This window comes from Orcinus orca, chromosome 8, assembly GCF_937001465.1.
Source record: "Orcinus orca chromosome 8, mOrcOrc1.1, whole genome shotgun sequence".
NCBI classification, from domain to species: domain Eukaryota; kingdom Metazoa; phylum Chordata; class Mammalia; order Artiodactyla; family Delphinidae; genus Orcinus; species Orcinus orca.
The window spans coordinates 96,377,639-96,449,351 of NC_064566.1; the positions used below are offsets into that span (position 1 = coordinate 96,377,639).

Consider the following 71,713-nt stretch of genomic DNA (forward strand, 5'->3'; position numbering starts at 1 on the left):
GGTTCTGTTCCATATTATAATCTGGTCAGATAGTTTAAAATTTTGACCCTATCATCTTTCCCTCCCAACGTTAAGTCACTGTCAATCGTACACACATGTTTTCTAGATTTTCATTCTAAATCACTGATAAACATGCTGAATAGGATTGAGTTAAAAATCGTCCTGAGGCGTGTGCCTGAGACTTCCTTCAAAGTCAAGTTTGGCTAATAGGTTTCCACCGGCATGTCTGCTCTGCCCTTGGCTAAAGGCTGCTTGGAGCCCTATGCTGAGAAGGATTCTGAAGTTCCATCTGGATTCTGAGAAAAAGAGGGATGCAGTTAATTAGCAATGCCAGCCCGAGGGCTGGGACGAGGACAGTGGCGGTAGAGGTGTCACGACTTGCCGTCCCTTCCCCAGAATAGCCTCGGATCCATTAAACTGCATTACTTGCATTTGTTGCTCCGTCTCCTTGAAGTCCACCTTGCAGTGCTGTCTTCCAGTCCACATTTCTCCACCTTGTGCTTAAGGATGGGAGAGGCTTTGTCCCATATACTGCAGAATCGATACACATGATGTTGGTAACATTCTCCTTATCTACCAGTCTAATAATCCCATCCAAGGGGAAAATGGTGAATTTGGAATGCTTCATTATTGGTGAACCTGAGGCAGAGTTCCTAATGACCACCACTTTTTTCCTAAAATTGGGTGCAACACGATAGATTGCCTGTCTCCTGGACATTTTTCCAGCCTCCAGGAGGTCTCCAGATTTTTAGACAATGTCTCACATCCTATTAGAAAGTTTTCAGCGCCAGAGAAGTAAGTCACTTGAACCTGGAGCTGTGAACTGTGAAAGCAATTAAGAATTCCCTTAATAGCTCCATAGCTATTGTTTACCATTTTTGTTGCCGTTGTACTCATTATAAAAATAATGCGTGTCTATTATAGGAAACCTGGAGATTATGGAAAGATGGAAGGAAGAAAAACACCCACTGTCTCAACTTTTTATTTCCTTGCATGATTTTTAAGAGCTTGCTTTTATATACTTCTATATAGCTATGACCATAATGTATGTGCAGTGTTTTATTTTGGGTTTTCACATAACATTATATCTGAAGAATTTTTCAAGTCAATATTAATTTTTTATCAGTATAGTTTTTTATAGCTGCATAATATTTCATCTAGGGGATGTATCATGATTTTATTTAACCATTTTTCTACTTCTGTTGGCCACTTAGGCTGTTTCCATCATTTCCCTACTTAAAATGCCCCTTCTTTTATGTTTTCATTATTTAATAAACATAGATTATGTTTCAGGCTCTATGCTAGATGCTGGAGATGCAAGGATGAGCGGAGCCCTCAGGGGGTAAACAGATAATAGCAATCAAAGGAGAGCATGTGAAAAGGGCAAGGAGGCAGTGGGCATAACCCCTTCCCCCTTAGGGAAGGCTTCATAGTAGAGGGAGGTGAGTGCAGATCATTACAAGCTTTGTAACCCTGGTAAGCTTTGTAACCCTGGGAGATGTTGAGGTCTCCCAGCAGTGGTCAGAAGCTCCCATGTGGGTTCTAGCTCTGCTGTTATGAGCTGAGTGCCTTTTGGGCAATCATTTAACTCCTGAGTCTCGTTTTCTTTTTCTGGGAAGTTAAGGATACTAATTTATCTGCTCCCTGACTTTCAGCATTACGGTGAGGGTCAAAAGGACGTAATTGATATGAAAGAGTTTTGTCAACCAGAGAACGTCATAAAAAATGGGAAGCACTTGTAGGAGAGGCTGGAGAAATCCTTGTGGAATTGAGTCAAATTCTCTCCTTCTCAGAAACCTAGCTGAGAATGGGGGTGGGGGAGGGGCGAGAAAGAATGGGGTGCAGGTGGGCACTGTCTGCTCCTCTTGGGCACCTTAGAACAGTGATGAGAGGTTAGAGGAAGCTTGGCCAAAGCAAGGCAGTGAGTTGGAGGAGCTCCTTTCCGGGTGCACCTTCTAGGCACAGGCTCTGCCCTCAACCTCCTTCCCCCAGGTGTCAAAAACAGGCGACACCTCTGGTGTCTCAATTTTCTTTCTGATGTCAGGGTAGATAGAGTGAGAACAAAGTTCCTTCAAAGGCTGCCCTTCCTTCTGATCCTCTTCCTACCCTGATAAATTTTCGCCAGAAGGTATTTGAGCTCTTCTGTTGTCTCCAGTCCCCAGGGAACCTTGGAGTGACACCCTGGGGGGAGGGGCCACTCCTCTCTCTGCCCCAGTGGATCATATGTCTCACACACACACACACACACACACACACACACACACACACACCCCGGGGAAACTTTTTGAAAAACACTTTTCACAAGGTTTTTAATAGGTAGTATCTCATTTGATCCCCACCCCATCACCATGGGAGGAGATTAAATGGGATACTATTATCCCCATTTCACATAGAAGGGAACAGAGGCTCAGAGAATGGAAACACCCTGCCCAAGAGCAGACAGTTAATAAGCAGTCGCCTGACAGGATGCCATGAGTTTTCTTTGCTCCCCTCCAGCCAACATCTGAGCAGGCAGGACTTACAGCCAGGGGCCTCAAGCTGGGATAAAAGGATGATAGGAGATGAATCCCAGCCCCAGGTCAGTGGCCTCCCCCAGCAGCCTCCTTCTCCTGTTTCCCAGACACATCCCCCTTGGGATGAGGACCCTCAGGATGATTTCCTAAGTATGAAAATCTTCCTGTGACGGCCTGGGAAGACTTGCAGGGACCCCAGAAACCCAGGAAGGCCTGGCTCCCCCTCCTCCTGCGTTGGACTTCGCACAGCCGTAGAAGCCAGCAGATGAAAGGGAAACTTTAGGGTATTTGATGTGTTGCAACAGTGTAACAGACTCCCAGTTGTCTTGTCAAGATCAAACCCCAAGGCTACATGGGTAATTCCATCCTGAGGAATGTCTCTTGTTTCTTTGTTCTGGTTTCACTTCTAATTTGAGGCAACAGGATAAATAAGCAAACAAAAGGGTTCATGCAAATCTCAGAGTCTTAGGGAAGGGGAAGCCTTGGGCGCTGACATTCTCTGCATTTTTGTCCCTAAGATTTTGGAAGCTATAAGGGCCAGATTGCCTTTGTCCAAGACAAAGCCATCCCTGTGGGGTCTGAATTCTGAACAGAAGTATTGGGAGTGTTGGTGGTGTGCTCAGCCCCACCTCTGCCTGACTCCCTGCTCTGAATGTCTCCAGCGGTAGGTGAGAACTCCGGGCCCCATCTGTTCTCTTTCCCTTCCCCACAGGCACATTGGGAAAGGCACTTATATAGACCCAAAGCCCCGGTGTCCTGTCCAATGCCCCACATTTGAATCCCCTCTGTCCCCCTATCAAGCTGTGGATCTCTAAAAAAATTACTGTACCCCTCTGTGCTTCAGCATCTATACAAAAAGCAACCCCTTGACAATGACTGGATGCATCTTTTGTTGCAACTATTTGTACTGTTGTCATAGAGCTAAGCTGTGGGGGATGCCTGGTAAGAAGGTGGAATCTTACCAGGAGAGGGTGGATAGTGCTGCTATCAAAGAAAAAGGGGGTCTTCCTACAAGAAACGTGCAATTGTGAGGGAGACGCAGGTGCCCGAGATGGGTCTGGATATTGAGAATCGTAACTGTCTTACCTGGGCTCTGCTGGGTGATGATCTTTAAATGGTGTCTACCCCATGGAGGCAAGTCCAGAGATATGGAACTCTTGGGACCAATGAGGATGGGATAGAGCCTCCAAGCCCTGGCAGGCCAGTCACAGCTGGTAAACCAGATGGCCCAGCTGCATCACTTTCTCTGTGTTTTTCCCTTTTGTTATTCCTTAGCTTCGTGTAAAGTCTTATGTGAACCAAGTTTCAACTTTGTCATCCCTATGCCATGGGGAAGAAAGAGGAGTATTCCATTCTTCCCTTGAGGCTGAGTATTAAGAGAAAGCAGGCTAGTGTTAGCAGCAGTCATAGAGGAAGATCCCAAAGGGAGGATGACTCTTAGACACAGAGACAAGACACATGGGCCATCCACCAAATGTATCAAGAAAATCCCTTCCCATAGCCACTTGGAGGTTCTTTATCATACTTTCCTTAAATAAAGATGGTTTTTCTTTATTGTAATAAAATATAATAAAAGTCCATTCAGAATGATTTTCTACTTGAACAAAGGGACAGCGGGGGGAAGAGGGGCTAGAGGTGAGACCCCTGGCAGATACGCTGGTTTTCAAACTTTTATGTCAGCAGTGGAAACCTCTCTTTCTATAAAAATCTTCTATGGGATACCAAGATCTAAAACTGATAAGAGTGGAGGTGTTCTGGTTGAAGAGGGAGATAAGAAAAGTCTTTCCCCTGTGGACCCTTTCTATTCCTACCCCATCCCAAAGTATCCCTTGAGGCACTTCCCCAGAATCTTATGGCTCCTTGACAAGCATTAATTTTATTCAAATCCCCCATTTATAGATGGGGAAACTAAGTTCAGAGAGGTGAGGTACCCACCCAAGGACACATAGCTGGTTAGTATACAAGTGGGAATCCTGCCCAAGGGTTCCACAGTAGAGCTTCCCAAATGGTGGGTCATGGCATATTGATGGGCTGCTAGGGGGTCTCAAAGCTCTGCAAACTGACAGGTGGGGACAGGGGCTGTTGAGTACCCTTGGCACGGTGCCTTGGAGAAGAGCAGGAGTGGAGCAGGGTATGATGGTGTGTCCTCTGGTCCCCCTTGGCAGTGACCCTGAGCAACTCCATTACACTCTGCTGCCCAGTGATGTGCTAAGCATGGCACAGGAGATGCTCCTGCGCCTGGATGTCTGCTTGAATTTACCAGCTCAGAACAGGCCACTGCCCTTTAGTTGCAGGAGGACTTTTGGCTCTGAGTGCCCACGCGCATGGTGCTGGGGTGGGAGCAGGGAGGCTGGGTGGGTTTGCTGGTAGATGCAGCTCCAGGAGGTGGCCCAGCTCTGTATCCTCACAAGTATCAAATGCTGCTAAACATTTACAGCCCCTGTGCCCTTTTAGTGGCCTCCAAGCTAGCTGCAGGGTGACTGTTCTAAAAATGCACGTACCTGCTACAAATTAGAGCCTCAGCGTTATTTTAAAATACTTGATATGAACAAGCTGATAGCATTCAAAGCCATTAGCATTATCACAAGATATTTTAACATTACATTTGTCAATGAAAGAAAAGGAAGAGCTCCGAGGGTCTTTAAATATAATTTCAACTATTTAAATATAATTTCAGCTATAAAACTTTGAACGTGCTGCTGACTTTTGCACATAAAGTTTCTTGTCAATGGAGATTATTAAGAATTTGAAGAGATCAGTATTGAAAGCCTGGAATAAGGATTACACGGAGCCATTTCAAACATAAAACCGGATATTAAACGTTATGTTCATGGAAATAACATTAAGTTATCATCTAAAAATTAGAGACGCCTTCCAATTTCCAAAATGTAAATTCTATGCAAATTTAAATTTTTAATATTAACTCTAATATTTTGTATTTTTATTCACTCCTTCAACAGTAATTTGAGAGCCAGATAATATTCTAGCTCTGGGGAATATACCCCTGAACAGACAAAGACCTCTGTCCTTGTGGAGTTGACATGCTAGCGGAGAGAGACAAGGAATAAATAATATTATAGCATGTTAGGTAATGAGTACTATAGAAAAAATTGAGGAGGATAAAATAGGCTGGGAAAATAAGATGGTCAGGACAGGCCTTACTGAGAAAGTGACATCTGTGCAAAGATTTGGAGGAGGTGAGAAACTAAGATATAAAGACATCTGGGGGAAAGTATTCAGACAGAGTAGAGTAAGTGCAAAGGCACGGAGGCAGAGCAAGCTTGGCTCATTCAAAGAAGAGCAAGGAGGCCTTTTGGGCGGGAGAGTAGTAAGCATGGAAGAGAGTAGTGGAGGTCAGGGAGGTGACAGAGACCAGATTATGAGGGGGCTTGCAGGACATTTTAAGAACAGCGCTCTTGACTCTGAGTGAATTGGGGAAACCATATAGGGTTTGCAGCAAAAGAGTGATGTTACCTGACATGCCTTTTAAGGATTACTCCAGCCATTGTATTGAGAAAACTAGTAGGGGGATTAGTTAGGACACTATCTTGCAAGTCCAAAGGAGGGTGACTTACGGAGTATATTCTAAAGTTAGAGATCAGAGGGTTTCCTGATGCAGAATATGTACATACATATCACATAACACATACGTAGAATATGTAGATGATGCAGAATATAAACGAAAGAACCAAAGGTGACTTCAAAGATTTTGACCTGAGTAATTAGAAGGATAAACCAGACGTTAACTGAGTTGGGAGAGACTGTTGGTAGAGCAAGTTGGTGGTGACGGTGGGGAGACCAGGTGTTCAAATATAGATATGTTATTTTTGAGGTATCTATTATGCATCTAATTGGAAATGTTAAGAAGGCCGTTGGATATAAAAGCCTGGTGAGGACCTCCCTAGTGGCACAGGGGACACGGGTTCGAGCCCTGGTCCAGGAAGATGCCACATGCCGCAGAGCAACGAAGCCCGTGCGCCACAACTACTCAGCTTGTGCTCTAGAGCCTGCAAGCCTCAACTACTGAGCCCATGTGCCACAACTACTGAAGCCCATGCGCCTAGAGCCTGTGCTCTGCAACAAGGGAAGCCACCGCAATGAGAAGCCCGCGCACGGCAACAAAAAGTAGCCCCCGGGCTTCCCTGGTGGCGCAGTGGTTGAGAGTCCGCCTGCCGATGCAGGGGACACGGGTTCGTGCCCCGGTCCGGGAAGATCCCACATGCCGCGGAGCGGCTGGGCCCGTGAGCCATGGCCGCTGAGCCTGCGTGTCCGGAGCCTGTGCTCCGCAACGGGAGAGGCCACAACAGTGAGAGGCCCGCGTACCGAAAAAAAAAAAAAAAAAAAGTAGCCCCCGCTCACTGCAACTAGAGAAAGCCTGGGCGCAGCAACAAAGACACAACGCAGCCAAAACAATAAAATAAATTTTTTAAATAACTAAATAAAATAAAAGCCTGGCATTCAGGGGGATTTTATTTTATTTTTATCCTAATAGTATTATGTAAAGAAAATGTAATGGGCTTTTCTCCTCCAAACGATATATCTTCTTATAGGTCTATATCCATCTCTCTCCCTCTCTCAAGCTTACCCCAGCATGCCACCAAGTATTATCATTTTCTATGAAAAAGTTTGGGAAGCACGGTCCTAAGAGTAAGGCCCTTAGGCCTGGGCAGCTGGGTGCCCTGGGTTCTAATTTTGCTTTGTTTGTGTGTAGAGGCATCTATTCCGATTGGCCAGAATCAGTGGCCTGCCAGTTGTTAATATTTTGGACTTCACCCCTGGTGGTGACGGAAAGAGCACACGATTCAGAGCCAGGAAGACCTGCCTTTGTACTTGCTTGCACTCTCACCAGCTGTGTGATGGTTGGGAACATTGGTCTGGTTTGCCGGTTCATTGGTTGTTGGCCACCAATGTGGGAACCCTCTGAATCAAGTGATTCTTGGTAGGAGTCAGGAGCACGTGGCCTACTAACCCTCAGATGATACCGCGTGGGAATTTGGATTTCAGATGGGGATGTGAAGGCACAGGCAGAGTTTGAAGCGCATTTTGGCCAAACTGCCCCCATCCAGTGTCCAGCGCAGTCACTGGACTAACAGACTCCTCCTGGTGTGGCCTTGACCCTCACTCTGTCATCTCCATTCATGTACGTGTTCTAAGCTTCACATGTATTCTGTGAGCTCGCCATATCTTGCCCCAAATTTCCTTTTCTGTTTGGGTTGGCTAGTCAGTTTTTGTTGCTTGCAGTCATGATCTCTGACAGAAAAACTGACCTAGGACAGGCTACTTACCTTCTCTGAGTCTGTTTTCTCTTGTTCTCAGTCACCTCTAAATAGGGATAATATCTATTACATGGACTCGAAGACAATAACATGTCAAGCACCCGGCATAGTACTTGGCCAACAGCAGATGCTTAATGTTATTTCCCAGTAATAGAACTCTCTTTCCCTTGGTTGGCCTTGGTTGCTTCATCTTGGAAGTGAGGATGACAGAGAATGTAATTCATCTCATTCTCTTGAAATCTCTTAAGAGGACAGCAGACCGGTACATAAGGTCACAAGCCATGGACCTGCTTAAAAGGCTAGAGAATTAGGAACAGGGCAAAATTAGGGCAGTCGAGGGCTTGCTGGTGTCAGCATGAATCTCCTCTGCTGGTCCATAACTCAGCAGAGCACAGGCCATGTGCCCCTGGTTCCTGAACATTCTGCAGTGCAGGGGATGTGGCCTCATCCATCAGCCTGCCACGCTGGTGCGCAGACAGGAGCCAGCGCAGCACCGCCTGAGTCAGCCGTGGAGCGGTTAGTTCTGGGATGGAGGCTGAGGAAGAGCGAGGTGTCGGTTCCACCAGCACCTGGCATCTCCAAGGCTGTATTAGCAGGGGGCTGTCGATCTCCAGGCAGAAAAACAAGAGACAGAAAGGAGAAGAAACAGTCAAGAATCAGACAGCAACAAGAGAGAGGGAGCGAGAGGCTGAAGGACTATTTTAAATAATGTTTGATAAATTACCTGTCTGTCCTGGCCTCCCCATAAAGGAGGTGCTGTGGAGTGGATGTTTGCATTTGACAACTCACCAGAACAGCGGGCTGCGGGGATAAGACAGACCGGGGCTGAAGGAGACAGCTGTATGCTCTCTGAGAAGGGGCCGGGGTGGGGGGCCACGCCCACTGGTCACAGGTTCACGTGTGACCACCCATGCAGTACCACGCACACACAAGGAATATGTGTAGGGAATGTGTTGGCCACGCTCTTTCTTAGGCACAGGCACACATAAAGCCCATAGGATGCCCAATCCACGTTCCACATGCTCCACATGAGACCCTGCCCCGACAGGTCAAGGACAATGGCAAACTACATTCATTGGCTATGGAGCGGTTTCCAGGGAGGCCAGAGAAGATGCCTAAGCTGTGAGTAGGCACCTCAATTGTTGGTGAGGGGAGATGGGGGCATTACAATTTTCCAGATGTTAACTGCTCCCTCCGGCATCTTGCCTAGATCTTTGTGGTGCCCTAGGAAACCCTCCAAAGCCTATTAAAGAGGAAAAAAGAAAAGCAGGGGGGTAGCTTCCCTGGTGGTCCAGTGGTTAAGACTCTGTGCTTCCACTGCAGGGAGCACATGTTCGATCCCTGGTCGGGGAACTAAGATCCCGCATGCCGCGTGGCCAGAAAAAAAAAACGCCTATTAATAAGCATAATTACTTAAATAAACAACCTTTTCTAAAAGTGGTAAGATTACTATAGGAAGGGTGTTTCTAAATGAGGCATCTAGGTCTGGCTGAATGCACAGCGTCTGAAGTCGTGTCTGTATTTCCTGACTTCTAACCTGCCCTCCCTGCCTCCCCTAAGAGAACCATCTGGGCACAAGTTAAGCATGTCAGATTCTCTAAAAGTAAAATGGGGACAATATTACCTACTTTTGTTTGCCTCAGAGGGTTGTTATGAAATTAAAAAGAGATCGTGTCCATGAACATGGAACATACAGGTAGACTGTTAAGAGAACTTCAGGTTGTCATGCAAAATTGGAAGACCTTGGTTGAGTCCCCACTTTCTTGGGACTTAGGCAGAATGCCTAATTTCTGCACCTCGGTTTTCTTGACACCTACCCGACTCTACCTTGGTGTCATGCAGATCCAGCGAGACCAGGCATGTAAAAGTGTTATATAACTGTAAAGTGCACGCCTGGCTAGATTGCTCTGTTGACGATGGGACCGGGAGAAGCAGCCTTCTTCCAGGTGGTGCTGGAACGAACTAGGGAACGGGACAACGGCTGGGGTGCTGGCAATCTAGGATTACAGGGGTGCCTGCTGCCCAGCGGGACCCGTGCCTTTCTAGTGGGATATTCGAGAATTCCAGTGGCAACGAGCCCCTGACCTGCTGGAAGAGGCTCAGTGGCGTTGTGATATTCCTTCCCTGGACTTCATGACCAGAAAGGGCAAAGCCGGATATTGCTTTTAGAAATCCCACCGATCCCACTGACTTGACAACAGATCCAGTCTTCATTACTCCTTCCTTTCCCACAAGTCTCTGGATTCCCTACCAATAAGGTCCAGGAGACTCATCTCTGCAGAATCTGGATACCTCTTCCCAAGATGGATTTGAACAGCACTGCAAGTGACATACTATTACAAAAAGAAACCTGGCAAGGCAAGATTATTTACAACCAGAGTCAAAAGAATATCCTCCAAGCATGGTTTGAACATGACCCTTACCCTGAAAAAGCTAACAGGAAACAACTGGCCAAGGAAATTGGCATTCCAGAATCTAAAATTCAGATTTGGTTTAAAAACCACAGAGCAAGACAGAGCCGATTGGGGTTCAGCTCCTCCTAGGAGAAGACCAAACCCATGGACAGAACCAGCCTCAGCCTTATACTCAAGAATACTTACCAAAAGGAGCCACACAAGACCACACATCGGTTCCAAGATCTCAATCAAACATTCTAGTTCAAGCCTTCAAGAGGAACCAATTCTTTGATATTGCAAACAGGAAAACACTAGCCAAACAGGCATTCCAGAATCGAGAATTCAATTCTTTCAGCAGGAACCAACCATTTCTACCTGTTCTTCTCCCATCCCACGTATCCTCTGTCCCTTGTGTGATCCAAGGACAAAGTGTCATGATGCAGCCCATGCAGGCTGTGCAGAGAGGAGAGAACTCTCCCTCTACTCTAACACTTGGGAATTATGTGCCAGCACTGCTGACTATGGGAGGAGACCCAGATACTCAGTACCCCTTCTGGCCCCAATACCAAGAACGCCAGGATCACCAAGAACAGACTGACATGGGAGTACTGCAGTTGGAAGACTATTCTCAGCCTCAAGCTGAGCACAAAAAACCACCACCACAGGATCTGAGCCAGGTGGACATATCTTACTTTCTGCAGTGGTGGGATGAGTGCTGCCAGGCTCTGACTGCAGAGCGGGATCCTCAAAAAGGGACCCACTGGGACAGACTGGTGGCCACACCACACAGAGTCAGCTGGAGAACCATCTCATGCCCTCAGCCAACCGCACCAGCAATATATAGAAACCTCAAGAAGCCTTTAGGTCAACTCCTGCCATCCACAGATTGTCAGTAAAAGGTACAAACTTTTTTGAATCCTGATCCACAGGAAGAGGACCCTCCAGGATTTTCAGGTTCTTCTGAACACTTTGCAAAGCTCACCAGGGCTTGAGCTTCAGGAGGAAGAAGATAGCATTCTGAACCTGATCCAGTCCTCCTTTCTTTGGATGCAGATCACAGCAATTTAAAGGACAATGAATAAGGAGGTCATCCTGTCAGAGGCAAAACTAAAGCAGGGGGAAGGAAAAACCACTTGGAAACCCACATGGAGGTTGTTTTTCTTGTGGGCAGTGGTTATCTTCTATACTCTACTAAGTGAAGGATTATTTCCAAGCTCCACACTGCCCATGGAAGCACCATGGGCACTAGGTGGTGGACATGGCTGCTGAATTCTTCCAGAAAAAAAGTATTTTACTCAAGAATATGACCTTCTCTCTGTAATCACCATGTCCTCCACGGTCTGGAAAACCCACAAACTGTAACCTAACTCAGGTGAGAATAGATCTCTGAGGGACATATTAGAACTTCTTTCCCTCCTGGCATCACGAGAGGGCAAACTTGAAATTAGTTGATTGTGTAGAAAACGAAGGGATGCTGTACTTCTTGATGATGTGAGCTCATAAAAGTGAGCTTTTCCCCAAAGCTCCGAGGGTTTAAACTGGGAACTAGATACTACCTCAGCATCCATCATTACGGGAATGATTAAATGGATTTGGACAAATCCATAATACTGAGTAATCTTCACTTAGAAGTGTATTTTTACTTTGACTATTTAAAACATACAAAAAATTACAAGGAAATTATAATAGCAATACCATATCATCACTGAACATAGTCTAATGATGCTAATATTTCCACTTTTTTAGTTTTTTGTATATATTTGCATATATGTATATATATATGTCCATAATATTTCTCCTCTTATTATAAATACATTATACATTCATCTAAAACCTGGGATAACCATTCTCATTCTCAGTCTTCCCCCCTCTTTTGAAAAGGTAAATTCTGAAAACAGATTTTGATATATGTGGGTTTACCTTGGCAATAAAAATGTCTTTAAAAAATATCACTTCTGGGCTTCCCTGGTGGCACAGTGGTTGAGAGTCCGCCTGCCGATGCAGGGGACACGAGTTTGTGCCCCAGTCTGGGAAGATCCCACATGCCGCGGAGCGGCTGGGCCTGTGAGCCATGGCCACTGAGCCTGCGCATCCAGAGCCTGTGCTCCACAACGGGAGAGGCCACAACAGTGAGAGGCCCGCGTACCGCAAAAAAAAAAAGAAAAAAAAATCACTTCTTTGTTCATTTTATCAATTTGCTTTCTGTTTTGTCATATTTGCTTTGTTTACTTTCCATATGAAGGTGCTGAAAGAAGATCAGTACGCATACCATCTAGTTCTACAAAGATACCAGTTTTGCACAAATACAGTCGTGAGGTGGACATCCTTCTGGTATCTGGGTGCGTTACATGCAGGAGTTCTCTAGATGTTTATACACTGAAGCACAAGTGCCAGAATATTCCAACATCAGTATTTATGGCCAAATAACACTCAGCACAAGTTATTTTTCCTAATATGAGCTGTATCTTCATTAACCACTTAGGGAAATAAAAGTCACATGCGTATGTGCAGGTATTAGTGGCACAAATCTACAAAAAGAATCTGATATATTTAACAGTGTTGATACCATGCCTAGTTTGATTTTTAAATTTCTCCCCCACATGATTCTCATGTGGTCAGAGATGAGAGGTCCTAGTATCTTTCCTGTACTTCAAACACATACGTGGACAGAGTTCTCCAACTTATGAAAACAAGTCTGATTATTTGTGAAGGGAAAACTATACATTTGTGTCTATAATCTACTTCTTCATTTATATGCATATCTGTATCTCCATGTTTATATGTATGGATCTATGTAAATATATTATCTATTGTTCATCTAAAAAAAAAAAAAAAAATAAGGTCCAGGAGACTTGGACTTTCTTGAGGAGTACAAACACTAGATCCTCTTGCATCTCCAAATTTCCAGTTGCACAGTGCCATGCAGTGCTTCTATGTTCTTGTCTGTAAAGTAAGGACGGCATCAACCTCTCAGGGAAGCTGCGAAAATTCACCCAGAAAGGCCACCCCAGAATGGGAGGCAGAGCAGGGTCTGAGCCTGGCTCTCCACTGACCGGGGAGCCCACTGCCACTCAGCAGCCTCGCTGTACACGGGATTCACTCCTGCCTCAGCTAAATGACAAAGGTCTACATGTGGAGGGCCTCTGGCGACACTCACAAATGGCTAGAATGGAAATGTTAAGTCCAGGAATGCCATCTGGAATTCCCTTTGGACAAGTAACCCAAATGGGGATCAGAAGACTTTCCTCAAATAGGGCTCGACCCCCACACATCCTGCAGTTCAAGAGACCATATCCACGGACTAGGAACCAAATGTGCCCTCTGCCGACTTCTGGGCCTCCCCTGGCTTTCCTGACTCATGAGACTAACAACCTTGCAATGGGACTGCTCTGGGAAGGTGAAGGAAATGATGTAAAGGGGACTACAGGAGTCCCGGCCAGCTTTTCCTGGGTCTCGTCCAGCACAGGGGAGCAGGGCAGGGAAAGGCGGGGGCGATACGTGGAGGAGTGGGCCGGGGGGGAAGGGAAGAATGTGCTGAACTGTTCTCCCACCCCTCTGCAGAGCTGTGGCAGCCAAATGAGGGGCCTGGCCTGCCCTCCTACTCTCTGCTCCGAGCCCTGCCTACACAGATGCCTCTGCTAACCAGGGTCACCCAGAGGAGATGATCCCTGCGTCACCAAGGAGACGGCAGGACGGCTCCCTTTTATCTCTGATCCACTCGCTGCTATCTTGCCCATGGGGGAAGATGGTCCAAGCATTTGTTCTTTCTTGAAATGCTTGTTGAGATCAATGTGCTGGCAGACCCAAAGGGGAGCCATGTAATGGGAACATCGTCTTCCAAGTTCCAAGCTCTCTCCCAGGACTCCAGAAGGCCAGCATGGCTGCCTGCCCAGCAAGAGCCCCGCACAGATTTCTGCCGTATTGTTAGGATTTTCACCATCAGTATCAACGTGCTCCTCATCTGGTGGACACATACATCTCTAACCGGACTGCGAAGAAATGTGCGATGGTGGGAAGAACACTGAATTGGGGGCAGGAATCCCAGGTTACGGTCCACCTCAGCCACTAACTTGCTGTGTTAGCCATTCCTCATCTGTGAAATGGGACGATCAGTATCTGCTGCTCTTGCTTTGTGGGCTCAGATGAAAAAGTGCAAAATCACTTTGAATGAAGAAAGAGAAGACATAACGCATTGAACACCTGCTGCATACCAGGTGCTTTCCTATGCTTCTTCCCCCACTTACTGAGCGCATTACGCCCCTGATCTCATTAATCCCTTCGGTGGCTCTCTGGGTAGCTGTTCTTATCCCCATTTTACAGATGAGGGGACGAGCCTTGGAGAGGTTAAGTAAGGTGCTCCAGGTCTCACAGCCAGTAAATCGTGGGGCCACACTGTCCTGGACCTGCAGCAACAGCGCCACCTGGGACCTTGTAAGAAATGCAGAATCTCAGGCACCATGGCAGACCTCTGAATCAGAGTCTGCATTTTATCAAGATCCCCAGTTACCTGTCCTACACCACGCTGATTTTCAAGTATTCAAACGCGAGCCCCAGTACAGGACGTTGTGAATAGTATAATAACCTCTGGGGTAAACTCTCCCTCCAGGAGAGGTTTCTGAGAAACTCTGGTTCCTGTTTCTTGGGATCAAATCCTACACTCCATGGCAATTTCTCAGGACGTCAGAAGCCACAGGCCCAACTGGGCTGCCTTGAAGGACATGCTAGGGCGGTCTGGACAGCCATTTACTGGTCCATCCTGTGCCTGGGCCGATTCTCATTCCTGGAAGTGAGGCAGAAGAAAGCCTGCCTTGTTAGTTCTGGAACTTACTTCCACAAATGAGTTTCTAGCTGGGAAGGATGTGTGAGTTCCAGGGCCCGGGCAGACTCTGAAGTGTTTTTCCCCCCCATTTATTGCCTCCGGCCCCCCCACAGGGCAGTGATTGGCTGTGTGGCCCTCTGGCACAGGTTTAGAAACCATTCCTGCCAGGGTGCTCCAGTAAGTGACTTGATCTCGGCGCTGGCACGTGGCTGGGCTGTCGGAGCTGCAGCTGCCTTGGCCTCACGTGCCCCCCTCAAGGGAGTCTTCCAGTTATTTAGCTCCACCACGGACTCAGAGCCAAAATTAACAGAGTCTCCTATGGGCCCTCAAAGCTCCGCACCCACCCAAACTCTCCGGCTCGCTGTCCTTCAGCAGATAGGCAGTGGGAAGCAGGCCTTGGCTGGCCCTCCCTTCCCCGCCCCCCGCCCCAACTTACCTCGCTCCAGGGCAGCGAATGGGCTGCTCCCAGCCTTGGCCTGGGGTGACACGCCTTCCCTCTGCTGTTCGGTGCAGGAGATATCTGGCACAGAGGGACAGCAACCACAGAGCACCACAAAGGCCAAGCCTCCTCCCCAGGGGTTAGGTCAGGCAGGTTAATCCCAGGGGTGGGTGGTGACAGGGTTTCCCAGTGATCAGTGTCCAAGCATTGGAATTAGACACAAGGGTTCAAGTGTAGGCATTAGCAGTTAACTCTCTGAGCCTCAGTTTCTCTATCTGTTAAATGGAGATAATAATGCTTGATAGTATCTACCTCTAGTAATGAGGATTTAATGAGATAATGGATGATAAGAGTTTAGCAGATGCTTGACAAATAGTAAGCACTTAAGGAACTGTGGCTGTCATTATTATTCACTAGACCTGTCCCTGCTGCAGAACATACAAGTTAAAAAGAAACTTAAAAACAGAAGCAAAAGCTTAGAAAGCTTTCAGCTTATAAAAGCTAAAGAATATAGCTGATATTCAAAACACCTATTCTGAGACTCTACTGTGTGCAGGACATTAGAGAGATGACGAGGCATGAGATGTGGCCATGCCTAGTGTGCTCACAGAGGGGCAGGGGGACGGCCGGGCCACACGCTTAGAACACAGGGTGGTAAGTGGTACCGTTAGGCGGCATGGGACCCTAGCCTGGAGATGCGGGGAAGAGCTCTTGCGGGAGGTGACAGCAGAACTGATCGTAGAAGGTGAGTTAATGAAGCCAAGAGGGCTGGTGGAGCAAGGGGGAGAAGCAGAGTGTCACAGGAAAGGGGTGGAGAGCGAATGCACAGGCACGGGGGTGTGAGAGCGTGTGGCACCCTCGGGGACCTGCAAGCAGTTCTCGTGCCTGGAGCCTGGGGGAGGGGGGGCAGGTGCACAGGGCAGGGCCCGATCCCCAAGGACCTGGTATGTAGGCCCGGGAGTCAGGACTGTACCCAGAGTGCCCGGTGCACAGTAGGTACCAAATAAATATTTACTGTCATCAGAGAAAAGATAATGCCATGCCTCTGAAGAATTGTAAGCTAGGGCATTGTGGGGTCAGTTGTCAATTCAGACAGAGGCAGGGGGAGGGGCTGGCTAGGAGGGGACCTGCCCTGGAGGCCCACTCTGTGTCCAGGAGGGAGCTGATGGGGTGGGTGCAGGGGCACGGCAGGCAGGGTGCTGCCATCCCCCCAGCCATGGGCCTAGGGGGAGAGTGTGGTGTAACTGATGGGATGGGACCAGACAGGGCTAAAACTCCATTATGGAGACATGGAACATCACCAGCTTGATGGAGGACAGAAAGCAGGTGCCCGGGGAAGGGGAGGGAGGAGGCACGTGGGAAAGGCAGATCTGTTCGACTCGGGGACGCCCAGAATAGAAGAAGGACTCCAAGAGAACCGCAGGCCAGGGCAGGAACAGATTCCTCGTGTCTATAGGGTACTGGAGCCCTGACAAACTCCCCCAGGGGTCAGCTTCTGCATCTCTCCCGATAATCCTTCCTCCAGTCGGCACTCACCCTGGGCCAGGCACTGTGCAGGGACCCACTGGGGAAGCCAAGTGGAATGGCCTTGGCCCCTGTTCACCAGGCTCTCCCAGGCCAGGAATGCCAATAGAGCAAGAATTATAGTCATCGCCCCGTGTTACAGAGGATAAGACTGAGTCCCAGGACCTTGTGACTAGTTGAGAGATAGCTTGGGGCGAAGCTGCACCTCAGAGTTGGTGTCTTGCTGATAAAGATGCCAAGGCTTTCAGTACATCATTCCGCCCCTCTGGAGGAGGGCCCCCGAAGAGCAGATTTGTGCTGGCAAAACCCTTCCTGAGGTCACCAGACGGTGAGATATTCAGTGACAGAGCGCCAAGATGTGGATGGAGAAGCCTGATGTGGGATGTCGGGGGCCACGGCGTGCCTATAAGGAGGCCATCACCTTCTGGGGACCAGGACTCCTATGAATTCAAATTCAAAAGTTTGACGGCGCAACACTGTATTTCATCTTCAAGTCTCCTGCTTGAGGACTCCAGCCTCCGTACAGCTCTCTGGTGCTGCCCTGCCCTTCAAGAGATCCCTGATTGTCTCCATAATGGTCCCCAGAACAGTTTGAAACCCGTTCCCGGGAGAGAGCAGTGAGAGAAGCAAAGTACCACTGCCCCTCCGCGTGTGCCACCTGGAGGGAAATCTCGCAGGGCTACAGCCTGGTGGCAGGCGTCCTTTTCACGCAACTGGGGTGGACCAGCAAGCGCTCTCTCCATCCTCCCAGGGCCAGACAAGGGCCCGAGGCACAGACCCGAGCCGGGTGTACTCAGAGATGGACAGAAGGGGGCGCCCTCACCTCTGCCTTCTGCTCCTTCCTTCTCCCCACTCCCACCGGGCCATTGACCCCCAACCCAGTCCCACGATTCATCCCTGAGACAGAACTCGATGGATAAGGAGCTTTGTAAGTCTTCACGTTCCTGGTGTAGGAGCCAGAGTCCCAGAGTCCACGATGGAGTCCCACTAGGCCAGGGAGGGTGAACTCTCTTCCTTGTAGACCTTCATCATGGGGTCACTGCCCCTCTGTCAGAAAGGATGGACACTACTGCGCCCTCCAGAGAGCGGGGTCAGAAGGGGAGAGACCATTCCATCTAATGCAACAAAAAGTGTCTGTTCATTCATTCACTCTTTTTTTTTTTTGGCGGTACACGGACCTCTCATCACTGTGGCCTCTCCCGTTGTGGAGCACAGGCTCCGGACGTGCAGGCTCAGCGGCCATGGCTCACGGGCCCAGCTGCTCCGCGGCATGTGGGATCCTCCCGGACCGGGGCACGAACCCGTGTCCCCTGCATCGGCAGGTGGACTCTCAACCACTGCGCCACCAGGGAAGCCCCATTCACTCCTTTAATAAATGATTATTTAGCACCTACTATGTGCCAGGTTAGCCTCCAGGAATGAACCAAACAGGCACGGGACCTGCCCTTAGGAAGTGTGCAGTTCAGGTTTTCGCACACCTACTATCTTGGAGGCGGGCACTGAGATAGGACCCCTGCCCTGGGGAACTCATGCTCCAGCGGAAGACAGAGCGCACACGCAACACCATACCAGGATGGCTCTGGCGGGTATATAACCTGGACACCAGCCTGGGCCCAAAGAGGCCGTGCCCACGACACACGGAAACTTCCACATTCTGAAAGGCGAAGGGTCTGTTTAGCCTTCCTCAGCCATCTCCTTTCTTCCAATACCTTTTGCACCAAGGTGGTTTTCCTGATATCAGACCTGAACCTTTCTAGCTATATTTTGAAATAATACACTGCTATTTTCGATCACCATGGCAGTCCTGCTTCCTCCAGGGAACTTCTACTTACGGATGTATACCAAGGAAAGGGTGCCGGGGCTGGGGGCTGGAAAGGGGCCTGGGGGCTCTGACCCAGCTCCACCACCTAAAGTGCAGCCCTGGGGCAGCACTTGACCTGTCCAGACCCCTTCATTTCCCCATGGGGATGATGATACCTACAATAGGTGACACGCAGGGTTGTGAGGCCCTCGTAAGTTAATAAATGCAAAGCACTAGCAACACAGGCAGAACGTAGCAAACCTCATATTTGAACCCAGGTTCATTCTAAAGTCAGAAGCCCACACACTCCCCAGCTCTGGCTGCCACCAAAGCTCTTTATAGAATTTAAAAAACACACCGTGCGGCTTCCCTGGTGGCGCAGTGGTTGAGAGTCCGCCTGCCGATGCAGGGGACACGGGTTCGTGCCTCGGTCCGGGAGGATCCCACATGCCGCGGAGCGGCTGGGCCCGTGAGCCATGGCCGCTGAGCCTGCGCGTCCGGAGCCTGTGCTCTGCAACGGGAGAGGCCACAACAGTGTGAGGCCCGCGTACCGCAAAAAACAAAACAAAATAAAACAAACAAAAAAAAACACACCATGATGACTCTCCTTGGAGACGTCCGGCATGGGAATGCTTCAGGCAGTGAGTCCAGAAGCTCGCGTTCCTCATCCCTCCTCTTTTTTGGGTGGTAGCCCTTCTCACCCTCCTCTGCCCGCTCCCCATTCCCTCTGCCACCCAGGAGGGGCTGGGACACCCAGGACAGCCCAGCTGTTGTTGCGAGATTCATTTATCTTAATCCAAGTTACATCTCCTCGGCTACATTTCCATCCTGAAGCCATTCATATTTCAGGACTATTGCTCAGCCCAGGGTAGCAGAGATGGGCCCCTCCGTGTCTGAGCGGCTGCTTCCAGTTAAAAAGTTCACCACAGAGAATTTGATGCCTAATAAATTGGAGACTTCCCTGCTTTAAATCATTTTTAAACCACAATTGCCGCACAAGATATAATTATTACAAACTGGTCTTTTGTAACAGAGAAATCTCATTAAAACGTTCCATGCTGAAAAGGCAGGTGGAAGGCAGGGGGAGGTGAAGGGGTGGCAGTGGTGGTTGCGGTGGCAGTGGTGGGGGCTCGGAAAGGGCTGGAGGATGCTCGTAATTACAGATTGATTATTTCTGGTGATTGAGCACAGAATATAATCAACTCAACATTTTCAGACCAGAGCAGAAGGGGTGGGGACAGGCAGATGACAAGGACTGAGGAATCTTCCATATCTTTTATTGTGAGCTGAGCAGCTGACTAAGGGGTGGCCCTGTGAGTGGGCTGGCGGGGCACGAGTGGAGCGACGCCAGGCCTCCTCCATCGAACTTCTGGCCAGTCCCTGGCCTAAGAGGGCGGCTGCAGAGTTTTCCAGGGGCTGCAGAGCTGTTTACTTCACCCTTACAGGAGAGCGGCTGCACCGCTGTTGGGACTGTGGCCAGTTGTCAGGGAGACAGGAGGCAGGACTTAAAATCAAGGGTTCACATCCTGGCTCTGACCCTTGGGAGCTGGTCCCTGTGGGGAACTGACTCAGCCCAAGCGCCCGAGCCTCCGTTTCCTGGTGAAATGGGTCTAGTCCTGCCCTCCCAGCCCTGCAGGTCCGTGGTGAGGCTCACCTGAGACAATGTATATGTAAATTGCTTTACCTGGCAAAGCACAGACTCTGGAAAATCTAAATTTCCTGACAAAGACTGGGCAATGTGGAAAGCAGGTGTCGAGTGAAATTTCGTTCCTGGGAGAAGGTTAAGAACAAGACAGATGCTCCTTTCTAAGGAAAGGTGCGGGGGGTCCTGGGGGGTCCTCCTCTGGTGCGGGGGAGGGGGCCGGAGGTTTGGTCTCTGGGAACCCCCAACTGGGCTGCACAGTCACTGCTCTGGAGCCAGTGCTGGGCTCCAGTGTGTTTATGGGGTCGGCACATTCACTGCCAGAGGCTGCGCCCCGGGCCGATGACCCCTCTTCCATCACCTGTCCAGTAGGTGCTGGGGAAGCCACAGGCCCATCTCCTCTCTGGGGCTCAGCCTCCACTTCTGTAAGTTGAAGATGATAATAGTAACTGTTTTGCTTCCTTAAGGAGGACGAAAGATCTGCAAGGTGGGATTATTATGATCGTGTTCAACATCATCCTTATGACTGACTGGCGCACGGTCCTGGAGGGAGAAGTGAAGGGGCAGGGCATCCTCCTAGTTAGAGGTCTTGCCTCTACTGTTTAGTCCTCCCTGAGGATTGAGAAGGAGGTGTTCAGGCTCTGCCTACCCCAGGCGTCCCTGCCTTCCACACGCACACCCCAAGCGCGTCTCTGTGATTGGCCGGTCAGCCCAGCCCCCTACAAGCTGGACAGGTTCAGAATGTGTGTGGTGGGTGGACAGGCGGCCAGGAGCCCTCCCGCGGGGGCAGGAGCACGCGGAAGGCACCGCGTGCGTGCTGGTGGGACGATGGGTGGCTACGTGGGCAGAGGGCCCCTGTTGCTTGGAAATAACTCGACAGCACAGCAGTGACGGGGACAAACGAGTCTGTGCAACCTAGGGTGGGCTGCCGCCTGAGGGTTGCCAGGGAAACCATGGCTGCTGGAGCCCCCAGCCATTCGCCTCTTTGCCATGGAGACAGCGAGATGAAGGCAGCGAGGGTAACAGAACAGGGGGCCCCACCACGAGCTTCGGGGAAACAGCGGCCCCCATGCCTGTTACTGGGGGAGGGGGCGGCCTTGGGATCAATTTTCCGATTACACAACCATGTTCAAATGTCAATTCCTTCTCTCCTGCGCGTGGGTTTCTCTCCCTCCGCGTCGTCAGTCTATCCCCCTCCTCTCCCCCGTTCCTGGCTCGCATTTCATGTTCGCGCAACACTGATCTTTGAAGAATGAAATTTGGCAACAACCGAGTGCCTAGTGTGACCTCATCCTGTCTGGTGTTTTCGGGAAAGACGCCTCCTGAAAGGCAGGGAGTTGGGGGCGGGGGAGGTGTGCACAGGGTCAGAGGCCAGGAAAACCAGCTGTGGGCCTTGTGGGCTCTCCAGATTTAAATGGGCCACCGCCCACGCATGAGGGGCGTGCAGGGTGGGGCCTGGGGCTCACGGAGACCTCTGGAGCCCAGCTCTTTACCATCTCTGGGGAAGACTATTAGCATCTGGCAGTTCCTAGAAAACCCTTCAAACTTTCTCTCATAGCACCAGCCTGCAGGTTCCCTTCTAACTTCCGGGGTACCAGGAGGTGACTGGTTAAAAACTGGGCTGGGAGGGCTCTGTTGAGGTCATCCTGCCTAGCCCCAGTCTCTAGACAGGTCTCCCTGCAGGGTCCAGGACAAATGACTGCCCCCTCCAGGGTCCACCAACCCTCTCACTGCAAGGTAAGCCTTGCTCTGGGGAGAAAGGTGCTCATTAGCTCCTTGAAATGAACACCCAGGCTTGTGAAGGTAGAATGACCCTTTCAGCCTTCTCCCCACCCCTGCCCTTTACACTGGTCTTTTCCCATTTCCCAGTCCCCCAAGACTTTGTTCATCTGGAAATGGTTTTTGTTTCTTTATGTTTATCGTGAGTCATTGGCTATTACTCCAGGTAAGTGGAGAATTAGGAGCCACTGACCAACTTATAGGCAACGGTTCCCCTCGTCAGCTCCTAGATACTGACCTCTGAGTGGTCACCATGCCCAGCCCACCACCCCCTCCAGCATGGCCCCTATCCCTCAGTTTGGTTCCTCACCACACTAGCACCCATAACCCTTCCCCGTCCTACTCTGGGTACCAAGTTGTTGGCCAGCACACCCAGCCCACTGGCCCCACTCCACCCAACGCTGTCCATCTGTCCATCTGTTAGGCTTTCTGATTTGTCTCTGCTGTTTGATGCTCACACTGCCGGCTATGACAATCATATCTAATCTTTAATAATGCAATAATGGAATAGTGACTGGAGAGACACTTGGATAATCAGCTAGCACAGCTCATTAGTGGCACAGAACAATCACGGCGATGTAATAACAGATCCCAGGAAATTTCAATTAAACCTGGAATTTTGTTAGGGTTTCATCTTATTTTCAGCACAGCGAAGGACAGCGTAATTGCAATCAACTAAAGCCAATGCAAATCTCTTCCAAAAGCCCCTTCCCCTGGGTATGCCAGGGAATTAAGTCCCGCTCTTCCTTAGCTCCTGCCCATCTTAATTCTGAGCAATTTAATGAACTCTTCTCTGCCCTGAAGAATGTTCCACCTGAGTCCCTGGCTCCTCTAAACAACAAGATCATCCTGGCCTCTGGCTGTAATGATAAAGTGATGAGGCTAAGAATTAGCATTCATCGAGGGCTCACGACATGTGCCCAGCACTGTGCTAAGCCCTTTAAATGATGCATCTCATGGAAAACTCACTGCAGTTTATTGAGGCACTGATGAATATTATCGTCATTTTACCTATGAAGTCACTGAGTCTCAAAGTTGAGAAATATGCCCTGGGTAACACATCTTGTAAATATTAGTGGTGCAGCCAGTACTGTTGGCCGGACCTCTCTAGGTCCAGAGCCCATGATTACTTGCTCACTTACGCTCTCTCTCTTTCCCCCTCCCTTCCTTTCTCTCTCTCTCTTTTTCCCCGTCTCTCTCCTTTCTCCTACCCCACTCTGCATTAGGTATTGGGGGAGCCTAGAAAATGCAGAAGAAAGGGTAACTCAAGGATTGTCCTCCCTAAGAATGTCATGTCGGGTCCTCGGTGTCCAGTTTAGGGTGGGCAGCTGGGGAGATTTTTAAAGAACAGTTTCCCTGAATGCTGCCCCCAAATCAAAGCACCAAATCAGAATCTCTGGGAATGGGGCCCAGGCATCTGTATGTTTTCAAAGCTGCTTTGGTCATTTTGAAGCCCACTGTGCTCAAAACCTCACCCTGTGCTTCTCCACCTTGCTCTTGGGGGTGTGAACCTGGGCCATTGGCTCAGCCCTGCACCCCAGGGGTCTCAGACGGAAAGCGAATCAGATCAAGGCTCCTTCTGAGAAAGTGTGTGCTGACACACCTTCTACAACCTCAGCCCTGGCTTCCATTTCCTCATCTCTGATAGGAAATGTTGGATCAGGCAGGCGGTCCTTCAAATGTCTTCTAGCTCCGGCCGCCTGAGGCTTGAACAGAGGTTTCCCAAAATGGGCAATTCCTGGTCCCAAGTCCATGAATTGCCACAAGCTTGTCTGGGAGGAAATTCAGGGCCAGGAGTACCTTTTCAGGACCCCTTGTCAGTTTCTCAAAAGTCAAACCACATTGTTTCGTACTTGCCTTTAAATTGACTCTCTTTATTTACTTAAATGTTTTTAGAAACTAAATCTTACATCATTACTATATATGGAAAGCCATAGCCCCTGCCACAAATCGAAGGCAACAATAAAAATTTTACCATCTAAATTCATCTCCTGCGTCATCAGCAGTGTACAGACCACACCAGCTCCAGTCTTCTCTCCCAGGCAGCTCCTCCTTTCCTTAAGCGTGATCCTGACACCTAACAGCCTCCGGTCAAACTGCAGACCCACACCACTCACTCCTACAGGAAAGAACCCAGGGAGGGTCTAAGTCTTGAAGGATGGAACTGTCTTTTCACTCATTGTTTAGGAGGCTTGTCCTTTCAGGGGGACTAAGTCTGCAGCATTGTCCTTCTCTGAACCTCAGTTTTGACACCTGCAAAATGGGTATCATGAGACAAAAGTCACAACTTGGGCTTCTTGGTGGTATGAGCTTGCTTTCTCCTCTCTCCCCAGCTCTTATCAACACAGGGGCAGGAGCAGAACTGACTTATGGGGAGGAAGCAAAGAAGGATGGTTGTGTGGTGATTGGAGGGACTTCAGGAAGAAAGTCCTTGGACTACGAAGTAGCAACCCCTCCAAACTTGTGTGAGACACCTGATCTGTCACCACTGGCAACATAAGCGTTCTGGGTTTCAGGCCCACCTAAACCATTTGGGCTCCGTTTCCTCGCCTGTAAACACTTGGTAAACCTCAGCTAGACACTAAAAGGGCTATGACCCCACCCTACCCTCTTGGAGCTCCCTTCCAGCCATGGGGCAGATACATGATAAAGGCGCACGCTGCACAGTGCTGAGTGCCAGCTCCAGCGGGTGGTCCCAGGGCAGGAAGGGGAGGACTCGGCATAGTTTCCCTCCGCAAACTCCCTCCTCTCCCCCTTCAACTTGAACAGCGCCTATACATGCCCTGCATAAGGTGTGAGCTGTCCATCTTGTCTATTTGGGGTCCACTTGTGAGTGGCAGCTTCCTAGAGGTGAAGAGCACAGGCTTTGGGGCCTCAACTTAAGACGTGTGTCACTCATGGCAAAGTATTGACCTTTCTCAGATTCAGTTTCGTTATCTGAAGGATGGGGACCCTCTAAGGATTACGTGAGATGCTGTCTGCACAGTTATCAGCACAGAGGATGAAAGAGTTAGCCCTCCAGAAACACCACTTGGAGTTATTATTGTTTTTTCTGGTAGAAATTCTAGTTTTGGAATGCGGCCGGCCTGGTTCGAATGCCGATCTACAGCTTGCTACGCATATGATCTCTGAGCCTCGCCTTCGCATCCATGAAGAGGGGAGATAATAGCGGCCTCTCAGGCGAGGATATCAAAGCAAGGTCTTGCCTTGAACCACCACCTTGGGCTGAGGGGAGGCCACGCGCCCAGCTGGCACAGGGCGAGTCTGGATAGGGCAAGTTCAAGGTTCACCTGTAAGCCCCCTTCCCCATCTACACTGCCCCACACTCAGCCCAGAGTTGCCCTCCTGAGGTGTCTTTGCTTTCTGATGGTCACTCTCAATGTCGTCCTGAGCCCCATGTCACTGAAAGGACAAACCCGTCCTCCATGGATCTGGACCAAGGCTGGTCACCTACTGTGGACAACACTGCTGTTGACCATGACAAGGGGCCTGTACAGTCCAGAGAGGAGGGGGCAGCTGCCCCAGGTGAGATCAGGGCGGGGGGGCGGAGGGAAGGAGAGGAAAGGAGGAGGAGAGAGGAAAAGATCCCCTCCCTTCTCCTTCTCTCCATCTGCATCCCCTCCCTGCTCATTTAAACCCTCACCAGCTCTTTGAAACTCTTCAAGAGGCAGCAGTGGTGCAGAGGAGAGACCCGGAACTTCTCGTAGAAGACGCGTGTTTGAAAAGCTTCTGCACTTGCTGCATGAAGCTGGACGTCCCTCCTCAGAGTTTTCTCATCTATGAAGGGCGATGGTGCAGCTCTCCTCCAAGGCTCACTGGGAAGAGTAGACGAGAAACTGGCAGAGGTACAGACTTCTTCTTCTCTTCCTCTTCTTTGAATCCACAGCTTTTCAGGAGCTGCAAGATTTCCCCTCCCGCCTCTAGGCCCCTCTTTGCCTCCCAAGCCAGGACACACTCACCCCACCACCCTGGGTGATGCAGAAGCAGATTTCAGGGGTCACGAACTCCCGAAACATTAGGACAGTGTTGATGTAATTAATCAGCCCTTCTCTGGGCTCTGGCCGGGGCAGACCTGAAGGCCCCTTTCTCAATGATTAGAGAAGGGGGAAGTGATTCCTGCCCCAGGAACATTTACATTAGAGCACGCCGTGGAAGGGCACACCCCCTGCTCCATGCCCACGGGCTGGGACATGCCCTCTCCTGACCCCACTAGAGCCGCCTTCTCCCTCACCTGGCATTTCTGGCCAGAAGCTGCTTGTCCTTGGTCCACGCTGCAGCACTGCACACCCCATACAAGCAAGAGCCTGTGGGAAGCAAAATCCTTCAGCAATTACCTGTAAAAATGAGATGGAGAGTGCTGGAGACAGAAAGAGGAATTTATTTATTTGTTCTCTATGCTTTGAGTTAGTTTTTAAATTGTCCTTCTGTAGACAAAGGCATCTCTCCAGCAGCTCAGCCCCAGATCACAGCTAATCTACATCCGGTGAATTAAAATAGCCTCCGAACCAGATGGAGACCTAGAGCGCACCAGGGAAGCAGAGCCGCTTCTGAGTGCTGAAAGGGGATTTAAATAGAGCCACGTGAAGCCTTCTTGGGATTTTCTGGGGCAAGAGCAGTGTAGACAAGGGAGACTGGAATTGCCAGGACTAGGAAGACGCAGGGATGTAGAAGTTAAGGAAGGGAAGCGAGTGTTCACTCTGGCACTTTCCCTATAATTTTCTTCAAAGCCTTGAGTGGGAGCAATCCTCCCAGAGGTCAGGGTGTTGGTGTGTCTGCAGTGCTCAGACGGGAGCGGAGGATGGAGGTTTTGTGTGTTTCAGAGGCAACATGGTGCTGAGGAAAAGCATGAGCTGTGGAGCCAGACCTGGTTTTGTGCTGCCCATGAAAACTTTGGATGAGATCATTTGCTCCCTTGAGCCTCAGCTTCCTGGTCTGTAAATTGGGATTGCGATATGTATCTCTTAGGTGTTTTTTTTTTTTTTTTTTTTTTTTTTTTTTTTTTTTTTGCGGTACACGGGCCTCTCACTGTTGTGGCCTCTCCCGTTGCGGAGTACAGGCTCCGGACACACAGGCTCAGCGGCCATGGCTCACGGGCCCAGCTGCTCCGCGGCATGTGGGATCTTCCCAGACCGGGGCACAAACCTGTGTCCCCTGCATCGGCAGGTGGACTCTCAACCACTGCGCCACCAGGGAAGCCCATCTCTTAGGGTTTTGATGAGGCTTAAGATATGAAATGTGAAGCACTGTGCCGTAGACAGAATGTTTATGTTCCCCCTTCCCCTGCCCCTCAATTCACATCTTGAAATCCTGACACTCAACACCCAAGATGATGGTATGAGGAAGTGGGGCCTTTGGGAGGACTTGAGGGTGGAGCCCTCGGGACTGAGATACATGTTTTTATAAAAGAGACCCCGGAGAGCTCCCTTGCCCTCTCTGCCATGTGAGGACACGGCAAGAAAACAGCTGTCTGTGAACCAGGAAGCAGGCTCTCACCAGACGCCAAATCTGCCAGCATATTTACCTTAGACTTCCAAGCTTCCAGAACTGTGAGAAATAAATTGTTTTGTAAGCCACCCAGCCTATGGTGTATTTTTGTTTGTTTTTTGCTGTACGCGGGCCTCTCACTGTTGTGGCCTCTCCCGCTGCGGAGCACAGGCTCCGGACGCGCAGGCTCAGCGGCCATGGCTCACGGGCCCAGCCTCTCCGTGGCATGTGGGATCTTCCCGGACCGGGGCACGAACCAGTGTCCCCTGCATCGGCAGGCGGACTCTCAACCACTGCGCCACCAGGGAAGCCCGCCTATGGTGGTTTTTTTTTTGGGTTTTTTTTTTCCTATGGTGTTTTTGGTAGAGCAGCCGGAAAGGACTGAGACACACCCAGGAACCGAACAAGTGCTTGTCCTCTATCCCGAGACCCCTTCCCTGGAGTCCCCCGTGGGGAAGGGTACTTGAGGGGCATGGTCGACCTTTGCCCAATGGAGGAGGAGAGGTTCAGTTTGGGCCCCTGACAGTCCTAACTCAAACTTCAGTTTCTTCTCTGGGCCAGCGTGCCCTATCCCAGAGCTCCGGTGTGGTTCCAGGCTGACAAACGAAAGTTCACTTCCAGACTCAGAGTCCTCGAGAAGGAAGGGGACGTGTCTGTATCCTCGCCACTGTAGCAACAGGGCCAAGCACAGTGCCGGTACACAGTAGGCGCTCAGTAAACACCTGCTGATTGGATGACTGAGTGATTCCAGAAGAGGAGGAGGGGGAGTGTCCGCATGAGTGTAGACTCCGACCGCCAGTGACACAGCTTTGGAACAAGGGAAGTGACTCTTATGGTGCACTGTGGAAACTTCCCCAAATGCCCTCATCCAGCAGCTGCCCCAGCTCAGCCCCAGCCCCAGGTCTGTCTGAGTCCCTGGCTCAGGGGTCATTCGGAAATGAACACAGCCAACCTGCTCTGTCTGAGTCTGTCTCCTCTAGCTCCTTGAGGGCAGGGATAATCTTGGGAAGCTCTCATCTCGGGTGCCCAGAACAAGGCCTGCTAGGTATTTGCTGGAAGGACAGTCAGAAAGATAGCAGGGAGGATGGGCGTGAGCCAGGGGCTGCGTCAGGTGGGACAGGGTCGCTGCTGGTCCCAGGAGAGGCCCGAAGCCTTAGCTCCCACTGCAGCCACGGCAAGGTCTGTCTGGGGCCTCCCTTCCTGCCTGTTTTATCCACACCAAGCCCGATGCCTTGCTCTGTCCTGCACTCCGCACCACACCTGCCCCTCAGCCCTGGCCTGAGCCCCCCGCTCACATATTTAGCTGCAGCCAGTCCCCTGGGACCTCCAGGACCTAATGAACTGCCGAGCTGCTGAGGCAGCCTTTGATCCCAGTAGTGTGGCCGAGGAAATCAATACCATTAGGAGAAAATCTGGGTTGTGATGTGGAGATCTGGGAGGGACCTGGTGACCAGGTGACCGCTTGCCCACCTGCTGGGGGTGGAGCAGGGAGGGCTCAGCGAGCACCTTTGGTGACTGAGCCCTTCAGGTGAGCTGAGAGGGCAGCAGGCCCCCAGGGGCCTTGCAGGCCAGGACTGGGTTAGGATCCGGGATGAGCGTGACACTCTGAGAAGGCAAGGAGATGCTAGAAGGGAGAACCTCAGGCAGAGCAGCACAGTTAAGCTGTGCTGGGGATGGAGAGGGGGCGGAAGGGAGGAAGATGGAGGGGGCCTGGTGGGCAGCAAGAATTAGAGGAGGACGCTGGCATGTAACAGCCCAGGGACAGGATGGGTAAGACGCCTGCCTGCGAGAGAAACAGAGAGAGAGAGAGAGAGAGAGACTCCAAGCTGATGAGCCGTGACGCCAGTGAGAAGTCTGAAGGGATGGATCCCAGCAGAGGGCGCGTTGGGGTCTCTGGGGGTAGAGGAGCTGGGAAAGGAGAGCCATGCAGACTGACCCACTGTGTGGGCCTGTCTCACGCACCCCTGACAATGCCTGCTCACTTCACTCCACGCGCGGCCCATGCTTTCTCTCACTGTCCAAGTCCCGCACCTGCAGGCAGGACCAGAGCAGGACTTAGTCGATAGTTGCATCTGCACCAACTGGCTCGTTTTGCCAGCACCGTGTTCCCGTCACCCTGCTCCCTCCACCCTGGTGCTCACTCACCAAGTCTCCCTGTTCCCGCTTTACACCTGGTGGCAGCCTGTCTGCTGAACCAGCCTCCTCCCGCCAGGCCCTCTGGCTGCGAACCATCGGGTTCCAGGGCCTCCCGCAGCTCCAGGCTCCTAGGAGGCAGAGGCTGGCACAGCACAGGGTGCTCAGCACCCCAGCTCTCCCTGTGGGCCCAGAGCACAGCTGGGCCCCAGGCTAGACCCACACACGGAGGGAGCCAGTGGTGGCTGCACAGGGAGGCCCGGCCTGCACCCTGGGCCTGCTCTTAACTTCAGGCAAGTCCCTGCTCCTCCCAGGTCCTGGGACTCCACACTTACAAGGTGAAGGGTGGTAACACTTGCCCTGCCGCCTCACAGGACTCAACAGAACCCTTGAGTTAGCAAACAGATGGGAAAATACCACATGAGATGCTAGATAGATGCAGTTATTAAGGTCATGTGTACACGCTTGGCACGGCTCCTTCCTCCATCCCCCTACATAGGAGCTCCTTCCTAGGGGCTGGGATGACCCTGGATGCTCTGGGAGAGGCACCCTCTGACCCTGCGGGCATTCATGGGCCATGGTAAGGAGCAGGGCAGGGTCAGAGTGGAGTCATAGGAGGAAACATCACAGACATACACAGAAATGCACCAAAGGGCTCTGTGGCTCCCCCAGTCCCTGAAGTGGGGAGAGTCTCACGGTCCCACTTGGGACCCTGGACTTTGGTAGGAGATTGGTGACCCAGCCAGGGGGTGCTGAAGGTAAGCTCAGTGACCTTGGCCCCATTGGTCGGGGGTAGGGAGAAGACAGGCTGGGAAGATGTGGTCCTGCACTAGTTGGAGGACAGGGTCCCTCCATCCCTTATGCGGCCCTCAGACAGTAGGGGCTGACTTTCTTATGGTCTGTGGGTATCCCGCCCCCCAGCCCGGAGCACCGAGGTGGAGCCCTCACCTGGCCTTCGCAGGCCGCCGCCGGCTCTCACACCTGGGAGAGGCGAGGTGGGAGCTCAGCGCTCTGGGCACCCTGACAACTGCTCTGCAGAACAAGTCTGGGTGTGCAAATGATCTCCTTCCTTCACTGCTTTCTCCCCTTTCCAGCCGCTCCTGAGCCCCTTGCCAATAAGCGGGAACCATGGCCCCCATGTCGGGGGAGGGAAGGCGGCAGGTGTTCTAAGGCCTGGAGCCAGCGAGCTGTTCTCAGAGGGGGCAGGGCAGAAGTCTGACGTAGGAAAGGACGCCAGACAAGGGGGTTCATGCCAATGGGACTTACTGGAGGCAAGTCTGGGCAGGGCTGTTTGCTCAACTGCCTGGAAAAGCAGCCCCAGCCTCCTCCCCACCTCTGCCCCAGGAAAGAGCTCCCTTAGGTTCTCAGCCAAGCCCCACATCCCTCGTAGGGACCTGGGGCTCAGGACCAAGCAATGACCAGGCAGACGTCGCTCCGTACAGCACACTCATGTCAGATTTCCCCACAGTGGCCACCTTCGGCCTCATCTCTGAGCTTCTGGGGCCCTCCCTCAGCCGTCACCACCGCCAGCAAATCTGCTTTTCCAATCAGCAATGAGAAGGTGGAAAGGTTTTTGAAGATGCAGTTTTCCCACTGTTTAACCACAGAATCAGGATGCTCCTGTGGCACACGTGAGGCCGGCAGCCCTGGAATCACAGCCACATCACAGCTGGGAGTATCTTTCCAGCCATTCACTGCACATCCCTCATAGACCAGAGGGGCAGGGGTGCCCAAGGGCACACAACTGGAATAAACAGTTCCCGATCCCACCGGGAGCCCAGCCTGTCTCCAGCTCCTCCCTGCTGGAGGCCCCTCTTCCTGCCTGTCCCTCAGGGTCCTAGGATGTGACGTGCAAGGGCTGAGTGGTCAGGGGCTAAGGAAGACTCCATCCAATGCTTCCCAGAAGACATGCCTCTCAAGGAGTGGGAGAGGCCCTTGGGGACTGGAGACAGTGGCAAGACTAGAAAAGAGGCCAGGCCTGGCCAGGGCTATCCAAGCCATTCTCCCATGAGTTGAGATGTCACGGAGGGGGCACTGGCCTCGAGTTGGGAAACGTCATGTGCTACTTGGAGCTGAACAACCTTGTAGCTGCAAGTTATAGAATCTCTCCAAGCCTCCATGCTCATCTGGAAAATGGGCACGTACCTACCTCTGATTCACAGGGAGGCTGTGCAGCAAGGTGTGTGGCTCACAGCAGGCACACACCCACGGCTCTCCTCTCCTCTTCGCTCCTCCCATCGCCTCTCTGGACTTCAGTCTCCTAAACTGTCAAGGTAGAAGTGAATTAAAATGGTTCCTATTGTATCTCATGACCACCTTCTCCAACCCCCCGGCCATTTTTTGAAATTTCTAGTGACTCAATGGAGGCAACACACACACTCTGCCTGACAGCCCTTTGCCACACACACACACACACACACACACACACACACACACACACACACACACACACAGAACACGCCAGGCACGCCGACTCTGTCACAAAATAGGCTTTCAATCCCGGGTTACGTCTGCCCTGTGAAGATGGTATTCATAGAATTTTCAGGAACAGTTCTCATTTATGACGGTTTGTCATCCAGTGACATTTTTAGAATGAAAGTGTTGCCAGGACAACAGGTATAAACCAGGAATGCCCTGGATTCCTATGAACGCTCATCGGGGCCACGGTCTCTTAGGGTAAAGAAGCCTCCTGCCCCACACCCTGGCCCGGGATGCTCACCACTCCACGGGTCTCTGCTCTAGGACCGTCTCCTGAGCCCTCCGGCTGGCTCTCTGCTCCTCCTCTAACCATCTCAAATCCTCATGTTTCCGTCTCTCTTCACAGTTATCTCTGCCCTGTCATCACCTACTTGCCTCTCTGCCTCTCACACTCGCCATGAGCAACTTAGGCACGGGAACCCCCAGACCTAATACTGCCTGGCATATAGTAGATGTTCAATAAACGTGTATGGGAAGAAAGAACGATGAGTGCCCAGCTAGGAGAGGGAAGGTAGGCAGAGAGGAGGGGGTTAATGCAGCTCCTGGTGGAAGCTGGAAGAGGCAGCTTAGACGTGGAGAAGAGAGCTGTTGTTTCCTACCGGGCCAGCCAGAGCAGGCTTCCACGCTCTCCCCTCTAACCCCAACGTACACGTCTCTGCAAATGACACCGGGTGGTTGGCCAGGGAGCTGACATCTTCGTGCCTGCAGGTGACAGGCCCAGAGGACAGCCAGTGCTTTGTTGAAAGGCTTTCAGAGTTGGAGTCTCTGCACCCAGAAGAGGAAAGGCAATTCGGAGCCCCCTCTCCAGACAGGACCCAGCCCAGCCCCGGAATACAGAATGGGTTCCCCGTGCACCCTAGCCGGCTGCCTGGGCGCCGTCACTTGTCACCTGACAAAGGAGAAGGATGTTTCTCTACTTTCCAGCTCAGACAAACTTTCAGAGATGTTATCTGACTGTGATATAAATCCACTGAGAAAGCCCTGGAGGGAGTCCCGTGCAAAGCCCTAAATTGGACACTAAAAACAAATAAAAGCTGATAGTTTAAAGGCTTTATGTGAGCTCCATTTGGCAGATGGAATGAAAATAGGGATTTAGTTTGTCCTCTCCCACCAACACACTTTGGGCCGCTGAGGGCTGAGATTTTAAATCCTTTGTGTTCTGTTGCACGGATTCGAGTGGCCGATGAGCTGCAGTGGAGCCTCGGAGCTAAGACAGCCTCCAGCATCCGCTCTCCACCGCTCTCCACCACTGGCCTCTCCACCACTACTTCCCGCAGCCCTGCTTGGAAGGCAAAGTGCAGGGCTCAATACCTCAACGCTGGAATGGATGAGTCCCAGCTCTGGCCCAGCCCAACAGCTGCCCCACTGATTACCCAGGTCCAGGTCAGCGGCATTTCTTTAGGGTGAACTGGTCAGGTCTGCACCTGTCGCTCCTGCAGCCCAAGGCCCAGTTTCCCTAAGCCGGGCTGGAGATGGGGCAGATTTAACCAACAAGAGGTGTTGCCTGCCTGGACGTCACCTCCTCACATACCTCTGTCTTCCCTGGTTGCGACCCTGCAGCCAGCAAACTTGGAACCTAGGAAGATGGAAAAGCCAAAATGAAAATTTGGGGAGGGCTTTGACCCAACACCGAGGATACAGTGCAACCTGGAGTGACCAGGGGCACACAGCCATCCTGAAGCCTCTCTTTGGGGTGAGTAATGAAAGCGTAGCTGTTCCCATCAAAAGTATAGGCTATCACTTTCTCAAAATATCACCATGAGAGGGAGGAAGGATGATGCTAATCTTATTCTAACTCAGTGGTTCTCAGCCTACACATTAGAATTACCCAGGAAGCATTTAAAAATCCCAATGTCCAGGCCACACCCCAGACCAATGAAATCAGAATCTCAGGTATCAAGAGTTTTCAAAGCTCCCCAGGCGATTTCACTGCAGAACCAAAGTGCAAAACCACTGTTCTAATTGGCTAGACCTGCCAATGGACATGTGGAGGCCGGGGGGTTGGGTCAAGGGTGCCCATATTTCTCAAGACCCTTGCCACTGCTGCCTTCACCTCCACCCCTCAATTTAGACCTGAAGGTGCTGAAGGGATGGCCAACAATGAAGGTCAGGTTAAGAATGCCACTGTTTCTTTCCCCCAGGCGTGGTGAGCCTGATCTCGGGATGGTCTACGTCGGGATTTGCAGGGGATGGAAACAGCCCACTGGCATCTGGGATCATGTCAGATACGGGAGGGTTATTGGAAGCCATACAGGTCAACCATCTCCAGTTGTACAGGTGAGGACACAAAGGAGATCAGGGTGTGATCTAACTAGTGTCACTGAGCACTTGTCTGAGTTCTGGGCCTTATCCTTTATATAATAATGCCTCTCTTGGGGCTTCTGGTTCTGTAGGACTTCCAGCTCTGCCACTGAAACATGGGGGCCTAGGACAGCAAAACCTTTTGGCTTCTGGAAACCTCTTCCTGAGTACATTGACCAAGACAGAGAGGAGAGGAGGAGTCGTGGTAGCACCCAGGGGAGCAGACCTGTTCTTGAATCTTGGCCCTGCCATATAGATGCTCTGTGACCTTGAAGACCCTCTCTGCCTCTCTGAGCTTGTATTCCACTTGTCTTTAAAGATGTCTTTAAGTAACAGTCAAACAAGGCTGTTAGGTGACGGTTAAGCGAGCTAATGTGTCTAAGGTACCTGGGCCATACTAGGAGTTTAGCAAAAGTTACTCTCCACCCCTCCCTCCCCTTCTCCTATTTCTTTCCTAGAATTGAGATGATGCTTCCTGCAGGCAGGGCCACTGCTCTTGGCTCTTAGAAGCTGTGCTGACCTGGGCCAGTGTAGGATGTGTGTCCCCAAGCATCTCTAGGATGGGAGATTAAGGACCTTGCTCTTTCCCCAAGAGAATCCCCTGGGTTATAGTAGAAAGGGTGGGTCAAGCTCCTTCAAGTTTCGTTAGGAACGTTCCCGCAAGGTCAAGCCTCTGAGCAGAAGGTTCAGAGTTCCCACCTGGCCCCTCTAGCCCCACGTGTGGCATCCCTCATGGCCACTGGCCTGGAATTAGGTGAAATAATTAACTAATTTTTCAACAAGTACCAACTGAGTACTTACTTTGGATCAGAGATAAAAGGTGACAAGACAGACATTAGACAAGTAATGTCAGTTCAGGGTGTTTGTGCTCTGGTGGGGGAAAGAGAGGGAGCTTTGGGAACGCTAATGAGGATACTTCACTCAGACTTGGGGGAGATCAGGACGACTTCCTGGAGGAGGTGACCATGAGCTGAGAACTGAAGGATAAGTAGGAATTATCTAGAAAAACTCCCCAGAGACTGAATGACATTCTAGGAAAGGGGAAGAACAAACATAAACGTTGAAGCTCGTAGGTGAGAGAGAACCCTGTGCCTTAGAAGATCTGACGAATTGTCTAGAACTTTTGAAACATGACCAAGCGAGAGCCAGATACTGAAAGATCTTCCAATCCAGTGGTTCTCCAGTTTGAGCACACATCAGGGTCACCGAGAAGGCTTGTTCCGCTCTGGGCCCCCTCCCAGAGTGTCTGATTCGCTGGGTCTGGGGTGGGGCCTGAGAGTCTGCATTTCTCACAAACTCCTGGGTGATGCTGATTGGCTGGTCCCAGCACTGCTCTGTTCCAAGCCATGTTAAGTGGAGAAGGCTCTAAGAGAAAGGGGAGCAATGAAGCATTTTCAGCTGAGAAGCAGTCAGATGTGCCCCTCAGAGGTCTCACCTGGCTGCAGAGCAAAGGGTGACTGTGGTGGAGTGAGTGGGTGCCTGTTGGGAGCTGCTGGGACCCCAGCATCTCCGGTCGCTTCCCATTGCAATCAGGGGTAGACTCAGCTCGGAAAGAGTTCTGCTCTCGTTAGAGAGAGAGAAGTCTGCAGGATGACAATGTTCCCTAGGCCTCTTGCATTTCTGCACGTCTTGCTGTTAACTGACTTTGTTCTGAATTATCTTTTTAAGAATGTTAGTAAAGCAAACAGCCTTGGATGATAGAGACAAGGTCTCTTGGGAGCAAAGGAAAAGTTGGCTTAGAGTCCAGTACAATAATGTCTCCTTCTGGGGCAAAGGTCAGGACGGCCTACTTCTCACTAAAAAAGATTCAGGTTCCCTAAGCTCAGGACTGCTCTCCGAAGAGCAACCCTGAGTGTGCAGGTGTCACCCGGCCCTCTTCCAGTCACCCTGTACGAACTGGGGATCTGGGAACTGTGCAAATGCTAGCACTCCGGCTACTGCCATTGCTGTGATGACCTTTGTCTCTGACTCAGAAGTCTCATGTATTCTGCCAGCATCCCGGGAACCGTGGCAGGCTAACTTGTTAGCTTGCAAGTAGGGGAAAATACCAGACCCTTCACAATCCTCAACACTCTCCCATCCTATTGCACCCCTGCCTCCTTCAGTGGCTTCTCCTAGCGGCTTTCCTCCCCTCCCCCGCTACATAAAACTGTACCAGCCCAGCCTCCAATTCACATTCTGGAATATCCAGTGGTCACAGACGCCTCTCCAGGACTTTGCAGCAGTGTTTTCTGCATCTGCCCTTCACATTCATCTGCAGGTGGGTTTTTTCTCGAAGCCTCCCATCCCCAGGAATCCAGGGCTTGGGCAGCGATGATATTTTCATAATCCTACTTGGGGTTGGGCTTTCACAGATGCTTAGGTCCACTTGTCATTGTATTTGACCTTCCCAACAACACTATGGGGGAGGGCTGATTTAGTCCCCATTCTACGAACTTGGGAACCTGAGATGCTCTGACCTCAAGACTCATCACGAGCAGGACCGGACCAGCTCCCAATCGCTGCTCTCTTCACAACCCCCCAGTTGCTGCTCAGGTTCATGTTTCAATGTCAACCTGAGCCAAGCATGATTAGGTAGGTAAGGCCAGATGGAAGTACAAAAAACAAACAAACGAAAAACCTGCAAAGCCAAAGAGAAATTGTTTGGGAATTACATTAGCGTTAATAATCGAGGGCTGACTGCCTGTAGGTTTAAACATTTCCAGGCCTAGCTTTTACCCAAGGCTGGGAACAGGAGCATGGGCCTCATCACCTGCCATTACACAAGGATGTGGTTGTAGGTGGTGGGTTTTTCCCTTTTAACGGTCCAGGAGAAGAGGCTGTGCTTCCCAGGCTCACTCCAGGCAGTCCTGTTTGTTTTTGAATTGTAGATTGCCCAGTTTGATTGGAAAGTCAGAAGTCTAGCCAGGCCCCCTGCAGACCTATTTATGTAGAACCGGTCTCCTCTCAGAGACTGAATAAACATCAGAGACTACCCAGGCTGTTGTCAGAGCAGGTGCCAATGTCAGGCTCAAGCTGAACATTGGGGGAATGCCGGAACGCAGAACAGACCCCCAGCCCCACCCCGTGTACTCTCAGAACGTCCTTTCCTGCTTCCAGTCTGCATCTAGCCACGTGAAACTTTCAGCATCCACCTCCTCCTTGGCTCCTAAGTTCAGTTCCTTCTTTCTCCTCTACCACTCCCGTTTCATCTCTAAATGATCTAAGATTAATGTTCTCGTCATTACAGCGCTCAGAGGAAAAGAACAGGTCTTGTCCACAGAGAGAGGGAGTTGGGAAATTAATATAATATTTGTTCAGGATTGATTTCAAGCTGTAATCCCTGCTGCCAGAGAGACCCATCTATTTAAAACTATCAGACACTAATTATCCAGAGCTTGGACACAACAGCAGGATAGAGGAGCAATGTCCTGATACTCCCCCACACACTTGCAGTTTAGCATTGTTATTTATTAAGGGGAAAAAAATCTCTTCGTGAAGACGGATCTCCCGTCCACTTGACTGGCAGAGGTTCCCAGCGAACTGAGCACAACAGGGAAGAAGCCTGTGGAATTTCTTGATCAAAGACTGCCAGGAACTGCATTCATCTGGCTCTGCAGGCCAAATGCATTCCCAATACTTTCCCACTCTCTACCCCAGTCAGATTCCCCACCAGACCAACTCTTTGGTGATAGTTAGTAAAGACACCATCATCCTCCAGGCGAAGGGGGGTTGAAACCACTGATTCATCTTTGAAGGTTCTCTTTCTTTCATCCTCCTGAGTAATCAGTGCCAAGGCCTACGAAGTCTATTTCTACCACTTCTTTCACATCTGATGCTGCTCCTTTATTTTCAAGGCTAACACCCAAGTGCTTGGACCATAGTCCAAGTAGCAGGTGTCCAACTCTGGTTTCTCTCTCCTTCTAATCTGCGTTGTGATTCCTCGCTACTATGATTCCTCCCACCAAAAAGGAGGGCGGGGAGGGGAAGAGAAGGGGGAACGGGAGGGGAGGAGAGAAGAAGAAAATTGGTAGCAGCACAGCTAAGTCATTCTCCTGTTTAAAAACCCTTAGTGGCCCCCCTAGGCCACCAACTAATTGGGTATTTAACACCCTCCAAGCTCTGGCCTCAAGGCGTTTCCAGTCTTCCTTCTGCCTACTGTTTTCACTCTGTAAATGTATAATCTGAACAAAGTGGACTGTTCTAGTCTCCGCGTTCACTGTAGACTTTCCTGCATCTTCTCTTTGTCCAGTTCATTCCCTATGAAATGCCTGACCCAGCTCCCTTTGCCCCTTCCTTCTTCAAGCCCTTCCTTATTCCACAGCCAGACCTCTCTCCCTTTTCTGATCCACTGCAGTGTTTTATTTGGGCCATGCTTTAAGGCACGTAACATTTGCCTAATATATATATTGGTGTCCCTGTCATACTAGGTTCCTAGTAGACTGAACTCTCCTTGAGTTGGTAAAACGAAATTTATGGAACTCCTGTCTGGACCAAACACTGAGCAAGACACTGCGGAAAGGACATAATTCTTTCATGAAGAGTACAGTCCGATGACAGACAGTAAATTAACCATGAATGTAGCATTTGTGAGTGGCACAGACTCTTACCGAGGGGGAGTTCCAGGTGCTAACAGAGACATAACTAGACTGGGGGTGGAGAAGGTCTCTATGAAGAAGCAGTGGTTTAAAGTAAGTATTATCTAAGCAAAGAGAGGAGAAAAATATTTAGTTTCTACTTTTATTTTTTTTAAATAAATTTATGTATTTATTTATTTTGGGCTGTGTTGGGTCCTCATTGCTCCGTGCTGGCTTTCTTTTTGTTGCAGCGAGCGGGGGCTACTCTTCGTTGTGGTGCACGGGTTTCTCATTGGGGTGGCTTTTCTTGTTGCGGAGCACGGGCTCTAGGCATGCGGGCTCAGTAGCTGTGGCACGCGGGCTCAGTAGTTGCGGCACGCGGGCTCAGTAGTTGTGGCTCACAGGCTCTAGAGCGCAGGCTCAGTAGTCGTGGCGCACGGGCTTTGTTGCTCTGTAGCATGTGGGATCTTCCCTGACCAGGACTCGAACCCGTGTCCCCTGCATTGACAGGTGGATTCTTAACCACTGCGCTACCAGGGAAGTCCCTAGTTTCTACTTTTTATCTGGAAGAAACTGCATGTATTAAGGCCCTGTAGAGATCACACATAGGTTCTAGAAAGCTCCCACTGGAAGCAGTGTAGAGGATGGATACTATGGGAGCCTTATAAAGGGGGGGTTGGGACTGTGTGCAGGACAGTAAGACTGGAAACTAGAAACCCAGTTAGGAGACAATCGTAACACTTCACATGTGGGGTAATAATGGCCTAAACTCGGCTGGAGAGGAGGGGTCGAATTTAAGAGATGTTAAAATGGAAAGAGAATCACCAGGACTTAATTTCCAGTTGGCTGTTGGTGGAAGAAAAGGAAGAAGTCCAGAAAGGCTCTCAGGTTTCTGGGTTCTGACTAGAGGGTAGTGTCCTTAACCGGGAGAGCATATGTCAAGAGCAAGAGTAAATTGGAGGTAGGTCAGAAGAGGAGTCCCACTGGGGTGTACTGAGTCGGAGGTACGGGAGATGTTGGAAGGAAAATTCCAGCCTTTCATAGCACCTACCACAATGGTATTTGTAACAGCTTTATTAAGGTTTAATTGATGTACAATAAACTACTTATATTTAAAATGTACAGTTTGATGAGTTCTGACATAGATCTATACCTGAGAAATTACCACCACAATCAAAATAGTGAACACACCCACAGCCCAAAAGTATCCTCCTGCCCATCACAATCTTTCCTTCCCACCCGTCCCCACCTCCTCTCTCAGGCCACCACTGACCTGTCACTACAGATTAGCTGGTGTTCTCTAGAGGTTTATGTAGATGAAAGCGCACAGTGTATACTTTTTCGGGTGGCTTCTTTCGTTTGGTATCACTATTTTGAGACTCTCCATGTTGTTGCCTGTTTCACTAATTCGTTCTTTTTTTAAAAATTAATTTTTATTGGAGTATAGTTGATTTCCAATGTTGTGTTAGTTTCAGGGGTACAGCAAAGTGAAGCAGCTATACGTGTACATACATCCACTCTTTTTTAGAAAATTCTTTTCCCATATAGGTCATTACAGAGTATTGAGTAGAGTTCCCTGTGCTGTGCCGTAGGTCCTTACTAGTTATCTATTTTATAGGTATGTATATCTTTACATGTGTATAGATATTTCTCTCTCCCCCCACCCCGTTCCCCCTTGGTAACCATAAGTCTGTTTTCACTACATCTATGACTCTATTTCTGCTTTGTAAATAACTTCATTTGTACCATTTTTCTAGGTTCCACATGTAAGCGACACCATACGGTATTTGTCTTTCTCTGTCTGACTTATTTTGCTCAGTACGACAATCTCTAGGTCCATCCATGTCGTTGCAAATGCCATTCTTTTGTTCCTTTTTATGGCTGAGTAGTATTCCACTGTGTACATAACCAGGACATGGAAACAACCTAAATGTCCATCAATGGATGAATGGATAAAGAAGATGTGGTACATAATCTGTTCCTTTTGATCATTGAGTAGTATTCCATTGATCAGATGTACTACAGTTTATCCATTCACTTATTGATGGACACTTGGGTTGCTTCCAGTTTGGGACTATTACAAAGAAAACTGCTATAAACATTTGTATACAAAGCTTTCATTTGGTGAAAAATTATTTATTTCATTTTTTCTTGAATAAATACCTAGAATGGAATGACTGGGTCATACATATGGTTACAATACTGCAGTATAATTCTGCACAAAGCATCTGAATTAATGCAGACTCCAGAGATTAAGGGGATAGTCCCCAGTAAGACTCCCTTCACTTCAGATGCCAGCCACAAGTTTGGGGATCCCCAAGCCACCTGCACATCTGAACAACTGGCAGCAAATTCAGAGGTTCCTACAACTTCCTTGGGTTTTATAATTCACTAGACCAACGCACAGAACTCTAGAAAATACTATACTTACAATTTATGATAAAAGATACAAATCAGGATCAGCCAGATGAAGAGACACATAGGCAAGGTCTGGGGGACCCCAAATGCAGAGACCCCATGCCCTCTTTTCCTGGAACCAGGACATGTGGCTCTCCTGACACAGCAATGTGTTCACCAGCCAGGAGTTGGTGCCCAGAATTTTTACTGGGGTTTCATTATGTAGACATGATTGATTCCATCTTGGCCATGTGACTGAACTCAATCTCTCAACCCCTTCCCTTCTCTGGAGGAGGTCAGGCCAACATCACATAGCTTAAAGCCCAACCCTATAATCACAAGGTTTGTCTATACTGCAGGACCAACGCCCATCCAGAGTCAACTCCTTAGTACAAACTCAGGTGTGGTCCCAGGGCCCACCATGAATAACAAAGGCACACCTTCCAAGGGTTTAGAAGCTCCCTCCCAGGAACCAAAAACAAAGGTCAGTCAAATTCTTTGTTATACAACGATGGTGTTTTATAGTCAATAAATCTTTGTTAAATATATTAATGACTAAATTCATAAATGAAAACACCAATAAATGAATGACCAGGAATAACTCGTTTCAGCTGCATACAAATGAAAACCATCTCAAACTAATTGGGCAAAATGTTGGCTTGCGAAGTGGAAAATAACTAAGAGAGTTCAAAGAATGAAGAGCTCCAGGGATCCAACAATCGGAGCCAGAGTTAGGAGTCAGGGTCATCAGACACCTGCATCTCACCCTTCACATCTCATTTCTGTTTGTTTCAAGCGGAGAAAGACTTTTATTCCCTTTTGACAAGGAAGATTAGCCTTCAGATGCCCTGATTTATAGTTTGTTTGTTTGTCTTTCTCCTCTTAGTACAAATATATAAATTTCAGGGAAGAACTCTAATTGGTTCTATTTGGATCACGTGCTCAATTCTTGGGCCAATCACTGTCCCAAGGGAGTGGGACTGTCCAGGCCTGGATCATGTGCCTATCCCTGTAATCTGTTGTTGTGATTAACAGGCCAATTGGAACCATGGGGGCCCCAAAGGAAGAGAGGACGAATAGATAAACATTACCTATCTACTACATTTTTTGTCTATATAATGTTTTTTATTTTTATCTTTTGGCCAAGCCGTGCAGCATGCGGGATCTTAGCTCCCTGACCAGGGATGGAACCCGTGGCCTCTGCAATGGGAGCGCAGAGTCTTTACCACTGGACCACCAGGGAACTCCCTGTCTATATAATGTTTTAAAGTTTAGAAAGGAGTTCCACATATATTATCTCATGTAGTCTTCACAGTGACCCTGTGACATAGGGTTACATTTACTTGGTCTTTTAACTGTGAGTCCAGAAAAACATGTATCTAGCTTGTATTTCAGAGTCTACACAAAAACTTTTCATATTCTTTATTTTCTTTTCTTTTCATATTTTTTAATCAGCTATTTGATCAAATATTCATTGGGCACCTATAATACACCAGGAGATACAGCAGTAAACAAGACGATGCTGTACCTTGTGGAGCTTACGTTCCAGGGGGAAATGGATAATAACCAAGCTGATTGTAGCTAGCAGGACTATGAAGAAAATAAAACAGGCCAGTAGGATGGGGTGTTTTGTGTACAGCGACCGGGGAGGCCTCTCTGGGGAGAGGTCATGGGCACTGAGCTGAATGAATTCCACAGGCCATTCCTCCTTCCAGCTGCAGCTCGAGCACATTAACTCCCTTGCTTCCCAGCACTGATGCCAACGGCCACCAACCCACCCAGAATACCTTCCATTGAGAGCTTCCTCTAACTCCTCAGTGATAAGCTTGTCAGGTCTGAAATGTGGAGGAAACTGGAAGAACAAATGGGGAAACATCTAAACTGCAGCTTGAATTATTTAAACGTAACTAAGGGCTTTCTTTCAGAGTCCTCTGGCAGGGAAATCATGGATTCTCTTTGGCAGTAGGATCTATTTTCACCTGGTTAATGCGGTCCCCCAAGGACCTTTGTGGTCTTTTCAGGGGCAGAAGCGTTAAACTAACCAGGGTCTGCTCCAACATTCATCTTTGAAGTTGTGATGAAAACCAAGCTCATTTCTGGTTCTTGATCCAAAGAGAACATAAAGAGAGCAGCATCCCTGCTCCTTTGGGAAGCCGGCCGCATCTCCCTGGTAGTCAGGAAGCCACGTAATACGTCCACGTCAGAACCAATGACTCTTCTGGGAGCCTATCAAGTTAAGACCTTTTAATCGGAAAACCTAATGCTATTGATTAAAGAGCAGACACCGAAATCAGAACACCCCTGACCCTGGGGCTGGACGGATTTACGCTCTCCCTGCCTCTAAATCTTGAGCTAGTGCACACTTGGCACCCCTAGGAACTCAGGGCTCAGGCTATAAGCAGAGCCCTCTACGCTTTTCCTGGAAGGTGTCTGCATTAGCCTCCGTGAGGCGTGGAAGTCTTGACCTGGTTCCAGGCCCTACTGCCTGGGCTCTCTGTGTGGCCTGGTATCCCTCGGCTTTATGAATAGCAGCTAAGGCCACATGCAAGGTGCTCCAGAGAACAGATACCGTCCCAGATTAAAAGAATCGACGATATAGTTCATAATTTCACAGTCTCTGTAAGTTTGAGGCAAACACCATGGAATGCAGTTGAAAGTGCCTTGCTTGCCTGAACAATGTAACATCAAGTCTTTCCTCCACTTTCTCGACTGTCCATAGAGCTTCTGTGTTTCCTTCGAAGGCACGGTTCAAGAGTCTTCTCTTGCTCGACACCTTTCCTGAGTCCCCAGGCACAGCCGCTCTCTTCCCATGCCACTTGGTACGTGTAAAGCGCTCATCACATGGCACTGTAACATGTACATGGGTACATATGTCTTCCCCAAGAAAGACATGTACACTGTAACATGTACATGGGTACATACGTCTTTCCCCTTGGAAAGAAGAACCATGTTTTCTTAGCTCATTCTCCTTGTGCTCTGCCCAGTGACTGGCTGGGAATAAGACAGTCAGAAAGTAGTTGTTAAATGAATAATTCCATGAATGGATGAATGGACTACTTCAGCAGACCAGGGCCTTTCCTGACTTCGAAATCCCCATGGCCATGGATTACAGGTTGGAGTACGTTAATCAAAATCTTGGCCTAGTGAAATTGGTGTGATGGTCTCAACATCCAGTAAACAATTGCCCCACAGAGCTATGCCTTCTCTGTCTCAATTCCATCACCACTGGGAATTGTGCAGGATGCAAAGGAGATGCTAACAGGAAAATAGCCATTTGTGGAGCCTGAACCAAAGATGGAGGTGAGATGGAGAGAGATGAGTAAAGCCATGAAAGAGACAGGGACACCCTGACCCCAACACCTCGCCCACCAGACCAACCTCGGAGATCAGGGGAGTGAGAGAGAACACAGCCAGATTGGTCACTAATAAAGGCAAAAATCTAAAACGACAGTGGGTAGGATTTAGGTTAGAGCAATTCATTCCCACAGGAAGACCCCAGAAGTGGGAGATCATGGGAGACAGATAATAGAATTTCCTTTTCTGAAGTTCTTATAAGAGGCTACATCTTCTCCCACACCTCACCCCCACCCCCCAAACCTGGCAGAGTGGCTGTGGGACAGTCCTATCTGGAAGCACAGGGAAAGAGACTGTTAATCACCAGCCAGAGGATTATGGGAATATCCTAGCATCCTGTTGCCACGATACTGGGCAGACCACCAGGGATGGAGTGGAGCCTTCGCCAAGCCCCCATGCCAGGCACAGCAGTGTCAGTAATTAAAGTTCACTCTTTCCTGACACCAGCAGAAGCAAGTGTAACTGGAGAGGCCCAGGTCTCACATGGAGGGAGGAAAAGCAGGGGCTGCGGGCTGTGATTCTTCCCCCGTGGTTGGTGTGAGGCAAAGCCAGGTGCAGGAAGCAGCCGAATTAAACAGTGTCATGGGGGTGGGAGGAGGGAGGAACAGTTGTGATATGAAGGAAATGCTCATTCCGACAAAGGAAAATCAAAGCCGATTCCACAGGGAGGAAACGTGAGCAAAAGGGGGAAATGAAATGGAAAACACCAACGAATTAGAAATCAGACACAGAGGCGGTAGAAGGAATCGGAACACTCTCAAGCAGGGAGGCAGCTCCCCAAAGGGCTAGTCTTTCTGCAGAGGACCTGAGATCCAGCAGGTCTGAATAGCATTTCCTTGGAGTGAAGGGGAACCCACTGTACTGCTTTTGCTCCAGCAAAGAGGTGGCCCAAGTGGAGGCATCAGAGGCATCTCCTGTCCAGGAATTCTTCCTGTTCTATGAGAACATCAACTTAGCAGACGCAGTCACCTCTCTCTTATATAAGGATTTCCTGGTAAGGTGAAGGGCTGCCTGGGTACCCTTGAAAATATTTATCTTGACTTCAGTGAAAGTGCTGGAGTTCAGACACATCTGTACACGTGTGCAAAGAAGCCAGCGTGCAGGTGTGGGCTCCACTGAGTTCCACATCTAAAGGGTCCGCTGTCCTTTGAGAGTCCCCTGGGGCTTCAGCAACTGGAAACAGAAAAGGAGCATCCTTGCTAAAGGACTGTTTTCACAGGTGCAGGGCTCCTCTCGCGAAGCCCTCTGCGCAGGTTGCTGGAGTTGCCTGTACAGTCTCCGTCTCTAACGCAGCCCTCTAAGCTCTCATTACCCCTGGCACAGCCTTTCAACTCCCTCAGGCTTTCCAGCCCCCACATGTGACTGAATCTCTGGCCAGGAAGGGCCTTCCTCTTCCTCTTGCTCTCAGCTCCCTCCTGCATGGTGACGCTGCTTCCCCCAAAAGCTTTGGCACCGGGACACCTGGGCGTTTCCTCCACCATTTGCACTTTCTTCACTGTACTTCTCTGGGGTCCTTTGCGAAAGTCATTAAGTCTCTTTCTCCTGTTTCTTCGAGCCAGCCTTCCTCTGAGAGCCCCATAGAGCCGGCTCGAGTCTCCTCCTTCCTCGGAACTCCTCTCTAAGCCCGGGTTCTGGACAGAATGAGACTCCCCGGGCTCTGGGCGTCACCAGGCAGACAAAGTTTGCAGGGCTCAGTTACTCTGGGAGTAGCAGATATGATGTCAGTTTGATAAACCAACGGACTGGGCTCAGAGCTGGCCGTGTTTGCCCACTAAATATCCGGGAAGGAAAAAGTCTGAATCGGAATGGATTTCATTTCCAATCAAAGGGACATGAAAGAGAGGAGCAGCTTAAGGAAGTAGGGCTGTTCTCCCGGAGGAGAGAAGCCTCAGGTTTACATGAGAGCCACCTTCCAGGGTGATGGAGCTGAGAGATTAGATTCCATCTCTGTGCTCCGTGGGGTGGCTGTCCACTCAATGCAGACAGACTTCAGCTCAATGGAAGAAGAACCAGGGAACCATGCAGGTGGCCCCGAGCCTTAAGACTTACTGAGTTCCCTGTTGCTAGAAGCATGCAAGTGGGTTGATGCCCAACTTGCAGAGGAGATTTAAGCATGGAAAGTGGGGAGAGGGAGGCAGGGAAGGGGAGGGAGAGGAGAGGGAACCAGATGACTTTTAAAGTCTTTCCAGTCACGGAGAATCTGGTCATTACCATAGAGGACAATGGCTTGAAACAGCAAGGGACTTCAAAGGCCCCCAGGAACACTTCTCCTAATCACAGCATCATAAAGTCTGGAGCAAATTCCAGAGGTCATTTTCTACAACTTCCCTGTCCCTGGGCGGCCCTGTCCGGCAGAGAGTTTATCACCTACACAGGGATTTTCACTGGAGCTAGCTGGAATTTCTACAGGGCTGCAGCCAGAGGTGGAGGATGGCTCTGTGGTGGCAGGTGGAGAGAAGAGCTCTCCCGGGGCGGGACTCAAGCTGGGGAAACAATACCGAGTGCCCCACCTTCAGCCAGTGGGTCAATTACCGTGTACAGATGTAGTCTCTGTGCTAGAGGGAGAGAGAGCTGGGGGAGTTTCTCTCAGTTGGAGGCGGCGAAACAAGTTTAGTTCGTTCCATTGTTGAGCTGCCTCAACAGCCGCTGACAAGGGAGGGCTTTTGCAGACAGATTGAACCTCTGGAGGGATGAAAGTCGCTCAGAGACAAACACACACACTCAGAGTTCCCTGCGCTTAAGCTGTTTGGAAGCTCCTGTCACACGCACCTCGAGCAAAGAGAAAGGAAGTGACGGCTGCCGATGGAAGTTGGGCATGTTTCCCCAACGCTGGCACTGCTCTCTGTAATTCTCCTCCTTCATCGCGGAAGCTTCCTTTCAAAATAATTGGGGAATGGTGAGATTCATGATTGCAGTGCCTTCACTCCTCAAGCGAGTGGCCTTGCTGTAGAGTGGCAGGGAGATCTGCCTCCCGGTGGGGATATTCCCAGACCCCTCTGCGGCTGCCTTGTGCCGGCTGATGGGGGCCAGGCCTCTGTGATGCCAACCCTCTGAGCTCCGGAAGCATCTGGTGGGCTTTACACTTTCTGTACAGGTTGCTGGTGTCCTGTGGGCACAACTGTAAGATCTCAGAGCGGGCAAGGGCCAAATTGTCCTCCTGATAGTAGAACAAGGTTAACTGGGCTGGGATCCCGTTGCAGGAGAGTCCATGATGCTGGTTAACCCTCCCGCCTCCACTCTGCTGTCCCCTCCTCGGCGCCCCTCCCCCACCCCCTCCTCGGTGCCCCTCCCCCACCCCACCAGTCTGGGTTGGACGTCGCCTTTGCACCCTCATCACCCCGGGTTTATCTCCATCTCTGATTATCACAGTGCACGTTCTGTGTTTACTGCTCCACCTCACTCAGGAGATTCTGAGGACCTTGAGGGTCCTCTCCAGGATTTGTTAACCTGAGTGAGTCTGCACCCGAGATGACAAATTGCTAACAAGCAGGGCAGGGCTGGGACTAGGGTGAGCAAGTGAGGCCCCCAGGGTGCAAAATTGAAGGAGATGCCCACCCTAGGGCTCTTGCAAGCCCAGGCCGGCATCTGAGAATGAACGCCTCCAGAGAAGGCCTCAATCTGCCTGGCTGGACTCATTCTGCCCTTGGCCGTGAGGCACAGAAAAGGAAAGAATATTAATTGTTGAGAACCAACCATATAGAGGCAATATATTATTTCATTTATTCCTCAAAGCAGCCCTAAAAACAGGTACCGACACCCTCCTATTAAACATGAAGAAATTGAGCTTTGTACCTGTGGATGGTCCCAGAACTAATATCACAGGGGCGGAACTCAAAGCCCAGGTCCTCCTAACGCTGAAGTCCTAGCTCTTCGTGCTACACGGCACTGCCTCTGTCAACCGTGTGTGTCTGCAGTCCCAGGTCAGGGCAGGTCAGGGCAGCTCTGCAGGGCAGCTCTCTAGGGCTGCAGAGGCCCCTGCGAACACTGAAGGGAGACAGGCCTCACCACTGGGAAGAGGGCAGGGGTGGCTCTGGTCAGTGCCCCCGAATCCTGACTCGGTAGGTCTGGCTGGAGCCTGGGGAGCTCTCTGTTTCCCAGTCTCCCCTGGTGATTCCCATGCACGACCTGGAGGGGAGGCCCCTGCATTTTCTGAAGCTCCCTTCACTGCGCCTGGCAGCACCTCATGACCTCGGGTCAGGAAGTCCTCCCTTGGGTCAGCCCTAATCTTCAGGCCTTGTAATGCAACCCTCCCACCCCCTTACCCGTGGAGACCCCCTGCAGGAGCTTCCTGCCGGGGGGCTGTACAGACTATTAAGTTGTGCTGCTGCTTGGGTGGGACCCCAGGGGGAGCAGCTGTTTTTCCTGTCGCCACAGGCTGCAGGGATGGCCCTGGGAGGGGCCTGGCAGTACGGGGACTCTGCACAGACTCAGAGGCAAGCCCAGCAGCAGGCAGGATGGAGGTCTCCGTCGGCAGCCCTCCTCCTAGGCCTGGATGGTTCTGCTTCCTGCGCCCGACCCCTCCAGCGCTTGCCATTCCTCTGCACTCCCTTTCCACCCAGCAGCACCACCCAGAAGTGAGACCAGGCAGGGAATAACAGGATACACAGAGGAAACCACCGAGGGGAAGCAGGTGTCCGGGCCAGCCTGAGTGGGCCTCATGCATCCCCACAAGCAGAGCCTCAGCAGTGGCTGAGCCCATGGCTGGCAGGGCATCCAGCCACGCTGCAAGTTTGCAGAGTGGAAGAGAAAGGATCCAGCTCTCAGGATGGATTCTAGGGTGCTGAGGTCAACAGGTGGCCCAGCTTGGAGCCAACCAGTCCACCCTAATGGAGAGACCAGAGGCCCACCCAGGAAATAGGGCTCAAGAGAGGCTCTTCCAGCCCCTCCCAGCTGCCACTACCCTCATTACCTCCCACCTGACCTTAGTCCTCAGGTTTGGGTCCTCAACTGACCGCCCTGCCCCCCAGGGTGCCTCCAGCCCAAACTACAGACCTTCACCTATTAACCTTCCCAAGCATAGCTTGAGCCAGGGACTCTCCCTGCCCATAGCCCTGTCCCTGTGGAGTTGAGGACACGCCCCTCGGCCTGGCATTCCAGGGCATCCACGGTCTGGCCTCAGATGGGAGGGCGGAGACGATTCCATCGTCATTGTTGCACCTCCCCTGCACCCACCGGACCCCAACCATTCCCACCGCTCTCCCAACACACAGGAAGTTGTTAATTAATCTCAGTTGAATGAATTCCAATGTGGGATAGTCCTTGGGTTTACGATGCTGCAGAAGGCTCTTTCTTCAGCTGACCTTTGTAGACGGGAAGTTCTGCCTTCTCTCTAGCCTGATTCCACCCTGCTTGTGGTCCATTTTCATTCCCCAGTGGAGATGGAAAGCAGTGGATTATCTTCTCCTAAATAATAGCACTTCTTAGTCTTTAAGACTAGTACTAAATCACCTTTGAGCCACCTTTCCTCTTCAAGCTAAAAAAAAATCCCAGTTCTTTTCATGTTCCTTTAGAATGTTACTCCCTGCCCTGTAATTACCTTGGCAATGCTTGCGAATTCTCTTCAACTTCTCCACACCCAGAATGAAGAAGGCACTTGAGAGCAAAACAGCAGGAACCAAAGTGAGGACCTACAACGTGCCAGGGACTAACCCCCCCACCCTCACTCCAAGCCAACAACCGTCTTCTGGGGGACAAAAATCACCACTGGGTTAGGGGACTTTTCCAGAGCCCCTCCACTCCTAAATAACAGAGGCTAAACTCAGATCTGTCAACTTAAAAGAATTTTCTTTCTATTGCCCCTTTATGGGAAAATAATGAGACTGTCATTATGGTTTTTTCTGCTTTTATCATTCCCTACCCCAACATTTAATCCTTTACATGTGTCACTGGGATCAACCAGTAGATTACCCTGCTCCAAGTCTAACGTCTTACTCTCCAAGTTTACGCATTCTCAATTTGAAAGCATTAACTTGGGTCCACTGAGACCACAGGAACTTTTTTTCAAATGTTCAACTTCTTAGTGTCACTCATTTCAGGCCAACGTCAGGCACCTGGGAGCAAAGAAAATAGAAAACACATCCTCCTCCTCCAAGAGCAAAAGGCCTAAGCTGGGAGCTGGATATACGTGTGAGCTGTTCCAGCACTTACTAAGAAATGCTCAGTCCATTCTTGTACCACCCCTGGGCAGGCTGTTGGAAAGTAAGAACACCAAGTCCACTGAGCAATTGCTTAGATTAAAGATGCCAAGCAGTCAGTGTAAGGAGGCAGCTGAGACCAGCCTTTGGCAAGTGAAGGCACTGCCATAAACTGGAGCAGATGATGATTGTGGGCTGCAAACTGTGCTGGGGACATTCATGCTAATGGGGGGCAGGGTAATGGGACCAGGCATCTGTGTGCTGCGTTTGCTATTTCTGTGCTGCAGCCCAGGCCGGGGTCTGCGTTCTGCTCTGTTCCCTGCTCTCATTTCTACCTCCTCTGTTCCAGGTGCCCAGGGTGGGGAAGAACTCCAGGTTTGTGCGTGGTGAACCTTTTCACGCGTTCTCCCGGGCGTTCATCTGAGGGCACGCCAGGCCTTATTGTAGCGCCTTCATTTCTCTCCATCTATCAAAATCGAACTCATTCTTCAAGATCCACTTACATGCTGTCTCCAGCCTCTCTCCTCCAACCACCACCGCCCACTCTCTATTCTGGCCAGACCAGTCTGCCGGTTTACCCAAACAGACCTTACAGTTTCCCGCGTTCCTTTGTCTCATCCATTCTTTCAACCTATATCTTTTGAGAAGCTACTCGGTGCCAGGCACTCTTCTGGGCACTGAGGACACAGCAGACAAAACAGACAAAAATCCCTACCCTATGATGCTAAGTGAAATAAATCAGACAGAGAAAGACAAATACTGCATGATATCACTTATATGTGGGATCCAAAACATACAACAAGCTAGTGAATATAGCAACAACAGCAAAAAGCAGCAGACTCACAGATAGAGAACAAACTAGTGCTTGCCAGTGGGGGACGGGGGTGTCATAGGGGTGGAGCGGTGGGAGGTACAAACTACTGGGTGTAAGGCAGGCTCAAGGATGTACTGTACCACACGGGGAATACAGCCAATATTTTGTAATAACTGTCAAGAAAAAGAAACCTTTAAAATTGTATGACAACTTTTTTAAATTAAAAAAATCCCCACCCTCATTCTTGGGGGGAGAAGCTGACATTCGGTGTCATTATTTCTACCTGAAGGCTTTGGCCTCACCCACTCCAACTTAAACTTGAAAAATCCAGCCCTTCCTTCAGCTGTAGGTCCTACCTCGGCTCCCCCATGAAGCCAGCCCTCTTCGCCCCAAGCAGCGTCCGTCCTCACCCTGGATTTCTATTGCCTTTTCTCCATGAGCCATGTTTGGCATGTCTCAGACATTGCCTTTTATTACCGGTGTGTGTCTGTCCTACCTCCCAGCTATAATGGGAGCTCTCCGGAGGATGGGAAGCATGTTTGATTTACCTCTGTAGCCCTGTAGCACCCGGCAGAGTGTCTGGCACAGAGAAAAAACAGCATTTAGAAAAATAATAATAATAAGGACCAAACATTGTTCTCAGTAGTTAATAAGCATGAGCTCATTTGATCCCGACGACGAGCCTGTGGGGTTGATGGGGGCTTGCTGGGGGTGAGACACAGGTGGAGGCGGCAGCAGCAGCAGAGCTGACAGTGCTGTGTGTGCCCGGACGAGCAGAGGTGGCGGATGCAGGTGTGGGCTCGGAGCAGGAGCTGGATTGGAGTCCTGGCTCCATTCCTTATGAGCTGGGTGACCTTGGGTAAGTGATTTCTCTTCCCTTGGCTTCTGTTTCCCTTCCAATGACTGGGGCTAATTACAGCACCCACATCACAGAAGTGCATGACGATGACATGAACTAAAGCAGACAGCACACGTCCGGCACAGTGCCTGACACGCTGGAAGCACTCAACACACGGTGCCTGCTGTTATTATTATTTCCTCCTTCCAAGAATGACCCACACCTGCTTCCTGTCCCAGCTCCCCATCCCCACATACCTCCACACACACACCTCCTTCCACATCCTCAGGGGGCAGAGGAAAATACGAGTGCGTATTTTCGAGAAGAGACTCTTCAGTTGCTGCCTTACTCCCCCTCTTGCAACCAATGAGCCCTGAAACAAGTAGACCCCAGACGTCACGACTCATTTATAATAAGCCAGGCCCTTGGGACCAGGGAAGGGCTGGAAGTTCTGCTTGGGTGTTGACAGAGCAACAAAGGCTCAAAACTACGAGAAATCAGGGGACAGTCCGGAAGCCAGCCACAGGTGAGGTGCTATCATCTCTTCCTGGGCTACTGCAGATATCGGCTGAGCTCTTCATTAGAAATCTGACACTGCTGTAAAACAAACACAGACCTGCTGGCTCAAAATGTGGGCTTAAAACGACCTCCTGGGGGAAGCAGCTCTATTTACATCAGCTACTAACACTAGGGGCTCGTTTGTGCACTGCCTCTATGATCGTTAAGCCCCCAGCACATGACCTTTGGTCAGTCCACATTTTGCAGGTGCCAGGAGCACTAAACCCTCCATATTTCTCATTCTTGACAGCAGGTGGGATCTAGGGCGGCCTCCTTCTCCCTGGCTTTCAGCTACGCATCCCCACCATTTCTGCCTGTAGCAGTGAAGCACCAATTATACACTCCAATTATGTGATTATACATATTTTCACTAATTAATAATAATTCTTGCTACTCAACCTGCCAACTCCTATTGGAGGACCCGGAGGGCATTCGAGAGAATAAATCACAGCTTTGACACCAGGAGGGAACGAGTAAGCCCTGCAGAACTCCTGGGATGAAAGAGAAACTGAGGTATCACAAGGTACCCCCTCCAAGTCTGTGACAGAGGCGACCACTGAATCTGAGACTTGGTTTTGACTTTGTAGACTATTTACCCAAACGTAGGGGCCTGCTGGATGGTGCTGCTGCCTGGAGACGGGGCAGGAAGAAGGAAGTAGTTTAGCCCGGGGGGTAGTACTGTGTAAGTATTAAACTGGCTGTCATTAAGGTTAAAATTTCCTCCTATTTACAGAAATTGGGATTTCTGTAAATAGGAGAATCATACGTCAGAGTAGGATGGCCCTGCGAGGTTACCTGGTCCCGCTAAGTTGTTTTGCAGAGGCAAAAGCTTGAAACCCAGAGCCAGTACAAGCTACAAAATAACTCAGCACCATGTCCGTGGTCAAATTTAATTATCAAAACGATACAGTGAGTGAGGTGAATTTGACTATCCCCATATTACAGAGGAAACTGTGGTCTTAGACTTGCCCAAGGTGACACTGCTTATAAGTGACAGAGCTGCAACTACACCTGGGTTCCAGTACATTCCAAAACCATTGACTTTTTCGCTGTGTCATGTTGATAGCACGGCCAATCAGTGGCAGAAGACGTGGGCACTTTGATGCAGATGACAAACCCATGAGCTCTTGGAAGAGAAGATAAGCCAAACTGACAAAGAACAAGACATTCCATCCTTACGCTGAGTCAAATTTCATTTTGATTCGTGCAGTCAGACAGCAGGCTTAGTCACTGAAAACACTCAAATCAAAGCAGTTTTCGCACTGAACACACTGGTCAGTGGATGGACCTGATGAGTTGAGGTCCTACAGTTCATCCAGGCTGAGTTAAAGCTTTGAGTGATGTCGGGATTAGATCTGCTCGCCCCCGCAGTAGAAATCTCACAGGACAGGGTCCAGCCACCTGTGAGCATGGACCAACTCACCTACGGCCCAGCTGCCTGGGACCTTGACCAGCAGGCAGAGCTCAGCCCTGCCCCTGCCACTAGGGGGAGACCAAGGGCCAGGACTTGTTCAGGTTGACCCTGCAGCCAAGGGCAGACGTGACTTCAATGGATTGGAGAGTCCAGGCAGGCTCAGAACGTATATCCAGGAACAAGCAAACCTATCAAAAGGAGGCAAGGCCATGGGTCTGCTACTCTATCTATCAGCACTCCACCCCACAGTTATTTGCCCAGCAGGGGAGCGCAACAGAGATGTAGCCACTAGCCATGCACTGAACCATCCCCATCACAGAAACGGGTCTGAGATCCCTGCCTGTCTCTCGTCCCAGCTGCTCAGTTCTGGGAAAAAGTCAAAATCCCAGCATCCCAGTTCCAGCTCAGAGATCAGATGTTACCTCTTCTCCCTCTCACACCTACATTCTTGTATCAGTTCTTTTCATAGAACTGATTTGCTACACTGTGAACTAATTTTATGTATAATCTCCTATTGCCTCTACTAGAGGTTGAGTTGGTATTAAGATGTTATTATGTACAAAAAGACGTACAAATGGCCAATAAGTACATGAAAAGACGTTCAGCATCTTTAGTCATCAGGGAAATGCAAATTAAAACCACAATGAAATACCACCGCACACCCCTTAGAATGGCTAAACCCTGAAAGAATGAAACTCCAAGTGTTGGAAGGATGTGGAACAGTACACGTACACTCTGTATGGCCCCACGAATTGGACTCTCATCCATTACCGGTGGGAGCATAAAAGGGCACAACAACCACTTTGGAAAAATAGGCAGTTTCTTAAGAAGTTAAGCATACACCTACCATAGACCCAACAATTCCATTTCTAGGTATTGCCCCAAAGAAATGAAAACATGTGTCTACACAAAGACCCATACATATACGTTCATAGCAGATGTATTTGTAATACCCCAAGCTGGAAACAATCCAAATGTCCATCAACAGGTGACTAGAACAGCAAATGACAGTGTCACTATACAATCGATGGAATATTACTCAGGAAAAAGGAAAAGAATGAACTCCTCATAAGTGCAACAAAATGGATGCATCTCAAAACATTATGCTGAGTGAAATAAGACAGATACAAAAGAGTATATAGTATTAATTCTATTTATATGTAACTCTAGAAAAATAAAGAAATTTAATCTAAAATGACATGAAGGCAAATCAGTGATTGGGGCCAGGAGGGGTGTGGAGATTGACGAGGAAGGAGCACAGGGAACCTTGGGGTTTGGGGAATGTCTGTATCTTGATTGTGGTGGTGGTTACATGCGGCTAAACATCTGTCAAAACTCACGGAGCTCTGTACGCTCCGAATAGGACCATAAATTATACCTCAATAACATTGGGGGAAAGGCTACATACAAGATTATTATGAACAACCTTAACTTTAGGTTTAAATGACACCTTTAAGTTAATAGCATTGAAATATAATGCAACTTAGAATAAAAAGAATAAATGTCAAATAAACATTCAAAGAACATACACACAGATAAGCTTATGTGTATACACACACACACACACACACACACACACACAAACACACACACAAAAAGATGCTATTATGATGGGCTCTGACCTGGGGACCCAGGAATGCCTCAAAGCTCTCCCTAAGGAGACCCCTTAAAGAGATGGAATGTATACAGAGAAGGAAAGCAAGACAAATAAGTTTTTTATCAGCCATGGCTTTGTCCCCGGCCCCCACTGCAGAAGCCTCGGAGGCTAGACTGGAGCGTGTGGAAGGTTCCATTTGCTGGCCCAGGTGGCCTTGAGTGGTATAAAACCAAATAAGTCCCCTCCTCCAACTTCGTGCTCCTACCCCCCAGTGCTCAAATCCGGAGTCTCCAAATCTGCTCTGCCCCTGTAAGTCACCCCCACCAGCACCCAGAGGAAAGGACCCAAAAAGGGGCACCTACTCAGACACCTACTCAGGTCTGTTTCATTTCCTAGGGCATCACCCACTAGCACATGCAGCCTAATCCATGTTCAGTACATCCTTGCTCTGTAACAGGGTTAACAAATTCAAATTCCTACAGGGACCTACCTGTAAGGTAAAGAAATGGGCAAGATGGAGTGGTGGGGACTGCGGTGGGCCCAGGAACACATGAGTCCTACGTGAGTGGAGCATCATTTTTCAGAGCCAGCCCACTGTTAGCAAGTGAGAATGCAGGACCAGTGCTGTCAGGCCTTCTGATCTTTCAACAGAAGCTCCAAATCCAAACTTTTATGTGAACTGTCTCAATTTTAAATACCGGCAACAAATTTTTAAAATTTTAAACATGGTGTGGGCCAGACAAAACACGTGCCCAGGCCAAAGCACTGAACACCCAGTTGAGATACTGCTTGAGAGGCTCCCATGGTGGTGTCCAAGGGCTGTATTCCCTGCTAGAAAGATTGGATTTAACCTCCCAGTCAAGGCACAAATCCTCTATTTCTGGAAAGTTGCTCTCCAGCCCATCCTTAGAACCTGCAGTGAGTGAGAGATTGACCATTCCATTACGGGCTGGTGCATTCTCTCCTCTACCCCCTGCAGCTGGCTCCGACCATTCCTTCAGGCCCCAGCCAAGATGTTACCAACCCCAGGAAGCTTCCCCTGATCCCTCATACTTAGGTGGGCTGCTCCTCATGTATGCTTCCCTATCCCAATACCTTCCACACTGCATTACTTATCTGAGAACTCCTGAGAGTGAGGTGCTGGCGGGGGTTGTATGCCCAGGGATTAACACACACAGAGGTATATCTGCTAGCCCCTTCTGATTGCAAATGACAAAAATCCATCAGCTTAGCTTAGTGTAAAGGAAGTGTATTCTCCACATAAGTAACCCAGGAAGGCATAAGGCTGGATTCAGGCATGACTGGGTCAGGGGTTCACCCAATGTCATCCACACCCGATCTCATGCCACCCCCCAGCTCTATGGTCCTCTGCACAGTGGCCTCCATCTCAACATCCATGTGGTAGCAAGACGGTGGCCACAGAGAGGTGATCCAAGATGTGTGGACCATCATTATCCCCTCATACGGATGAGGAAACCTAGATACAAAGGTGTTAAGTAACTTACGCTGATCACATAGTTGTGAACTGAAGGAAACAAAGGAAGCAGCCTGTCTCTGGAGTCCGGGCATTAGACACTACATCATTCTGCCCCCTTGAGAAGTGCCTTTTTCTTGGTCAGTCCCGACGTGGCCTCTTACGGTCTTGGCCTAAATGATACAGTAACATCGCCTGCTGACCCCTATGACGTCCACAGTGGATAATGGTGGGGAGAGAACAGAACGTGTGCAGTGAAGAAGAGACTGGGGAACAGCGTGCACAGAGGATACCAGACCATAGCTCAGCCCTCGCTCCATGCCTGTGGAGAGCGAGGTCCTCTGTCCTTCAGTGTGTTTTCTGAGAGGTCCCCCGAGCCCACTGCCTTCCGTAGCCACATTTGAGATGGATCCTGGGGAAGATGCAACACCCAAAAAGGAGCTCTTCTACTCAGTGAAGAACTGGGGACCTGAGGATGGCCTTAGATGATGGCATCTTAGGCAGGTCATTGGCTAGATTGGGTGTTTCTATGGTAGAGCCATTTTCTTCGGTGTTTAATAGGCTCTGGGTGTTTGCTTCTGGTCTGCTCCAGGGCTTAGTACCTGAAGCCAGAAATCTCGCTAAGGCATAGTCCTTGAAGGCATAGCCTGGCCAGTCCTCTGCCCATCCCCCAGGCCAAGAGCTCCCTGATCTCCATCCCGGACCCTGCATCCCTAAGGTCGTTTGAAACAATGGCCTGGGGGTGGGAGGGGATTATTTGGCTCCTCGGCCCCGGCTGCATTGCTTTCATTGAGCAGGAGCTCATCACTGGAGGTGATGGCGAAGGGTCTAGGAGACCAGAATTTTCCCAGGTCCTTATCTGATTTCTGCAGTTTCCCACTTTCCTGCCTTTATTCACACTAGTTTTACTTGGAAAGGATACTTTAGCGTTCCAGTCCTGCCGGCCTCCGGATTCCTGGATTCTCGGCCGTTTCGGATTTCAGGTCATGGGCAGGAAGTAGCTCTCTTCGTCAAGCTCGAGGGGCTTTTTAGGGCTTTTAGCCCTCTGCTTTCAAGCAAGCCAGTTTCAACCCAAGCTTGTCACTTTCTAATAGGAAATTGCAGCACGTCCCTTCCGTGTAACGAGGACTCTGACCTTTCAGCCCAGGGTACACGCGTCCTCACTGCCCCGCACGCTCCCTCCACTCAGGGTGGCCTGTCACTTGCACATCCCCACTACTGGAACTAGCATCAGTTTTTAAAAGTAACAAAAGAAACACAACTATCTTCAGTGAAAAGAAATGTGTCGACTCGTAGGTCTGAAAGTCCAGGGTCTGGCTCCAGGCACAACAGGCTTCGGGGCCTAAAACAACATCATCGGGACCCGGTCTCTGTTTCTTAGGTCTGTTCTCACCCACGTTAGTTTTGTCTCAAGTTCCCTGTGGTTAGCAACATGCTTGCCTACAGTTCCAGACCTATATCCTCACCAATTTATGTCCAGCAGGTTAAAGTTAGACTATTTCTTCTCCAACAGTCAAACAAAAACCCTGAGTTCACTCTCGCTGGACCAGATTGGTCGTCTGTCCATCCTTGAACTAATTACATCTCCCTGGAGATGCAGCGCTCTGATTGGCCAGACCTGATCGCATGCATGGGAGACCAAAACAACAGAAGTCCATACGACGAATGCTCGGTAAGTATTTACCCTGTGAATGAACAAATGAGGGACTGACCCTCTGAACAGGAGTGGGAAAGTATTCTGGAAAGAAAGCACACAGGTTTTTTCTTCCTCACTCAAGGAAGTCTAAGCCAGCAAAAAAAAGAGTGTGTTCTGAGAATCTTTCTACGGTAACAGTGAATTCCCAGTTATCAATATGTGGCAGATTCTTCCTGGATTATCCAGGTCACAGGTTTAACCTTAGGCCAGAGGCCCTGGCGCTGCAGGGTTCCAAGCAGAACTCAGAGGCCAAACTAAATTACTTTCAAGTTCCCTTCAAACAAAAAGGCTTTATCCCATTGCTATAGATGGTATTGTGTCCTCCTAAAATTCACATGTTGGAGCCTTAGACCCTAATGTGACTGTATGTACAGGTAAGACCTTTATGGATGTAATTAAGGTTACATGGAATTAGAAGGGTAGTGCCCTGATGTAACAGGATTAGTGTCTTTATAAGAAGAGGAAGAGAGACCAGAGCTTGTTGTCTCCACACATACACCGAGGAAAGGCCATGTGAGCACATAACAAGAAGGCAAGGAAGACCAGCCAGGAAGACCTCTGTTACCAGGAACTGAACCCTGCCAGCACCTTGATCTTGGACTTCCCAGACTGCAGAGCTGTGAGAAATACATGTCTGTTACTTAAGCCACTCCCTCCATGAAATTTAGTTAGGGAAGCCCGAGTTGACTCAGACTCCCATATTCCAGGCAGCACACTGTGTGTACTCAGGGCACGTGAGTTCATTTTAACATCCGTCCAAGCACGGCAGACATAGGAAAGCAAATCTGCTTTTGGCAGGAGCAGGCAGGCAGTGGGGCTGGGGTGGGAGATCACACAGATCCTCCAGCCCAGACCTAAGAAGCTGGATGTACACCTCCATGCACGTGAGGACACACCTCATACGTGCTTTGGGATGATCCGCCTTTTTGCCACCTCCAGCCGCTGGTGTGGATACTCGGGACCTGACAGTACTGGCGGGGCGATCACACTTCAGCACCTGATATAAAACTAAACAATGTGTGGACCGCCTGCAGCTTCCTATTGACCTCTTCCGGCTTTGCTCAGGGGCTGTCTGAGGTTGGGTTCCCTAGAAGCAGATCGTGAGAAAAAGAAGCCTGGGCGGGGTATTTATTTATTTAGGGGAGTGCTACCTGGAGAAACTGATCAGGTAGCAGGCCCGTTGGAACAGAGAAGGGGAAGAAACAAAGGAAGGGTGTGATTTCAAGTGAAGTCTCAGCCTGATCCCATGGAAGGCTCTGCAGTGTCATTGACACAGCAGAGATTTTTTCTCCATTTGAGGCAAAGGTACTAGGCTCTTGTACCCCCAGAAATGGTGGGTGGAGGTGACCAGGGTTGGCACCTCCCAGGCACGTGCTGGTCAGGTGGCTCCAGGAGCCCTGGAGCAATCCTCTGAAGGCTGTCTGATCAATCCCTGAGCAGGGAAGCACACACATAGATCATGAGAGGGACACGAAGGGACTGGGGCAGGGCACCGCCTGTGTCCACTAAAGGTGCAAAAGCACAGATCGGGTGCAGGCACAGAGGAAGTGAGGGCTTCCAGCTCCCAGGTTCCTCACTTTGAGATGTTTGCCTCCAGCTCTGCCACCTCAGTCCCTTCCTGGTGTGTGGTCTTCCCTTGGTTCCATCTTCCCCAGACAGCTCCAGGCTGGAGACAGTGTGACTTGCCGGAAATGGCCCTCCTGTTCGCCCAGGGCCCGAGCGACAAGCAGGGCACAACGTCCTGATTTCCCCTGAATGTCTGGCTCTGCTACAGCTTCGTCCTCAACAGATGGATTACAGCAAGTTCGCTCTCTGTATCAATCACGTCACAAATCATTAAGCATATTGACACAGAGTGAGGCCAGCATGTGCACTGGCAAAGGGGCAGGTGTTTTTCCACTGCCGAGAGGGGAAGGACCCTGCCCTGCTCTCCATCTTCAGGAGTCCTGGCCCCTCCAGGGGCCCAAGGCCAGCGACCCCACCCAGCTCCTTAGGCCCACAGGGTAAGCAGGTGATTTATCTACGTCCCTGTAGGGCCCTTCCACAGGCCACAGATTTGCTCTGCTGCTCTGCAGAAGCCAGAGACAGGAGGGCCAAAAGTTGGTTGCATATATACTCAGGGCCTCAACACATATAGACTCAGCCCCACCTTCAAGGAGCCCCCAAGTTACTCCAAGGTCATCTCTTCCAACCCCTCCCTCTGGGAAGGACCATACCTTCTGATGTCATGAGAATCTCAGCACTTCCTAAGGTTACCTCATAATTCTCACAAAAAAACTGATGCAATTCATAGTTTTATTGGTATCTTAGAGAGGAGGCCCACAGAAGTCCAAGGTCGCATAGCTAAAAGGTAGCAGGGGCTGGGTTCAAACTCCAGTCTGTCTGGCTTGACCGTCAGTGCCGTTAACCACCAAGCTGTCATCTTTGCCTTTCAGCTGAGGCTGCCCCAATTCTGTTAGACAGTCCTCTGTATAAGTGCTTTCCGACATCTATATTCATGCCCTTGATTTGTAACTTAAACCCACTTCTTCTCTCAGAGTCCACCTTCACAATAAGCTTCATTCACCAGTGGACGGATGTTTGCTCAGCCCACTGCCTTTTCCAGATACACTTTCAATGTTGGTTTTAGCACACGTGGGGGAAGAAGGAAGGGGAGGAGAGGGGAGAGGATTATGTGGTGGACAGAATAATGCCCCCCCAAGGGAATCCACATCCTCACTCTCAGACCCTGTGATTGCTACCCTACATGGTAAAGGGGACTTGGCCAATGTGGTTAAAATAAGGCTCGAGATGGGAAGATTATCTTGGATTATTTGGGCGGACCCAATAAAGGGTTATTATCAGGGTTAACAAGGGTCCTTAGAAGAGGAAAGCAGGAGTGTGATGATGAAAGCGGAGGTCAGAGAGAGATCTGAAGATGCTCCATTGCTGGCTTTGAAGATGGAGAAAATGAGCCAGGGAACGATGGCAGCCTCTCCTCTAGAAAAGGCAGGGAAGTGGATTTTCCCGTCAGAGCCTCTGCAGAAGGAAGGCAGCTCAGCTGACACCTTGACGTGAGCCCAGTGATACTGGTTTGGGACTTCTGACCTCAGGAACTCTAAGAGAATAAATCTGTGTTGTTCTAAGCCACTCAGCTCATGATCATTCGTTACAGCAACAAGAGGAAATTAACACATGAGGTAAAACAAGAACATTGCCCGTTTAGGAGTCTACTCTGGTGGCAGATTTCCCCAGGATCATAAAATCTGGGCAGTGAAAGGAATCATTAGAGATCACTCAGCCCCACTTTCTCATTTTATACAGGAGTAAACTGTAATATTGACCATTCCTCTGTACCTCAGTGTCTCTATCTGTAAAATGGGCTTATCCACGGCTACCCCTCAGGAGTTGGTGAGCAGTAAATAAAAGACTACCTGTCACATAAAGAGCTATAAAAATGTCAGCTATTGTCACAAGAGAAAGAAGGTCAAGATTTGCCAAGGCCACACATCTCACTGGCAGCAGGGCCAGGCCCCTGCTTGCACACTCAGTTAACCCTCTCAGTGTTCTCCACACTTAATGTTCCATTTCATCAGCCAGCAAACAGGTATTTGTTGAGGCAGGAGCCTGAAGCAAAAGGGAGTGGGGAAAGCTCCTCAAATGCTGCCATGAATCTCCCAAAAACCAGCTTCCAGGAGCACGGACGCCCCATCAGCAGAGCTTGACCTTGCAGGCTTGTATATCCATGCGTTCCAGCAGCAGGTGCATGCCGTGGTCCACAGGCAGAGTATCTCTCACACACACACACACACACACACACACACAGAAGCAACACCCCCTCCGCTCTGCCAAAAATCAAATAGTTCCCCAAACCATCCCTACCTCCTCCTCCAGGAAGTCTTCCCAGAGATATAGAGGAGAGTTATCTGCTCCTGAACCTTACCTTCCTGGACAGGACACCACCCTGTTACTAAACACACTTGTTGTGCTCTGCTGCCTGTTCTCTGCCCATCGTCCCTCCATCTGTCATCTGCATCACCTGTCCATTGGGGGACTGCGAGGCCCTAAGTCCATAGTGCCCCCTTGGTACGAATCCCAGCCAACACCCTGTGCAAATCAGGATCCACTTGCACAAACCTGAGAGTGATGCTTCTTACATTCTATACCCGAGGTGCCTCGCTGGCCTCACGTTGTCCAGGCCTGTGGGACAGTGTACGAGCATGTCCCCATCATCTGGCCATCCCTCAAGTCCTCCCCACGCTGCCCCCACTGCAACTTTTCCTGACCCCTCCCACACAGAGCCTTCCAGCCCTCCCTCCAACCACCTGCACCCTCTAGGCAGCCTCACTAATGCCTGAAGCTCCTCACACGACCCTCTTGACAACCTCCCCTGACTCCTGATGTCCTGAGTCTCTGGCTCCGAGAGCAGAATCTCATGGCTCCCGCAAAAGCCACCATGGGACCATTGTGCTGCGATTTTCAAAGGAAATTGAAATCCCCTCTTGGACTTCCCTGGTGACACAGTGTTAAGAATCCGCTTGCCAATGCAGGGGACATGGGTTCGAGCCCTGGTCCGGGAAGATCCCACATGCCGCGGAGCAACTAAGCCCCTGTGCCACAACTACTGAGCCTGCTCTCTAGAGCCCGCGAGCCACAACTACTGAGCCCATGTGCCACAACTACTGAAGCCCACACGCCTAGAGCCTGTGCTCCGCAACAAGAGAAGCCACTGCAAAGAGAAGCCCACGCACCGCAACGAAGAGTAGCCCCCTCTCGCCGCAACTACAGAAAGCCCGCGCCCAACAACGAGGACCCAATGCAGCCAAAAATAAATAAATTAATTTAGAAAAAGAGATCTCCTCTTCACTGCTTTCTAAACAAACCTCCCCCCGTCTACACCATCCCCACGTATTGCCTCCTCTGTGTACGTCTGTGTTTGTGTGAGAGAGACAGCGGCTGAGCTTGGTGCCGGCGTAGCCAGGCTGGTCGCGAGCCTCTGGTACATGAGACGAAGGACCGTCACCCAGACGGGCTGGGTACGTGCTCCGCGGCGAGGAGCCTCAGCCCTACAGAGCAGCCTCTCCACACCCGCGCCTTGGTCCCTCAGGGAAATGGCCTGGGTTCAGCTGGATGGGACAGGTTGCCAGAGGGAGCTCAGGTCTGGGGGGGAAGAGGAGCCGCTGAGGGAGAAGGATGGCAGCGGGGAGCTCTGGAAAGTAATGGGTGTGTGATTAAGGATGGGAGGAAAGTCTTGGAGGCCAAGAACAGAGGGTGGTCCTGGCAGAAAAACCACAGAAGGCTGGGGCAGGAGGACGAGCCCAGGCCAGGGCAGCAGGGCTGATGGATGCACTGGCTACACTGGCAGCATCTGGCTTTTCAGACATCTCTGACCTACCCAGGCCTCACTGCTCATCCGAGGAGGGTGGGAAATCAGGGACCCCTTTGTTGCTCGGTAGGGGCGGGAGAGCTGAGTCCAGGCAGAGCCTGAGCCGGGCCATCCCTGTGCCGTGCGGAGCCAGCGGTCTCAGATATTTGGGCTCAAGTCTAAAGGGCACTGAGTGGGACTCTCGCTGCGACCCCAGAGTAGGAAATTAGGGCCCAAAGCTGACAAAAAAGAAGCATCGGGACACCACACCCTAAAGCGAGTGGAGCAAGGCCTCGGATGGATGGGCTGTCCTCCAGACAGCAGTGGGACGGCCCTGGCCAGGAGCCCCGCGGGGGAACTGCCTCCTTGCTTTGTCCTTTCAAGTTCGGGGGAAGCTGGAAGTCCTGTCCTCCTCCGGGTGGCCCTTGCTCCTCCAGTGAGAGGTGGAGCCTTGAAACCAAGGTGGCCCTTGAGACCTCCAGTGTCATTCTGAAGTCTTCTCTGATGCTGGGGGTGGGGTCGGGGGTCACCCCATCAAAGGCCTCTTTACTCCAGATCCGGCAAACCAGTTCTGTCACTGGCCTCAAAGAAAAGAAGCCTAGAGACCTCATGGGGATTTTTGTGAATTCCTCCCCCACACCACACCCCCCGCATTTCCTTCCTGGAAGATATTTCACAATGTTTTGCCATATTTCTCAGTTCTCAGATGATTTCTTCTGCCCCAGCCACTCAAGTAGGGATGCACTGAAGTGAGAGCAGGGAAGATGCATATTGACTGAGCTCAGACTAAATGCTGTGGGCCTGGCAACGTCATCTATGCCATCTAACCCATCAGCAGGAGGTCTGAATGTCCTCAGGTCACCTTCTGAACTCAAAAGCTTTCACTAAAGAAGTCCTGGGATTTCAGAGGTTTGAAGAAGCTTCTGTCTCCCTGGATTCCCTCCTCGCTCGCCATCCCCTGCTGCCTTCCTGAACCTCAGCTGCCCTGTCTGTGGGCAGAATCACCTAGGAGACGTTTGGGTAAGGAGATGCTCAGGCTCCGCCCCTATAGATGGGGTTGGGTGAGTCTGGGGTTGGCCAGGCATCCCAAAGGTTGAGAACCTCTGTGATGGTGGGTCCTAGAAAACCACCATTGGACAGATGAGAACCCAAATCGGAGGAGAAGTGACCGCCCCAGACCCCTGGTGAAGGAGGCCGGCCTAGAGACCAGTCCTCTGACTTCTAGCCCGGTGCTTCCTTAGCCTGTCCATGGCGAAGGTTGTCTTCTCCACACCAGCTTGGCCCCGTCAGCCCTCAGCACAGAGGTAAAATGACACAGGTGGCCCCTGGGCACCCCAGGCCTCTGCTGCCTGCTCCCTTCCCCTCTCCCCATCGGGCACCCTCTCCCCACCTGGTCTCAGCCTCAGGCAGTCGCAGAACAAAACAAACACTGGCTCCCAATTCCTACCACAGCCTGATGGGAAACCTGTGGATGCCGAGGGCTGACTGTGTCTGTGCATATAGTCTATCGAGGGGTTGCTTCGGTGACTTCCTTCCTTACTCTTTTAAGGATATTTTCTGTTTTGAAGGCTGCTTAACCCAGAGGAATAATGGGTAAAGGGTGGGGTTTTGAGCCTTCTCAGGTCACCAGCGGTCAGGGCCCCGCCTGCTCAGGTCACCAGCGGTCAGGGCCCTGCCTGCTCAGGAGGGGCTCCTGGCCTTCCCGTCCTGACCACACCATTCAGAGGGGCCCTGAGACCGCTTACTCCTTCTGAGGGCTCGCCAGCCTCCTCACTGCTTCCTTGTGGATCCGGTGCTTCCCCTTGACCATGGAGCCGCTCGCCTCCCTCCCCTCCTCTCCCCCGCCTGTCAGCTGCACACAAGCCCAGGCTCCATTGTCTGTGACTCTGCAACTTACAGATTTCTAGATCATGGGCAAAGCTAGGGAACCTGACAGCCTCATTCAGCAGCCTCTCTGAGGTCTTCGTCAGACCAGTGGCCGCCCCTGGCTAGGGTCTCCAGGAGACTTCTGGGATGGAGGGGAGCAAATTCACTTCTGGGGGTTTTGAACTGATGACTGTATTGGTGCATCTCACCTGCTCCCTCCTTCTGCAGATAATCTCCCTGGCCATCGAGCTTCCTGGGACAAAAGAGAGACTTTGCTCCTGAGACAGTGGTGGGCAGGCAGGTGATGTCGGTAACCCAGCCAAGCCCCATCCCTACAGGAGCTGGACTGGTGAGAAAGAGGGGAGAGATGCATGATGAATGGGAGAGGGGTGTCCACTGTGACCCCAAGCTATGCCGGGTGGACAAGGCCGTGGAAATGTTTTCCAAGTGATTGATCCCAAGGAAAGGTGCTGGTGAGCAAGGGGAAAAGAAGAGCTATTTCCTGGGCCCAGGGTCTGCCTTGTGGGTCATACATACATAAGGCCACAGGGCCCAGAGCCCTAGGGCACCTGCTTATCGAATACCCCTCATTCCCCACACTCGCAGTATCCCTAAAACACGCTCTCTGGCCCCCTCTCTCCTCTGCTCTTCAGGGGCCTAAGAGAGTCCCATCGAGAGCATTCGGGATGCCGGGACCTGGAAGCTTCACGCTCCTGGATCTTTGTCATCTTCTTCTCAACCAGCCTTCCCTGAGCTCCCTGCTATGTCCTGCTTCTAACCCCTCCCTCAACCCTGGGACAGGTTATTCTCCTCTCAGACAACTCAGGCGAGGGAGGCTCAGAGCAGTTAAGAAGCTTGCCCAGGGCTTCCCTGGTGGTGCAGTGGTTGAGAGTCTGCCTGCCGATGCAGGGGACGCGGGTTCGTGCCCCGGTCCGGGAAGATCCCACATGCTGTGGAGCGGCTGTGCCTGCGAGCCATGGCCACTGAGCCTGCACATCCGGACCCTGTGCTCCGCAACGGGAGAGGCCACAGCAGTGGAAGGGCTGCGTACCACAAAAAAAAAAAAAAAAAAAAAAAAAAAGCTTGCCCAGGAATCCAGTCCGGGTCTGCCTCAGTTTGTACCCGGCCATCTGCCCCCGAATGACCAGAGACCCAGGTAGAGCCAGCTCTGGCCCAGCTCCTCTGCTTCCTTCCTCCAGGAAGCCAGGCGAGGTGGGGCGAGAAGTTACCTTAAATTTCTTCCGTAACAAGATAGGACACGAACCAGGCAAACTCTAAATGTCTAGATGAGAAAAACGGAGACATTTTTCACAAGGCCTGAGGAATGTAATGGGGCTCATCTCTGTGAGTTGAATACGTGCGTTCAGAAGACTGAATATTGTTCCTCTCAACTTCTTACTACAAAAAGATTTCATCCATATAGGAAATCTCAAAGAATAAGATAATAATAGCCCATATACCAAAATCTACATTTTCCAATGAACAGTTAGTTTCGCTTTATCTATGTGTTTTTCTCGACGGTTTGAGTGTAAGCTGCAGACGTCAAGACAGCACACTCCTAAATGCTTCAGCCTGTATCTCTTAAAAAGGACGTTCTCCTACGTAACCAAGATGTCATTATCACACCTAAGAACGATTAATAACTTCCTAATATTATTTAATATCCAGCCCATATTCAAATTTCCAGTTGTCCCAGAAATGTCTTTTATAGCTGTATTTTCACAGCAGACTCCAAAGGTCAAATACGGCATTTAGTTGTTATGTCTATTGAGTCTTCTTCTATCTAAAATAGCAGTCCCCTTGCCGCTACACCAGCCCTCTTTTTGCCACAACATCAACGTTTTGAAGTGATTGAGCTGATGATCTCGCAAAATGTCCCACTCTTTGAGCTTGCCTGGTTATTTCCTTATGGTGCTATTCAACTTGTCACTTGATTCCCTGTATTTCCTGTAAACTGCACATTAGATCCTCAGCTTGATTCGATTCAAGTTAAAGATTTCAGGTAAGAAACCGTCAGTGGTCGAAGCTTCTGAGATGGCCGCCATTGATTCCTGCCTCCTGGCATTCACACCCTGTGTAGTCCCCTCTCCTTGAGCACGGGCTGGGCTTTGTGATTCGCTTCTAATAAATAGAATATGGCAGAAATAATGAGATGTCACTTCTGAGGTTAGATTATGAAAAACTGTGGCTTCTGTCATGGCTACTCTCTCTCTCTCTCTCTCTCTCTCTCTCTCTCGGATCCCCCATCCTGGGGGAAACCAGGTGCCATGACATGGGGCACCCTGTGGAGGGGTCCATGTGGCTAGGATCTGAGGCCTGCCAACAACCACGTGAGTGAGCTTGGAAGCAGGTCTCCCCCCACCCCATTAAGCCTTCAGGTGAGACCACAGCCCCAGGTGACAGCTTGACTGCAACCTCATGAGAGGCCTTGAGCCAGCTAAGCTATGCCTGCATTCCTGACCCACAGAAACGGTGAGATGATAAACATTTGTCGTTTTAGGCTACTAGGTCTGGGGATATTTTGTTATGCACTGCCATGGACTAGATTGTGTCCCTCTGTCCCAAATTCATATGTTGAAGCTCTAACCCCTAATGTGACTGTATCTGGAAATAGGATCTTTAGGGAGTAATTAAGATTAAATAAGTTCATAAGCAGGGCCCCAATCCAATAGGACTGTGGCCTTGTAAGAAGAGGAACAGGAGAGATCTTTCTCTCCACACCATGTGAGGACACAGCAAGAAGGTGACCGTCTCCAAGTCAGGAAGAGAGCTCTCACCAGAAACCGAATCAGCCGGCACCTTGATCTTGGACTTCAGTATCCAAAACTGTGAGAAATAAATATCTGTTGCTTAAGCCACCTGGTCTATGGGATTTTGTTACGGCACTCTGAGCAGACTAATATATAAATCAATAGATAATCAATACAGCTTCATAGGGGATGCTATCAACGTCATGTTTCATCACATCAGAAGGCATATACCACCAAGCTGTCCCACTAATTTTCATCATTTGGTTAAGGTGGCCCCTGCAAATCCATTGAAAAGGTTTATTTTCCTTTTTTACAATCAGCAAGTAATCTGCAGGACAATACCTTGACCCCCTGGAATACCTCATTCTTCAATTCTGTCACCTGATGCATTTAACCTTTACTGATGCTCTTGGCCTGAGTCAATTATTCCTTTAAATATTGAAAAATGATGATTTTTAAAAATTATATCATTCTTTTCACATTCACTGGTTCATGTTATTCACAAAGAAGAGTTTTCCCTCATCAGCAGGAATTAAGAACAATTCCTCCTAAAAAGTCAGGTAAATGCTTAGTTCCTTCTTTTTAATTATGAATTTCCTGAATAAAGAATTGGTTCAGTAGTCACCTTCAATTGTGGTAAATGAGTTTCTCTCTATTTCTCAACTCAGACAGTTATTTATTTAGTTATTTACTTGTTTATCTATCTATCTACCATGGTCTGGTGGATATCTATTTGTTCAATGTTTAACAATCAGTAGTACTCATTATTCTTTTCAATGTTCAGATTGTTCCAGATTTTGCCAGCGGGAGCCCTTCCCAGCAGAATTCCAAGTCCTAAGGAAATGTTTACAAATGGGGCTCTCTCCAGCAGTCCACCCACCATTCTTAGAAATCTCCGCTAGACCCCATGGATGAGGAGGGAGGTGAAGGAGAATAGTGAGATAAAATGGACAGGGGTTACTTGAGCACTTATTCTGTTTAGGAAATGAGATGTACTGGAAAAAGTAGAAACTGGGCACCCAGACCCCTGAGTTCTGGTCCTAATGGCCTTACCAGTTTGCTCTGTAGAACAGTGACCTGCTTCTCTGTGCCTAGGCATGCAAGTTTGCCAAGAGGCCTGGAAGGACATGCTCCATGCAGGGGCAGTGAAAGGCAGAGAGCCCTAGAGACATGCAAGATGGCATCACTAGGCCCTGTGGCCCAGAAACCACGTGCCCACAGGAAAACAGGGAGGTGGAGAAGGAACCTGGGGTTTAAATATCTTCACAGCTGAGGGTTGTTAATTGGAAGAAAGTTGTAAAAGCCTCAGTGTTGCAGCCTGGGAGGGTGGAAGAAACTGGGCTGAAAACCTCCCAACCTCCCCAAGGAGGCAGGAGATGGTAAATTCACGTTCCTCTGATCCATTCCAGCCTCTGGGACTCTGAGACTCCAGGCCTGAAGCCCATCTCTACAGCCCAGAGGGGATGAAATTAACTAGCACGTCTGAATTGTGCAGAAGGAAGACTGGCTTCATGTCCACACAGCCCCCCATGCCCAGGTCATGCCCGCTTTCCACTCAGAATGCACTGACTTCTGAGCTCACTTCCCAGCCTTCTCTCCTTCTGCCTGAACCTGCTCCCAACCCTGACTTGAACTTCCTGAAAGGCAATGAGTGAGCTTAAAGGCCTGATCAATGAAAACCATTACAATTGCTTACTCATGAGCCTTTTGATATTATTGCATTGCAAGAATGCTGTCTGGGCCTCCACCAGAAATAATAACAACACCTTGGGCCCAATTTGGGAGGCACTGGAAGCTCCTTACACATGATTGCTCCCATTCTTCTCCTTCTGCTTGATCTCAGCCCTCCTTCCCTAGCAATCCCCCTCATCTATCCTTCTTGTTCTCCCATTGACACTGGATGTCAAAGTTTTCTAAAAGCCCATGGGTTAAAAAGTTGGGGGCAAGCATTTCACATCTCTATGATAAAGATGATGAAGCTGCATCTCAGGGAGGCGCTTTCACAAGACCCCACTGCTCTACCCCCAAGCAGAGCAGAGAATGGACAACGTGTGAAAGCCTAAGAGAAACCCAGGGATGCCACAGAGAAAGATGCCAAGTACCCTTATACTATCAGCGCTTCCCAGCAAAGGGGCCTGCACCTGTGTAGGGAGGCGCTCTGTGTGTGTGTGTCCAGCCAAGGCTTAGCTGTTGTACCTGTCCCACAAATGTTCACAATAACTGTTTAGCAACAACAAGCAGGAATCTCTGTAGGAGAAACAGTTATCATGCCTCTTGGCTCTCTCTGGGGATAGGGAGTAATATCCCCTGCACACGCTCTCCATCCTCTCACAGGT

The 71,713-nt window shown here is 50.1% G+C and overlaps 1 long non-coding RNA gene across 2 annotated transcripts; it reads right to left on the reverse strand.

Moving 5' to 3' along the window:
- Positions 1-23,374: 23,374 nt before the first annotated feature.
- On the reverse strand, positions 23,375-30,965 carry LOC117196948 (uncharacterized). Of its 2 annotated transcripts, XR_007478726.1 has the most exons (4): positions 30,755-30,965; positions 26,421-26,523; positions 25,833-26,004; positions 23,375-24,442 (listed from the first exon to the last, which is right to left on the reverse strand). It is a non-coding gene; the product is annotated as an uncharacterized LOC117196948 (long non-coding RNA). The 2 variants fall into 2 exon arrangements; XR_004477388.2 differs by lacking the exon at positions 30,755-30,965 and having other exon boundaries at positions 26,421-26,734.
- Between the last annotated feature and the right edge of the window lie 40,748 nt (positions 30,966-71,713).